The following is a 72,089-nucleotide window of genomic DNA, read 5'->3' as shown; positions in this document are numbered from 1 at the left end:
TTCGCAATACACAATTTCTTTCAACTTTGATTACCAATATGTGTCTACTAAAAAATGTGATGGTCCCACAAGTTAATCTTTATTGGTTGTGTATTTTGAATGATCTAAAGTTAAAGTAATATATATATATATATTTTATATGAGGGTGTATGATTTCTTTAAGTTTTGAAATTATATATTGGTTATTGAAAGTATACTAGGCAAACTAAATGTTTGTACTATACATGTTTAACTGTACTGTAGATCACCAAATTTTCGCAACACCTTATTTTTACGAGATAGGTATTTGGTATTTATAAGCAAGACAAAATTTTCACGAATTCTAGGTAAAGTTGTATATAATGTATATTAATGAAAATATACGTGAGAATGAAATTTTCCCGAGCAGACCGTCTTGCATCTAATTACTTGAAAATAAAGTTCTCTTGAATAAAAAGTGATTTACAATATATCATGTACATGTATACTTAGTATGTTGACAATCAAAAATCACTTTTCTGGATGAACTTTACTTTATTGCAAAGCACAAGGTGTTCAAGTAAAGAAGTATTTTTGATACTTTAAAAACATAGTTTCAGGATCAGCATGTTATAAATAAGATGAAATGAACCATTAATCCACTATTTAAAAAAAAAACATTAGAATTTCTTATATCAATAAAGAAAACCTTATTTTATTTTAAACACCAACTCAACATTTTTACACCAGTAGATGTCATGAGTATAGAAATTCTTTAATTGATTTTTTTTACATTCAATATTTGGAAAAAAACAGTACTGTTAACCAACTATTATTCGTGTTATCTTTTATTTGCAACTCGTCAGTTTGAAATCAGTCCGCGATGATTAATTTTCTCAACTGAGGAAATATTCTCTATGAAAACAAAGCAAAATAAATGGTTCCTGGCAATTAATATTCGCGAGTTAAAGTAGGTTGCGAAATTTCTCGCTCGCAAATAAAAATTGGTTAACAGTATATATCGCATGGGTTAATCACCTTGGGATGAGTTATTCAGATTTCACACTTGTTCCTCGGAATGAATGGTCATGGAAGTGGTTTTTATTCCCACACCTTGTTTACAGGAGGCTGCTGTTTTAAGGAAGTTATATCCTTCTTTCAAAAGCAGGAGTATATTGCAGTGACAGTATTTGAAAGTTTCATTGAAAAGAACTAGCATTTATGTCCCCTTTTCTGCTTGGATTTTTTTATAATTATATAATAAATATGGAGACATGTATGAATCTGTCTACACTTGTCTTTTCTTGATTCACTATAATTTTGAATTTTAAATCCCTATAAATGTTCTTTTTATTTCAGATCGCTGCCCAGGACTGGTAAATCTTGGCAATACCTGCTTTTTAAACTCCGTTTTACAAGGACTGTCTTCTTGTTCTCACGTAAGGAACTGGCTTTCTGATTTTGTGAGCTCTGGACATGAGAAGACCACATCACTGGCCAGAACACTGAATGATACAGTCAGAGGTTACTGTCAAACTGTTCTCACCCATATTATAAGATTTAGCCTTGAATAGTTTGCTGTGAGATCTAAGTCATTTTTGAGAGAGATCCTAGAACGTTACATCTGTTTTCCATTAATATAGATAAAACAGAAGTAATGATGGTATTGAACACACACAGCCAGGGCATTAATAGTTAAAATTGAGAAGACTCACTTATACATGTGTAGTTTCTTGTATTAAACAACCATATATAAACAATGTACTGAACAATTGACTTTGCAGTGTTGAATAATGAGAACGAGATCTATGATAACTCCCACTGCCCAGTAGAGGTGATCAGTGCTCTAGCAGCCAGAAGATGGTACATATCACCAGAGGAACAGGTAAATAATGTGTATATATCAAATTCAACTCAAAAATCGGAAATCTCTCATACTGTTAAAGGGGAGTACATTGCGGTATGTTCGCAGTCAAAGAATTTTCCATGAAAATTAAGCCATCATGAATATTGTTGACATATCAATGTAGCATTCAGCTATCTTCACATTTTAAAGTCCTGTTTTTATATTTCATAAAAATAGTAAATCTTTAAAAATCATTAGGATATGCCCAAGGTTAATACCAATAGGGGGTTAAAGTTAGTCACTGGATATGTTTATACCAAATAATTTACCATAACTTCGTTTTTAAAAAATAATAGTAAAATTGCAAATATATAGTAAAGAGGAATTTAATGACCATGCATGAAATTAAAACCACTGTAAAATTTATCAACATGGAAATTGTAAAATCTTAAATGTGAAATTAAAGATGTTTACAATATTCAAATTAATGACATGTACTCACAATGCTAAATAAATTTAATGTAAGGAACCTTGTGTATATACCTGTCATGTAATGGTTAATAAGATAAAATTATCAATTTTTATCTGTTGGTTAGTTATATACATGTATCAAACATGAAGATTTGTCATATAATGGTTAATTAGATAAAATTAACAATTTCTATCTTTGTTGGTTAGTTATATGTATCAAATGTGAAGAAATGTATGGAAAACTTTCTGTCATATTTAGGATGCACATGAAATGTTCCACGTGTTGACACAGACAATTGATGAAGAGACAACCAAGTATCCAGGAGTTATCTCCCTCTTTGAGGTATTTACTTACTAATATTGTTTTCCACATATGCTGAATTGCAAAATTTCTGAAGAATAGTTTTCAAAATTTTCATTGAAGACACCTTATATTTAACATCGTTATTTGGTTAAAATGTGAATAATTTATGTTTTAAAATTGTGATTCTTCAGTTCTATACATGTATTTTTATAATTTACTGTAAGAATCCTGAGACTGAGTTCCAGAAGAATGAGGGTGCTATGTCCAGAATCCACTGCCCCCTGCCTGTATTACCTCATCGTGAGATGGAGCACCCATTCCGTGGTCTACTGGCCAGTCAGTTACAGTGTGTCGAGTGTGGCTACAGAAACCCGGTCAGATATGACCACTTTGACAGCCTCTCACTGTCCATCCCACAGAGTATCTGGGTCAGTTTAACAGTGACTTCTAATATTGTCCATTCCTTGATATATGGGGTTGTTAAATCAGCACTTTTAATGCATCCATTGACTCTCTGAAACTGCATTGTATTTGAAGGTATTAGCTTTTCATTGTATCAATTGCTGCAAGGAAAATTAACGGTAATGTCTGTTCTGTCCCAAAAATGACCATGTTTTGTGTCAACAACAAATGACAGCAAATGACCAAATCAGCTATACATGTATTTGATTTAATGACAGTGCAGTCTCTGAAAAAACTGAGCTGTTTTATATCTGTCAATGGATGGTACCTCTAAAGCACCATGTTTCTTAATCACATGTAGTCTTCATTTAATGGAAAGTTCCTATACATATTTCTTGCTTGTTGTCTACTGAAAAAGTTTGTATATTAGTAAAATAGCGTATATGCAGAGGGGGATATCTGACTTGGTGTCTTTATAAACTTTTGTTTTGAGCCAGTAGTTTTGATGTCTACTGACTACCACTTAAAAGAGACACAGTCAATTATGCATTGATGCCTGGTATCCTATATCTTTTTAGAGTGATCGCTCACTGAATTCTCTCCTCCATCACTACATCAGTGCTGATACAGTAAACAATGTGGAGTGTATAGGGTGCAGCAAAATAAAAAACAGACCTGCGGGCTGTAAGGCACCACTGAAGCGATCTACATTTAAGAAAAAACTTACCATTGGAAAGGTATATAACCCTTGTATGGCTACATTAGACAACTGTTGTTGCATGTAGATTTCAAAGTTATCTTTCTTTCTGAATCATACTAAAAGCAGTGAACAGAAGCTATTACATTATATTACAATTTCATCAATAAATTTGACTTTAAGTAGACAGTGACTTATAGTTATGCTGAATGGTCAGTGACATTTCTTGTATATTTCACTTCATAAACAATTGTGTAGTTCTAGCAAAATAAGTCTAAAGTGTAAGCATTGTTTCATTTGTTTGTTTATTGTTTAACGTCCCTCTCGAGAATTTTTCACTCATATTGAGATGCCACCACTTGCCGGTGGAGAGCTGCAAATTTTGACCTATGCTCGGCACTCAGGGTTATTGAGCAGTGAGGGATCTTTTTCGTGCCAGCACTTACTGTGACACGGGACCTCGATTTATATGGTCTCATCTGAAGGACCGTTCTCCACATCCCACAGTGGGATTCGAACCCGTGACATAAGGATCAACTCCTTACTTGGCAACTGTTGAACGATTGCTCTAACCACTGTGCCACGCGGGTGACAAGTGTAAGCATCGCCGATAAGGAAAAAAACATGTACAATAAAACATGGATAAAGTGACTGTGAATCATTGCATCATTATAAAATTTCTTAAATTCTATTTTACTAAAGTTCTTAGTGAAAATACTATAATATTTGAGCAGGTTTTTCTTCACTACATTGCATTAGCATGCTTTACAATTATTTGTTCTATGTAGTCAGTTTTGAAATTAAGAAAACAGGAAGTCTAAATTTTTTTTTTTATTCTTTTATTTTTAAAGCTCCCACAATGTCTGGCAATCCATATCCAGAGGTGCCAGTGGATGGACAATGGGATGCCCGTGAAGAGACATGAACTCATATCCTACCCTGACATTCTAGACATGAGTGAATTTGTCTACCATAAGTCAGCAGCCAAGGAGGCCAGAGAAATGGGGGACCTGAGCGGGGGTGGAGAATTATTCCACTTTGGGTAATGAACTGACTGTACTATTTATATAAGAAAAAATGTAGCCCTGTTTTGTTAACTAAAATTGTGGTACTTTAAACATTTAGAAGAATAGCTTTGGAGATTTTGACTGTGGCACAGGCTAATTAAGAGTTTAGATAGTTCCTTCCTAGATGTACAGGAGTATTGGAAAAGATTTTAAACTAATTTATTGTATGGATTTAGATGATTTTGGCCCCTACCTTCCTATAATAATTATACTATTATAGCACCTTTCAACTTCACCTCAATAGAACACCTTTTTGAAAGATTTTAAAAAAGCTTTGAAAGAATGTTTTACTGTTTTATGTTTTTAGCTCACCTGAGCAGAAGGCTGGTCCACCCTTGATTTTAATAAGCTTTGAAAAATTATCCTGCTGGCAATTTTTTAAATGCTTATTAAAACTAAAACCTGACTTCTCAGATCGATTTAGGCATTTGATGTTACTTTTTATATAAATTTAAGTATGTATCATGTATCAGTGAATTACATGTATCCTGTGAATTAACCGAAGTCATGTTTCAGTGAATTAACCAAAGTGGGTTAACTCTTGCTTAGTTTTTGCTAAAATAAACAAATGCAAAGTTTGGAATAAAATTTTATTTTTAAAAATGTTCCAAATATTCGACTATCATTCAAATAATACAAATGAATAATCGACTTTAGAAGGAAAATGAATATTTAGCTTTGATAACAAATCTGATCCCTCAAGTGGGATTAATATGAATGAGTGGTATATCTTTATCATGAGAATTTAAATGTTCCCTATATTGTACCAATGTAACTATCTAATGAGATGTGTGTAATGGACTTTTTTAATTTTATCCAGGATGAAAAATGAAGAGAACACTTTTAAACTGGGAACAGCACCTCCGGTAAACCTCTTGAGGACACTAAATTATGACAATCGAACCACTCAGAATGGACTGTTTCTCAAGCCACAATCGGACACACAAAACAGCCATTCTGATGTCAATCACAATGGACCCACAGATTTAGGCAAGTCTACAAAAGCCTCTCTCACGTACAGATTGAGTGCCGTTATTGTCCACCTGGGAAGTGTCGCATCAGGACATTTTGTGACCTATCGCCGCAGTCCTAACACAGTGAAGGGCACATATAGAAAAGAGAGGTGGCTGTGTTGTTCTGACACCAGTGTTCTGCCTATGAATATAGCGGATGTTTTCTCAGCGCAGGCCTACATGTTGATGTATGAGAGGATATGAGTACAGTACCCTGAGTACCTTTCTTGCCAATGTGTTAATTTTATTTCTAACACTGCCTAACTTGTTTAAATTATGCTGCATTTTTGTAGTTCTGCTGCATAATTTGGTATCATTTTACCTGCTTTTACACATACAATACAGATTGTGATAAATAGGCAGGATGTCATTGAATGGCAGGTTGATAACTGTTAGTGTGGATGATATGATATTGTTTAAAACAATTATTTTCTCGGTGCTTTCCCAATTATTGTCTCAAATATTTATCTAACATGTTCCTATGTGTGTCTCTGTGCTTAACGATGTTCCGGAGATACCTCTGTGTAACTGATCGTGATGTTGATATGCCAGAGATGTTTTTATGCAGCGAAGTGTGATGGCCTTACAGTAGAGTGCTTATACACATTGTATGGTTGGGTTTCACATGTGATAGTGAAGTAAAAAGGCACTTGGAGGTAGAGGATTATATGAAGAGTAAATGTTTAGAAGAAAGATTGAGTGTGGAATCTTCTTTTGAGATTATTGGAGGTAGCTGGTAGTCAGTACAGGAGTGTCTGGTTATACACTTTGTAAGGTTGGGTGTCACATACGATAGTGAAGTAAAAAGGTACTAGGAGGTACAAGACTATAAGAGGAGTAAGAGTTTAGGAGAAAAGATTGTGGAATCTTCTTTTGAGATCAGTCGAGTTAGCTAGCAGTACAGCACAGGAGTGTCTGGTTATACACATTGTATGGCTGGGTTTCACATGATAGTGAAGTAAAATTGCACTAGGAGGTATTAGGCTATGAGTAGAGTAAATGTTTAGGAGAGATTGAGTGTGGAATCTTCTTTTGAGATTAATGGAAGTAGCTGGGAGTACAGTACAAGAATGCCTGGTTATACACATTGTAAGGTTGGCTTTCGCTTGTGATAATGAAGTAAAAATGCACTTCGAGATATTTGACTCTGAGTAGAGTAAATGGGTAGGAGAAAAGATTGAGTGTGGAATCTTCTTTTGAGATTATTGGAAGTAGCTGGTAGTACAGTACAGGATTGCCAAGTTATACACTTTGTGTAGTTGGGTTTCACATGTTAGTGAAGTAAAAATGCACTTAGAGATATTTGACTCTGAGTAGAGTATTTGTTTAGAAGAGATTGAGTGTGGAATCTTCTTTTGAGATTAATGGAGGGAGTTGTTAATGCAGAAAAGTCTGACTTCACCTTTCCACAATTCAGAAATGGTGGGAGATGAGACCATGACTAAAGCTGATGTTTATGAGAGAATTCAGAATATGTGAAATCTGCTTTTGAGGTCTGTACATGAATATGTTGACTAGTCAATCCTCATCTTTGCAAATTTTGGTAATGCATTTAAATTCTGTATTTGAATGATTAAGAGAGCTGTAACTAAAAAAAACTAATTTAGCATCTAGAAGTTACCAGAGGCAGTTACAGAACAATGAACAGTAAGAAGTACAAAACTTTACATGAAACTGTACTATAACACTTTTAATTAATGCCTCCTTTTTATTCATGTGGGACTTTTTTGCTGTAAATGTGAATTATTTCTTATTGGTATCCATATTGTTATTATGAGTATTATTGATGTTGATCAACAATTTGCTATGTGAAAAATTAAAAAGTATTGCAAAATTATTATTTGTTAAAGTTATCATTGGTATAATTTTGAAATTCAACTCTGTAGGCTTGAGTTAGCTACTTGAACTTCGGTATCTCAAACATGAATATTTCAAAACCCAGATAAATTGAAGTGAAGGCTCTTACCACTTTTCTTTGTGTATTTTAACCTCTTTATCTCGAATTCGGATATCACAAAGTTGAGTTCGAGATACTGAGGTTTGACTTTCCTCTTCATCTGTGCTATTTGCACTGCTATGATTTTTATCAAATACTGTGTATAACCTCTATTATAAAACTTTATTTTTGCTAGGTATACTTGTCTAGTACATTGCTTTTTGTGGTCCCTCGGAAATATTAGTAATTAGAGTCATTTACAGTTATTATTTACATGAAATTTATCATTGCAACTATAAACAGTCTTGAAAAATTATGTTTAAAGTTCTTTCCAATAAAATTTGATTTACAGTATTGGACATTTAGCCCAGAAACTTTATATTTCAATCAAGTTTGCTTTCTCTGTAAAGAAGGACTCCCCCTTCCCCCTTTCTCTCTCAGGGTAGGGTAAAAAGTAATAAAAAGCAAAATGGCGAAGTCGTGAAAAGTTGCTCTATAAAAACAAGGTCAGAAATAACAAAATCTATATAATAGGGGTTTTTTATATGAAGTGTAATCATGTCTGGACAAAAAATCGACGAGGAAGCAAGGGTGTAAGTGTTGTGCTAAACTCATAAAAGTGAGCTAAATATAGTTTTTCAGTTGATAAACTATGTTTATCAATTGTAAACTATAGTTTAAGTAGTAGTTATTGTATACATTTTAGCTCACCTGAGCCAAAGGCTTCTGATCCAAGTTTGTATGTTGTCTATCGTTGATGTAAACTTTTCACATTTTTAGGTCACCTAAGTCACTCGGGTGACCTATTGCTATCCGTTTTTGTCCGTCGTCGTGCGTCATGCGATGTGCATTAACATTTGAACATTTTTAGCTTCTTCTCTGAAACTGCCCAACCAATTTCAACCAAATTTGGCATATAGCATCTATGGGTAAAGGGGAACAAAAATTGTGAATTTCATGGTCCCTGTCTCCCTGGGGCCTGAGGGGTGGGGCTAAAACCACCAAAATTAATGCAATCTTCTTTATTCCTGGACATCAAGCAGTCAAACTGTTGGCATGATTGTAATAAGCATTGAGCCCTCTACCAAAATTATGAAATTCATGGCCCCAGGATCAGGGGTTCTGGTGTTAGGGCGGGGCTCTATTGATTATATAGTGAAAATGCATAATTTCTTTCGAAATATTTTTTTTCTACTACTGTTTATAAAGCAAACAAACAAGTGTATAGTTATGATGAGCAAGGGTGCTTCTTCCAGAATTGTGAGTTCCTGGCCAATGGGTCAGATGTTCTGGTGTAAGGATGGTGTTTTATTTATTTAATAATAAAGTGAAAATGCATTTCTTTGAAAATCTTCTATGCTTCTGGGCATATTCAAGGCAAACAGAGTAAAAGTTTTAATATGCAAGGGTATTTTTACCAGAATTTTGAACACCTGGACCATTTAGTCAAGTGTTCTGGTCCTGGCCAGGGCTCTGTTAACTTGTATTCTGCTGAGCAAAGTTATTCCCCTTTGCCATTCACCTTTGATAATTAATCACTGTAAATAATGTATTTGAAAGGTTAATAGAATAAGAGAATTATTCAAGAATAGTTATTGTATAATACAAAAAGTACTTTCATAGTTTTAATGATCAGGTAGATTTGGAAATAATAAATGAATAAAAATGAGACAAAAATAACTTATCTTTTTAAATGTTCTTCCAAGGCCAAGAGAGGCCAATGTGAGAAGTAATAATATGGAGTTAAAAATAGGCATTTTGTTAAAAGTCTGCAAGGTAATAGTGATAAATGGGGGTCAGATAGATACTAGACCAATTATTTTGTTGATGCTAATCATACTATATGTCTTACTTTTGGGCAACAAAGCTTCATTTATCAGTTTATAGATCCTTTAAATTGTTGTATTGTACTCAGGTGACCGTTAAGGCCCTGGGCCTCTTGTTTAAAATATTCTTATCCAGAACCACTGAGCCAATTTCAACAAAACTAACCATAAAGCATCCTTGGGTAAAGGAGATTCAGGTTTGTTCAAATGAAGGGCCACGTTCTCTTTCCAAAAGAGAATTAAGAATAAGTGAAAAGTTATAGGCATTTTTCAAAAAAAAAAAATTCTCAAGAACCACTAGCATGGAAAAAATTAAACTTATGTGAAAGCCTCATTTATTCACATAGAGTAGATTCAAGTTTGTTAAAAAAAAATTGTTATAAATTTGGTTAAAATTTATAATGAAGCATCCTTAGGTAGTCTAGATTCAATTTTGTTCAAATGACCCTTGATGGAAGGGTGGCACAATGGGCAATCAAAGACGTACACAATTTATGAATATGTAGGGTCTTTAAATCTTTTCTCGAGAATAGCAGTCATTAGTTGAATTTATAAGGAAGCATCCTCAAGTAGTGCAGATGCAAGTTTGTGCAAATCATGACCCTGGGTATAGGGTTGGGTCTGACTTTTACACAGAAATATGTAGGGAAAAATCTTGACTCCCAGGGTTAAGGTAGAGCAATTGACCATCATTGTTTTGCATAATAATAGATTTTTAAAAAAAAATCTGTTCAAGATCAGCAAAGACCTGGTTAGTCATATTGATACGGAAGCATCCTCAAGTACTTTAGATTCAAATTTGTTCAAATCATGACCCGGGGGGGGGGGGGGGCAAAATGGGCGGTCATTGTTTAACATAGGAATACATAGCAAACAACTTTTTAAAATCTTCTCAAGAACAGCAAAGCCATGATTAATTATATGTATTATATGAAAACATCCTCAGGAAGTTTAGATTTTAGTTTATTCAAATCATGACCTCTGGGTTATGGTGGGGCACTATATGTGATCAAAGCCTTACATAGGAATGGGGGGGGGGGGGGGTTCTGCTGATGAAGAAAAACAGGGCCATAGCGACTCTCTTGAGCGTTGCCGCCCATGGGCCTCTTGATTTTATATATGCATACCTGTATATTATATATTTACATTAACTTCCACTGCCGTGTCCATTTAAACATTTGTCCAGCAAACACTTAGTTACCATAATTATAATAATTAATCAAATAACTCTCAGGCACCAGGGTGGAGTTATTCTGGTCATATACTGAAAGTACATTGTAACACATTTAAAATTCTTCTCTACTCATGGACATATCGCAGGAAAACCGTCTGTGATTACAACCAGTATTTAATACATAACCAAATAAAACATTAAAGGGAATAAAAATTGCATTTATTTCATGGACATCAAGCAATTAAACTGTTAGCAATGAGTCCTTTACCAAAATTGTAAAATTCATGGTTCCTGAATCCAGTATTCAGACCACAGATTGGGGTAAGTTGGTATGGTCATACATGTATATTGAAATATATTATACAGCATAAATTACTTAAAATATTAAAATTTTTCACCTTTTTTTAAGAACAGCTAATGACTTATATGCAAAATAATATTAAAACCATCCTCAATCATTTATCAAAATTGTAAAATTCATGTCTTTCAGGCCCATTATACATTATATAGAGTCCTCTCCGAACAGTAATTTTTTTCAAATGCGTTAACAGTTCCAGAACAGCAAATCCATATTTTATTGCAGCCCGGAGGACCGGGCTGCTCTATACATATAAGTTTAAGTGTTGGTATATGGGGATTGAGGTGGGAGAAGTTATTCAGAATTAAAGGTTTTCTAAACATTAAAAAGATTGTTAATCACAATGTTCTTTCCCTTTATAAATTACGAGATACACAATATATTTACTTCCATAAAGTGAATCTGTAAAAATATATACGTTTTTCATATTTAATATATAAAGTTGCTTATCATTTACTATCGAAAAAACGACAGGTCCCTTTTTTTAGAACATCGAATTTTACTTATCGCATAAAAACGTAAAAATGTAACTTTACACAGTTCGTGTTTTATATTCTTAAAGTGAAAGATATTTTTGAAAATAGGTGATGCAAGTGTCTGGTTTCAAATTATATTTTATGCAGCCAACATTTACTTGAGGAATTGATAAAGTTTAAAAGGGTATCGTTTTTGTTCGATTTTCATCCGACTATAAGTTTTCAAAATATTCTTGACTATCGTCTCCATCATTTAGACGCATGCCTTTTTCACACATATCGAAGCGGTTTGATGATGAAGACTCATTTCCATTGTTTACTTTATTTATTTCCCGGGCGACTATTGATGGTTACATCAATGTTTTCTTGTTCATTTTTATATGGAAGCATCATCAGATGTTGTTGATTCAAGTTTGTTCAAATCATGACCCCTGGGTACATGTATAAGGTTGGCTCTGACTTTTATACAGAAAAAAAATAAGGGAAAATCTGCCGATGAAGACGGACGAACCATAGTAACTCAAGTGAGCGTTGTGGCCCACGGGGCTTTTGTTATTGGGGGGGGGGGGGCTTGATACCCTATAGAGAGGTCAAAAGGTCGCAATATGAATGTTTTATTAGAGAAAGACATTGGTGACAAGCTAACACCCAAACTTTATGATAAACATGATAACCAACTTTTTTCTCGTCAACTTTATTGTTTCTTGTGGCAGTATACAATTATCACTTGCATATGGTGTTAATTTAGCTTTATTTATCAGATAACTTACAACTTTACATTTGTAAATGATAGTTTTTGGTCCTAAACTATACCTAGTAGTTAATCTTTGCCAGTCAAATTTTATCGTCATAAACTATATCATTCACAGTACTCGCAAACTATAGTTAACAGCTGAAATATAGTAGTCATAAACTATAATTGACATTCGTAAACTTTAGAGTTTTTAACTATATTAGCTATAGTTAACCAATCATGAAACTTAATCAGATAAACTATGTTTTGCACTTAAAATGTAGATTAATGTGATTTTCTTATTATAAATTGGGTCCATGACCACATGTATTTATGAAAAATCTTTGGTCATTTCAAAGTTTGGTAAATTTCCATTAAGCAGATCTATAATTTTACCAGTGTTTACCAAATGTCATTGTAGTCCATTGACATTCATGTCAGTCTAGGGCCTGCCCTGTGCTCACGCTCATTCTTTGCTGTCTTGTTAACAGGCTTCTGTCTCCAAGACTTCTCTTGGGACACGAGAATTACGAAATTCTGACGCCCTGGTGCCCTGAACATTCATGAAATGCAAACGGGCCAAATGAAATACTTTCTGGGAATTCTAATTCGGTAATCGATTGTAAAACGAAGAAAAACCAAAATAATCTAGAGAACCAATTGCAATATTTATTTTCCTGTGAAATAAATCAATTATATCGTGCCTTCTTTAGGTAACAGCTCTTGGGCAGAAAGACGGTCGACGATTTCCCCGAAGAACCAATGTATAAATTACTTAAGGACAACGGGATTCTGAAAAAGCGGACGTCTTCAATGGTTTGGGGATGCCATTTGTCTTATATAAAAGATGTAATGGAACAATACATTTTTAGTTATCGGCAGATAAGATTTTAAGCTGTTATGAGTGAAATATATTAAACGTATTTCAATGGCAAGAACAACTGATAATAATGCAGGGTTTTATGTGTGAATTTGGTTTTAATATTGTAATAAATACATAATCTTAAAGTCATATAGTTTGTACTTTGCGCATAATTCATAATAAAAAAAATAGGTCTAAATTGTATTTTTCATTTCTTAGACAAAGTAATATTGATCCTGAAAATTGCAAAAGTTAAAGCTTCCGGTCTCCAATAAAAGAGCAAATTGAAGTTAATAATAAATCCAGTTTGGCGACCTTAAAAACTTTACCATGCAAGGAAGCAAAACAGTATGTGAGCAAACTGTATCCCCATTCTTATAGAAATACGTTTCAGTATAAATGGGTTCAAAACAGGTTTCACAAAAGAGTGTTCGTCCAGCAAGTTCCGCTAAAATGTCCACAAATTTTCCGCTAAAACGTCCATATTTTTCCGCTTGTCACCTGCTTTGAGTGTGGAATCCGAGATCAATTTATTATGCGTTTACTGGCATGCTCTTGTAATTAATGCATGTTTCTGTTGAAACATATGTACATGTATTTTTATGCCCGAAGATCCGTCTGTCTGTCCGCTAAAACTATACCCATAACTTTTGATTGGTTGGAGCTATGACTTTCATATTCCACATGTGTATTTCTTGTGACAACATACTATTTTGGATAACAGTCTTTTTGACCCTTTGACCTTGGAGTTTGACCCACTTTTGAAAAACTTTAACCTTGACCATTACTTTTGAACGGTTAGTGCTAGGGCTTTCATATTTCACAGGTAGTATTTTTTGTGACAAGACCTTCCTTTGGGCACCAACAATTTGACCCTTTGACCTTGGAGTTTGACCTACTTTTGAAAAACTTAAACCTTTGCCACAACTTTTGAATGGTTTTTGCTAGGGCTTTCATATTTCATAGACGTATTCCTTGTGACAACACCTTTCTTTGAGTACCACCAATTTTGACCTTTTGGCCTTGACTTTAGAGTTTGACTTGCATTTGAGAAACTTGAACCTTCGCCATGAGTTGCCATACGGGGGCATCAGTGTTTCACTAACACATATTGGGTTTTTGCTTTGTTTTGTTTTTGCTTGTTTGTTTGTTTTTGAGAAAATAATATTTTGAACAACACGAACCATATTTTTTGCTGGCGCCATATCATCAATAAAGGCAAATTTACGGACTATATTAATTAATTTTTTCTATGCAAAATCCTGATTTTACTCTGCTTTTCATCGTCTTAATGCGGAGAGACTATGATTTCAGAAAGTCTTAACATGTACTGAGGGTCAATTTTTCATTTCCTCGTAATATTAGTATTCAGTGAAAATTTCTAAATGGTTAATTGCCAAAATTCAACATTTTCATACAATTTCTGAGAAACCACATTAACTCATAATTTCCTATTCCTACACATTTGTTATATATCGTAGGGAATAAAAAATAACTGTGTATTTTAGTCTGTCTTGTGGTGCACCAAACCCTTTTTTGCTCTCCAGTCACAATATAAAATTTCATAATTACACACACTAAAGTTTGTGTTTCAATTCCAAGTCACCAAATTCTTCTGTACCTTTTGATATCTTGTGTTATTACCAATTATTTCAAGTGCCAGCAGAAACAAATATAGATTTTTATGATCAGCAGCAGTAAAGTGCAATATGATCTTGCTTATTGGTGGCTATTTTAGCCCATTTTCAATGAAGTTCTGCTGGCTTTTTCACATTAATCTCCACATAATTACAACATTGATGACAAGCAAACCATGAGAGCCAAATGAAGTATTCAGCTTGTAATGTAACAGTCGCAGAAATCATAACCTTGATAAAGTGATGATGGGACTTCAGTGCAACATTGCTGCACAAATCTTATGCAACGATTACCATGAATAATATTGAACAATCAAAGATTATCCTCAGTACATACATATGTAATAACGGATTTAAAAATACCCCTTATGCAGGAGTGATTCTATGTTAATTATGCATATGAAGCTTTTGGTTTTTTGAGGTATCAAGCAGTGTAAAATAAGGGGTGCGTGGGGAAGGGGTGTTATAAAACAATTTTTTTAATTTTAATATTGGATTTACTTCATGAGTGGGAAAGGTTTTTTGATATTTTCAGGAGTGTGAAGCACAAGAATATTAAAAAAGTTATGCATCACAAGTGGAATAAATTTTATATTCAGCTATATATAAAACATTAAATATCCCCTGTATGTTCACATAATATTCTTTGTTATGAAATTACTTTCAAAAATAGAATTCAGTTTTCATATAATATCAAAACAAAATAATTGAAATAAATATGGCATATGCATTTATTTATTTATGTATTGATTTATTTGTTTAAGTGTTAACTTGATTTAATATTTATAACACTGATTTTCTATATTCAGACATCTAGAAGCATTAGCAGCAATTATGTCTTTGTCCGATAGGCTAATTACATGTATTTTGAGATTTACCATCGGTTATCGTACAAGTTAGGATTCAAGTGATCCGAGAGCAATAAATGCTCTCATTCGTACTGGACATCCTTGTTTCGGTGTTTTGATTTCAATTAATATTCAAGTTCACAAAACTCCAATCTGAAGTTAACGGTTGTAAAAATAAATAAGTTTGCGATATACTAGAATAGATTTGGTTTTCCAAACCTAAACATGTGTTTATGACTCTAACTTGAACAGTTCATTATTTCCTTAAGATCATGGACCTGAACTCTATCGTTCTATGTATGTTTTACAACAAATTATTGGCTTCTACTCTCAACCATAATAAGTTCATGATTTTTACTATAGTAAATGACAGGCAACTCTATATACATACATTCAGAACAAAATGGAAGACGGAGCAGTCTGTGTCCATATTAAGTCAACATCTACAGGGGAAAAAAGGTTATCTAGGTATTTTATAATTAGAATTAACATTTGTATGCACACAAAGATTCTTTGGTATTGTTTAACCTTAACGTTTATTAATTTTACTTCTGGGCGAAAAAATTAGATTTACGAGTTAAAAGTATGACTTCCAATCGAGAGAACCTATGTTTATCTTTGTTTCCTGGCAGTAATTTTCATTTAATCTAATTTAATATTTGATGTTATATAGAATCGTAACTAACAAGGTTCTTTTTTAATTCAATACAAGCAATTCATTGTTTTACAGCTGTATTCAAAGGATCATTTTTTTCTATGCTCTTTATATTTCTAAATGAAAAGAAAACACTTTACTTATACGGTGAACCCTTTGGTGGTTTGTAGTGCTTCAGCACTTTAATTCAAATACTGTGTCAATATCAGGTTATGTACCGCTAACTTTGTCTCATCAATAACTAAGAAAGTCTTGTCTTATTTTCGCAAAATTTTGAAAACCTAGATTGTAAACATTACATTTTTTTTAATTAGTTGTTTAACTTGTTTTCCCGATATACCACACATCATAATACTCTGCCCTTGTCCCGCCGCTCAATTGGCGAGCAGCTGGGTGTTCTGTATAGGAGTCTAAATTATCTTTTTGAGGAAAGGGAACCTACAATGGGGTTTCTATTCCTGTCTTTTGATGATTATAACTGCAGATGGAATAAGAATACAAACATACATTTCTTCTATTTCAAAAATTAATGAACAGAATGGTTTAGTTATTAAGCTAAAAGTTCTTTCTGATATACTGAGAAGAAACCTACTTTTAGGTTCATACATATCGTTTACAGAAAGTAACGTTGATGGATTCAAAGTCTTGAAAGTGCTATAGCCCACACAGTTTTTGACGATGTGATGTTAGTTAAACAATGAAGTTCAGCTATGTTACAAAAATTACTTTTTCAAGAAAATGATCACTAATTTAATTTGAGGCTTATTTGTCGAGATACGTGTATTACCATGGATGTAGGTAATGGATATATCCTCAGTTTTTATTATCAAGACTTCGAATGTCTTAATTTTCCGACAAAGAGATGAAACTTGCTGCACGACCAAGTTTTGTGTCATGTTAAACCTGTTAATAATATAATCTTATACCCGAACGAATTTCTGTAAATAGTGATGCCTTCGCAGCTAGAACTGTTGAGGTCGCAAAACGATTAATATTTTAAATAAAATAAATTTACTTAATTTCTTTTTTATTGCAAAATGTGAGGTTTTCAATTTTGTAACTTTCAGAAATACCACAGGCTTTGGTATGACAAATAAATACGCCTTTGTGCCAAGTGTTTTTTTTCTGTCTCAAAGCTTAGGACGATAACACTTTAATAACCCTTAAATTCATTTGATTTTTCGAAAATCACCTTTAATATCAGTAGATAGAGAAAAAATGCTATTTCTGACGCCAAAGTCGCTTTAAAATTCTCAAATAGTATTTTAAAAAAATTATCATCTTGAAGTTGAATGAACAGACTATATATGGAAACAAGTTGGTATAGATAGCTGTACATGTATATTTACACTATTAATCATTGCAACTGAAAGAATTGGCATGAGTTATTATAACCCTTACTAGCACAAAGAGAATACCTTTCAATCCCTTTAAACATTTATTCGGGCCTTTCTGAAGGTACTGTTAGAAAAGATTTGATAAATGATATCAAAAGGTTGGGACCATGCGCCAGTTCTGGGTGCGACTTCTTTCTTGGTTTAAAAATAAAGGTCCGCGGTTATATCACAGTCTGAAGGCGATAACTGATTACATTTCTTGGTAGTTAAAGAAATCCCAATTTGAATCAGTTTTCAATCATTTATGCCCCATTCAATAGCAGTACGTTTCTTTAATAGTTTTTGTTTAGTATTTTTAAATACACGGATTACTAAGGAGAGAAAAAGAATTTGATTGGCTTATTAACGGAAATCTCTCTTATGAGGATTCGTAAATGCCAGAATCTAATCTTTTGTTATAAAACTTGTGCAAAGCGTCATAACAAGCTGTAATCGCGGAAAACCTTAAAAAAGGTTGATGTAGTATTCTGATATAATTCCGACGGGAATATGGTCATTGACTGCGATAATGGATTTGAATGCATGGGCCGATGCACATTGCTTTAAACAAGAAGCTGGTATGATCAGTGTAGATATACAAGGATTCTATCAACGTTTCTTTTTCTGTATTCCAATCAACCAAAGTAATGTGCTTAGTAACATCATTACACCAGTAGAAGCAAACAGTCGTAAGTTGAGCAGAAATCTGAAATAATATCGAGAGTTGGACCCCGTATAACTAGCGATTGCCTCCTTGGTTCAAAATTTTGTCAAAGTAAATTATGAGTTTGTTGTGTATGCCGTCAATCCTTGTATCGAAACAAAGCCAATCAAGTCGAGATGATCGCGGACCAACTGATTAGATAGTGCTTTGTCTTATAACATTGTAGAGGATGGGGTGATTTAATCGGGCTGTGCTTGTCACCCTCTGAGGTACAGGAGGAGTAAAGCGGGAACTCTACAACTTGAGTGTTACTTTTAACTTCAACAACATTTTTTTAAAAAATTATATTTATATTATGCCTTCAATCTGGTTTGTGTTGTTCATTGCCTCTTCTCTAGAATTATGTACTGTTACTGGCATTGTCAAAATAGGACTTTTAATTCCCACCACAACACCTAGTATTGGACTTCCGTCAAATGATACAATTTTTACAGCTTTTGACCAGGCTCTAAGAAATGTGAGCTCGGTGCTGCATTTTCAGGTGTCTCAAGACACTAAATGTTCAGAAGCAACAGCATTGAACGAGGCATTCAAAATCAAGGACAATGTAGACGTCTTATTTGGCCCCATCTGCGAAAATGGTGAGTACGTTAATTAGTTATTACTAATATTCTACAAGAAGATATTTAAGTTTTCAGATTGAACGGTTTCTAAAAAATCTGAGTACATTTATAATCGCATTCACATTTCTTCATAGTTCCTCTGAATTTGGTAAAGCATTAATAAAATCAATAACATTATATAAGTGTTCTGGTAAATTATTCCAAATAAAAGATTTCATGTCGAATGTTAATTCTTAAGAACAAAGTGTATCATCAACTTTATTATAAATTTTACATGTTTAAAATTATCAATATATATTTAAGAATTAAAATTAGATTATAAGTAACCAATTTGTTTTTTATTGCTTCTAGATACACGTACATGTGTAATATCATTGTAAAAAATTTAAAAAAAAAAATGAAGACAATAGAGATATATTTTACGTCGTGCAAATTTTGTATTATTAATTCTGTCCACATGAAAGCACAGTTGAAAGATTCTTGATTTTAACATGCATAGTGTGCACGTAAATAGCATAACAATATTTTCAAAAAGAAAAAAAGGGAAAGAGCTCAAAGTCGAAAATTCTATTTCGTTGGGGATGGGTGGGGTGGATGGAGGTTCCAACTTATTCGACAAGAAGAACTTTTTGAATACATTAACATGGGAAGATTTAACTATATTACAAAAAGGTGGGGCGGGTCATTTTTCATCCTAAATCTACTGTAAAACATATATTTGGGGGGAAAATGCGTGTGTGTATGTAGGGGGCAACCCCTTCCCCTGATACTAAGTGCCTGATCTGGTTTACAAGAAGCAAATCATTCCATCATAGAGTGTACTTTATTATCTTTATTTCACGCGCTTCATTGAGCAGAATGCGAGCATCTTCTAAGTTACGCCGTATAGGGGAATGGCAGTGTTAGTTTATTAGCCTGGTATTCTTCGCCTGTCACCTTCCTCATCACCCAGCCTTTGATTCTCCCAACCCTGCATCATTATTTTGGTAATTTCATGCTCTTGAACAGATCACTCTATATATATTAGTTTTAATTCACAGGAAAAACAAAAGATTTACAAATCAGAACCCTCTCAGAGGTTGAAAGACCGCAAGTCAACTGCATCGAGGAGTTGGGTATTGAAAAAAAAACCCGAACCTGATTAAATTTTACCATTTGCCGACAGTTCTTACGGAACTCAATCTTTTTGGTTTAAGTGCCACTTCCAGTATTTATTTTGATAAGTCTTGTAATTCTGTATGATTACACAAGGATCAAATACGACAGATAAGAAAGTTCCTGTTTCTTCAATAAGATTATAAACACAGGTTAACCAAATATTGAGGAAATTGTTCAATGTTACCTTTGTAAGACAGTGACCAAATACTGTACAGGTATTTTTGCTCGAGTATATTGGTTTTTACATTTCAATCATTAGGAATTCTTTCTTCTCATTAGTATTTATTTCTTTGCACTAGTGCTGATAAATGTAATTTAATTCATTGCTTTGTAATATTTTTATTACATCAGTATAGTAGGGTATGAAGTTAAAAGATGACAAAGTGTGTTGTACTACACAGGAAACTTGAAATAAAGCTTCGAAACGTTTTCTTCTTAGATTATACAAATGATCAACACATCAGACATGTAACTGCATACATTTCATGCGCACATATAAATCAGTGTTTACACACCTTTAATTACAAAAAAATTCAAATTCTGTCCATATACTCGAAGGAATTTATGGGCAGAGACTTGTAATCGGAAATCCTCTTCATTTATCACTATTTCAGTAGTATTTTATACTACCCTTTTGCAATCAAAACAAAACGAGGATTATTGTTTATGTGAATAGTTTTGCCAGTTGTTTATCTTTAGTTCCGAGACACGCGGTGGTACGTGTTTTCGTTCCACGTTAACCGTCAATCTTGGGTCAACAACTTCCTTGACAGGCACTAAAATGCTTTAGCAATGTTTCTGCATGGACATTTTTTTCCGATTGACTGTCGAAAACACTTTTAAGAAAGCATAAAAATATTGATTAACAAAAACATTTTTATATAAACAAATGAAATTACAAAACAATATTTATGTTTACTGTCATTCTGTTTTCGACTGCCTTTACAGTTTGTTTGTACCATAAATAACGCTCACTTATAATCTAAAAAAAATCTTATTCAACGTCAATTATCACAAAAAAATATAGTAAAGAATAAGCATTCAATTTTTCTAGAAAAAATGCTATGCTAATCGACAACTGGGATAAGACATCTAAATGGGCATTCATAGAAGACATGATAAACAAGCATTTGTTTACACTGTCGATGTAATTGGCATATAAAATGGCGTCTATAGCTGGAAACTTGACCATGAAAAGTCTTTAACAGTATTACTGAAGGAACGACAAAACATGTATATAGATATTGAAAAGGAAAACAATAATTAAATATTACCGGGTAAAAGGAAGCCAAACAATATCTGACGCAGGCTGGTAATGAAATAAGGAAATATTATTATAGCAATTATTAATGATAACGATGAGTTTGAGTCATGCCCGTGTTTGTCTACTCATGTAAACGTAAGTGTAGCTCATCGTTTGTTTTGCTACAGGTAAAAGATAATAGTCCAAAATCTGAAGAACCTTCTTGACACTGGGATAAAATAATCAGTTGTCTATTATCTTGATTAGATACAAACACAGATCTACCGCAGCACGAGAAACGATGGCCCAGAAATTCGAGAACCAACATTGGGTGAATTGTTTACTAAAGACCAGAAACTCCTATCTTAATTGGAATTTTGATTTCTCATCTCGATCTTATCGACAATTTCTCACTGTGAGCAAGATGATGGATATAATCAAATTTAACCTGGAAGGACTCTGGTCCAATCGACTACTCCTCTGGGCAATAAGTACACCAAAATTCCTACTCACGGGCTGACCAAATCACCCAAGGAAACTTAATTTAGAGGAAAACGAGTGTATGTCTCGATTAATATATATCAACATCAGTTCAGTAGAAAAAAATAACATAGCGATAAGAATCGGCATTTTTTCTCTCTCTCTGAAAATGGAACTTTATGATCGTTAGACACTTAGTATTTGATAACGGTGAATGTGGCTATCTTCGATCACTCTGGGGATATTTGTGTTTCTGTGAATGTTTCAACAGAATCCATTTTTACACTCCATATGTAATTAATAACATATGAAATCAAGATAATAGAAATACAAGGAAAATTATCTATTATAAGGAATTTGGACGATTTATACATAAATGTGCATGGTAGAAGAGAACAGTGTATGTTTTTTTAGGGGGGGGGGGGCTTATCATCGAGTCTAAACCGATTCCAAAAATGTCATATCAGAGTAAATTGTTCCATGAAAAGGAAGATAATGAATGCTTATTAAGTCCATTGTAAGAATAATTTAAATCAATGCACTTCGTAAAACTAGGGACGTAAGTCCGTTCTGTCCACAATATTCTCTTAACTAAGACTCCATTGCATGTAACACGGTCTGTTATGTGACCTGTACTGTTAAACTTTCTGGATTTTCCCCAAGTTTCGTTAACAATGTCATCCAACATTCAAATAATTAATTAAATTTTAAGGTATTTATTATAAGGACATTATTTTAAGAGGTAAAAATAGTTATCCCAGTTTGTAGTAATTAATTATTTAATGTTGCAGAGAAAATAATGAGAGAGCTTCTGACTGAAAAAGGCTCACAACTTAAACTTAAGAAAGCTTTAAACACTGCTCACCGAAGAGCTAGGGTAGAATAATGCAGTAAGAGTGATCTGTCCTTCCCTTCTTTTTTGCAGCTATAAGAAGCATTGCAATGATGGCCGACATATGGAATCAGTCGGTGGTGACTTGGACCCCCATTAAGGAAGAGCTTGAATCATACCCCACCCTAATCGGAACCCTGGGAACATACGAAGAAATTGCGAGGAATATAGCAACGCTTCTGAGCTGTCATGGCTGGAAAAGCATAGGTACTGTATATTGTTTGTCTTCTTAGTTACATGTTTACATTAGCTTTATAAAAACCATAGACTGTTTGTACGTCTGCCTTCACAGGTACCTGTTTACATTAGCTTTATAAAAACCATAGACTGCGTGTACGTGCACATGTCTGTCTTCATAGGTACATGTCTGTCTTCATAGGTACTTGTTTCCATTAGCTTTATAAAACCATAGTCTGCGTGTACGTGTACATAAATAAAACCATAGAAGGTGTGTACGTGTACATGTCTGTCTTCATAGGTACCTGTTTACAATAGCTTTATAGAACCATAGACTGCATGCACTACTGTCTTCACAAAACCAAAGGCACTTGTTTGTATGCGTAAAACCGTAAGTAATTGTCTATAGCTTTATAAACATGAAAAAAACCTCTTTATTACCCCCCAAAATCTCTTGTATCTTTCTGTACAATAATCTTGAACTTTTCAAGAGTTGGCTTCTGATATGGGGCATACAAACGAAACATTTGATAAACCCAAAATTGTCTACAAAGAGGATGACGAACACCCGTGAAACATTTTCTAAAGTTTTTTTCCTGTCTGGACACCTTCCAAATGCCGGATTAGAACGCCATTTATATCAAACTTATGATAACTCTGAAGCTTGTCGATTACATGTGCTTTTTTGATGATATGTAAATAATGCTTCGACACAAAATAATTATCTCTTCGATGACATTTCAACTGACATCTCAAATGAAAGGGTAGACGATAGCAAGAATTATAAAATAACCGATCTGCAACTTTGACCACATGAGAGATCAATATATTCCACACGATAAACCCATGTCAATAGCTTTCTGTCAGTTTGGTGCTTTTGCATTCTTTAAAATAGTGTAGTTGTTGTGTTACGATTAACAAATTAACACGCACCCGAGCATTAATTAGTTTAGGAAGTTTTTTCCCCTTTAAGTTTGGTGATTTTATAGGGTCATCTAAGAAAGGAACAGGAAATAGATACGGCAAATAATTGCCTGCAAATGGAACACAAAATTTAACAGCTCTTCCTCGTTTGAATTGTATCATTGCAATCTTATAATCGCTGAATGAACTTTATATACTTCAGTTGAACTTTCGAACACTGATATCTCGAATACTATGGATATGTCGAAGTGATTTTGAAGTCCCAAGTGCTTATTTCTTAAGAAATTTACCCTGGATATCTCGAATCCTCGGATATCTTGAAGTATTTTTTTTCGGTCCAATCGACTTCGAGATAACGAGGTTTGACACTATATATATATATATATATATATATATATATATATATATATATATATATATATATATATATATATATATATATAGGTAAATAGTCAAAGTGTATGTACAGTGTTGCTATTTTTTCTTATGATTGTCAATATCAACTTTTATCAGAACTACAATGCAATTTGCACATTAAATTAAGATACTATATAAACCATTGTAATTCGATTTTTTTTTGCCAACAAAAACTATGAAGTTGTGGATCGTTAACGACTCTAAATTTTCAAAGCATGTTACATTGCAGTACATAGTATACAAAGAAGTGGAGTGCTTTTTTATGATATTGTTATAGGTATTATACACGGAAACAATGAAATAAACAAGCAAATGGCAATCACCACCAAATCAATGTTACGTGACAATGACGTCACCGTTAAAAGAGTTCTGTCCACCAATATGACTGGGAATTCCATGAAAACGGCCCTGTCTTCAATGAAATCTTCAGCAAGAAGTAAGTAAAGCTCTACCATTTACAACAGACGATAGTTTTTAAGAGAAGAAAACAAGCGTTCACTAGGAAAAGTAAAAAAAAAAAAAATTCAGATGTATATTAACTCCATCAATTTTTCAATTTAACTGAAAATGAGGGCTTAAGAAGAGAAAAAAAATTCTTGCACACAAAATAACCATGTTACATAATTCCTTGAATATCATGAAGAAGTGGCATTCCATCTATTCATTTTTTAGGTTTTCTGTTAAGGACACAGGCAACGTACCTTACCTACTGATAATTTTTCAAGATATTCTTAATTTAAGATTATAGTGCCATCAGATGTTCGTAGACAAAAATCAGCATGCATTACCAGGGGTTTTGAAAAGATATTAATTGATGAAAATTAATTCTTGTATAATTCAAAGAAAAATATACAAAAATTACTAAATATATATTCTCGATGTTTTGTTTATCTAAACTTGCTTTAGAGGAAGTGTACAACAGCATATATAGACATTAAAATATAGCACACAGTTCCTTTAAGTATTGGAACAAAAGACAATAAAATTCAAACTACGTTGCGCATGTCCTTAAGTACATTAAAAACAGATGATACAAACAAAAAATAAATTGGATGCCTGGATTGATATGTATTTTTGGGCCTATTTTGATTGTGAATGATGCAAATATTAAATTCCTAAAATATTAAGAAATTGTAAACTTTCTATGATGTTCTAAATTCTACCTTTTGCCTTCACCCTTTTAAAAATAAACAATTTTATCCCTTTGTAGGACATTATTGTAAAAATTGAATAGATAATTAAAATCTATGCGGTTAGAATTATTCATTTTACTTATATAAATATAGTTTATTTGTTATTTTCACGATTTTTGAAAAAAAAGTTTGTTGGTATCATCTGTCTTTAAGAACGGAAAATGACATGAAAAAATTGCGGAACCAGGGCTAAGACCGAAATGAAATTTTGCAAATAACTTTCTAGCTTACATTAATTTTAAAATGGTTTTAATATTTTTTACAAGAATTTAAAAAATATTTTTATGGTAATATTTCACTGAATCATTAATTTGCAATATTTTACAATTCACTAATGTTTTTTGTCTTTGTCGTGAGTTCTTTTGTAAAACGGGCACCTGCATTGTAAAAAACCTATAGTCCCCTCCGGTTTCACCGGTAGGGGACTAATAAAGTGGTCTGATCCTGCTTTTAATACATGTACATCAGTATAGTATATAGCAAACTGCGAGAACGTAACGAAAAATTGCTAGTAAAGAAATCCAACATGAGGCTATTGAATCATTTAATTCCTATTAGCTAATATAAGTAATCTCGAAACTACCTTCTAATAAGAAAGTTAAATCGCCAAATAAATCCCTACACTCCTTCACAGTTGTAGAAAAATGTATGAAAAAATAAGTTATAGACTTATAGTCACCAATTCATACTTCATTAATTTTGTATTGTAAGGTTCCTTGGCACTCCAGTACTCTCAACAACAAAATAGAAAGAAATTCATAATTATACCCCCGCTCCGAAGGAGAGGGGGGTATACTGTTTTACCCTTGTGTGTCTGTCTGTCTGTCCGTCTGTCTGTCTCTCTGTCTGTCTGTCCGTAACAAACTTTGGTCGCAGTTTTCTCAGCAACTACTCATCAGAGGTGCTTGAAATTTTAACACACTCTTTGTTTAGGCATGCCATATGGTGGGATTCATTTTTGTACTAATCCGATGTCAACTTCCTGTTTATCCGTGCGTTTGTCCGTACCATACATAAAAAAATTTGGTCGTAGTTTTCTCAGCAACTACTCATCGCAGATGCTTGAAATTTTAGCACAATCTTTGTTTAGGCATGCCATATGGTGGGATTCATTTTTGTACGAATCCGATGTCAACTTCCTGTTTATCCGTGTGTCTGTCCGTATCACACATAACAAACTTTGGTCGCAGTTTTCTCAGCAACTACTCATCACAGGTGCTTGAAATTTTAACACACTCTTTGTTTAGGCATGCCGTATGGTGGGATTCATTTTTGTACTAATCCGATGTCAACTTCCTGTTTATCCGTGCGTCTGTCCGTACCATACATAACAAATTTTGGTCGTAGTTTTCTCAGCAACTACTCATTGCAGATGTTTGAAATTTTAGCACAATCTTTGTTTAGGCATGCCATATAATAGAATTCATTTTTGGAACAAATCCGATGTCAACTTCCTGTTTATCCGTGCGTCTGTCCGTACCATACATAATAAATTTTGGTCGTAGTTTTCTTACGCTAATACCTCTATTTTGACTTCTGCTTTAAAATTTCATTGAGATATATGCAATACTTTTTAAAATATTCAAATAAACACAACGGTAGGTCTCGCCTATCGCCGCACGACAAGAATGTTACCGGCGTCGTTATGACGTTACTTTTCGGCACTCATTTTCAGTTCATGGGTGCTATTGATGTCGCTATGATATCACTTTTCGGCACTCATTTTCAGTTCATCCGCAAATTATTTTAAACGTCTCACAAGGTTCTTTTCATTAATTTTTACTACCATTTTACTATAAAGCGTCTTCTTTTGAGTTGTAGTATTAAAGTAATTTGAACTTACCCATATGATCTTTCTAAATTAATTTCTTTTGCGTAGATCTTATGTATCCTCAGATTCAATTAAAGGGGTAAGTGAAATTGAAGGTAGACTGATCGTACACTCACTTTCTTCTTTAATTCCCAGTTGAAACGTTGAAATTTTTTTTAAATTGATTTAAACACTGAACTTGATGTCCCAAATATATACTACAAATAAGGAAAATAATTAACATTATAAAGATACAAAAGTTGTATAAAATGCCATTGTAAATGAAGTTAAAAGATGAATAGATGCTAAGAAAAAGAGAGTGCTTGGAAGATTAGCCTTGCACGCCCTTTCCTCTTAAATCCTACGCTACTCTAGATAGATCCACATGTACGCACAACAAAACGAACTTGCAAATGTAATATGGAAAAATAAAATATTTTTTTTAATGAAATAGCTCAAAACTAGGCGCTCTAGCGCAAGTTGAGAGTGTACATGAAATAATACGTATATGTGAGAGATTTAATAGAGTTATGGATGAACTGAAAATGAGTGCCGAGCATGACATAACGATGTTGGTAACATTCTTGCCGTCGGTGATCGACAAAACCCAACGTTGTGTTTATCATTAATATTTCAAAAAGTATCTTTTATCACCGATTGAAATCTTGAGACAAAAAACAAAATAGATAGGGGTATTAATATGTAAAATTTATTTTGTTGATAACATTCTATTATCAAAGATTTTATAGCATTTTGTGACATAACTTTGGATCAACCCTCGTACTTAGCCACTGCAGTACCTGTTTGTGAAATGAACTTATTCGATCAAATATTTCCTGCAAGTGATATTCTTCTTGAGAGAGAGAGAGAGCTATACATGTAGCTATGTACATAAACCATCTATACATGTAGTTGTCCTGAAGTTTCCTTTTTATGAAAATTTCAATGTGCCAACCGGTTTGCCGAGACAAAGCCACTGGAAGTAACTAATGAGTTATTAAGGTTCTAAAAAATTTGTCTTGACAAAAAGCTGCATGTTGAAATATTTCTAAAAGGTGCTGAAAATAACTTTTTTTCAGTCATAGTGGTGTTTGTTCCTGAGATGTTTCTAGAAAGCTTTCTCTTTGAGGTTTCCGCTGAAGGAATGAACGACGGGTCATACATATTCATTAACTGGAAATTTAGCCCCGCACTTAATCACTCATCCAGCCTGAGTGTCCCGCACCCAAAGAACACACTGCAATCTTTACTGCAGATTGGACCTTTTACAACCTCGGAATCGGCATACACTAGTTTTACTAATCATCTCTCAAATTTACAGCCGGTATGCCAACTGAATTTCATTTGTTTTCTTTAAAAATGAGCAAAAAGATACGATATTAAGTACTTTTCGAAAATTTGAAATTAACAGTCTGAGATAAAAGAAGTCCTCTTAAATAGTTATAGCTACTTTATTGATATAAGAAGATAATGTACTTTGTAGGCTAGTGAGTTTTATGCCTATCTATATGACGCTGTTATGTTGTACAGCCAGTATGTTCAGCAATATCCCAGCAGTTTGACCTCTCATCTTCAACGAAATCTACAAAAAATCTCCTACACAGGTATCTTGATTAGATTCTTAAGGAGGAATGCAACATCGAAATTTTATTTAATGGACTTTTAAGACATCCTTTTTAAACTAACGTGTCAGTATTAAAAGATGATATTAGCTCTTAATTGTTTTATAAGATTTTTTTTTTGTTTTTTGTTTTTTTTTTTTTGTTTTTTTTTTTTTCTCATTTTTTCCAGAGAAAAAGTAAAATTGTTTTATTTGCAAGTACATGTATGATGTTATGGAATTTACAACTGATCTCAAAAGGATCATATTAAATGGAAATAGATACCAAATTTGCAAGAATACACGGTTGCTTGGGTGTATTATGGTTTACAAAGTAATTGAACTTTACAATCTAATAGGCAACTCAGCGGCAAATGCAGAAAAAGACAGTAAATTATCATCTTTTTTTTTTTTTTTAAATTTTGTATTGATTTTGATCGTAGTCAGTTTAATTAAGATCGGATTATGGCCAAATTTTCAAATAATTAATTTCTCAAAAATTTTATCAATTTTATTTCAATTGCTTTTTATAATTTGATTGTGTAATATATCCTTCCTAGCTGTGACATTTTTCTTGATGATTTCATCCGTAGGTTTAAAAAATGTTCACAAATAATATTTAATTTTCAAAAATGTTTTTTTTATTTCAAAAACTTACTGACTTTCTTGAAATGTTTTATTAGATATTCATATCATGTATTTATTAAGAGCAAATAATAAACTCTGTCTTATTTGTAAATATATACATTTGTGGTATCTCTCTCTTATATAAACATACCTCTCTTATATAAACATACAGAGAGCAAATATCTTCATACCTGTATGAAGTTTTTCGAAGGTCATAGGTCATTACGTGACTTAATCACACAGCGCAGTAATATCTTTATAAAAAGACTTACTCTACTTAGCAATATAGCATGTCTTTCATGTAGCCTATAAAAATTTATAAAATACGCAAGTAAAATAATAATAATTTTATTAACAATGTAAACGAGTATTTAACACAGTTCTTGATCGATTTTACATAGAGAATAGAAAACTACGTGTTATAAGTTTCATATCTGAGCTGCATATCTCAACGTTTACCCTTATTTTTCTTGTAGACCTCCGAATGCTTTAATTTTTTTTTCATTAAACTTTACTCACAATAAATTTGAAAATCTGTTGGAAAATATCATTGTAATGCAATCACGCCACAAACAGCTGCACTTCGGAAGTTCAGTAGACACACCATCATCGAGATCGTTGTCTTAACAATGTAAGCTGTCGCCAGTGTCTTCGTGTCAACATCATAATAAATATGCCGTACTGAAATCGTAGATATTATGTTTCTGATTCAATTTTATACTTGATTTCAAGTTAACTGGTCCGGACAAGTGTCTCTATCCATCCCTTTCCGACCGAAATTCCTCCAACATTTAATTATCAAACATCGAACGTGTTTCTTGTGTTTTTAGCTCACCTGAGCCGAAGGCTCAAGTGAGCTTTTCTGATCAAAATTTGTCCGTTGTCTGTCGTCGGCGTCGTTGTTGTCGTAAACTTTTCACGTTTTCATCTTCTTCTCCAGAACTACTGGGCCAATTTCAATCAAACTTGGCACAAAGTATCCTTGGGTGAAGGGGTTTCAAGTTTCTTCAAATGGAGGGCCACGCCCTCCTCCAAGGGGAGATAATTACGAAATAGCAAAAAATTAATGGCATTATTGAAAAATCTTCTTCTCAAGAACCAGTGGGCCAGAAAAGATGAAACTCATGTGGAATTATTGTCAGGTAGTGTAGATTCAAGTTTGTTCAAATCATGACCCCCGGGGATAGGGTGGGGCCACAATGGACGATCAAAGTTTTACATAGGAATATATAGGAAAAATCTTAAAAAATCTTCTTCTCAAGAACTGCAAAGCCATGATGAGTCATATTTATATGGAAGCATCCTCAGGTGGTGTAGATTCAAGTTTGTTCAAATCATGACCCCCGGGGGTAGGGTGGGGCCACATTGGACGATCAAAGTTTTACATAGGAATATATAGGAAAAATCTGCAAAAATCTTCTTCTCAAGAACAGCAAAGCTATGATTGGTCATATTTATATGGAAGCATCCTCAGGTGGTGTAGATTCAAGTTTGTTCAAATCATGACCCCCAGAGGTAGGGTGGGGCCAAAATGGACGATCAATGTTTAACATAGGTGTACATAGGAAAAATCTTCAAAAATCTTCTTCTCAAGAACAGCAAAGCTATGATTGGTCATATTTATGTGGACGCATCCTCAGGTGGTGTAGATTCAAGTTTGTTCAAATTATGACCCCCGGGGGTAGGGTGGGGCCACAATGGACAATCAAAGTTTTACATAGGAATATATAGGAAAAATCTTTAAAAATCTCAAGAACAGCAAAGCCACGGTTTGTTATATTTATACGGAAGCATCCTCAGATAGTGTAGATTCAAGTTTGTTCAAATCATGACCCCCCCCCCCCCACTCCCTTTTTAGGGGTAGGTTGGGACCACTTATGCATTTAAGCTTTTCAATACTAAACTGATTATTCCTTTTTTCCTAGCCACATTGCTCAGGTGAGCGATGTGGCCCTTGGGCCTCTTGTTTTAAAACATCGAATATGGGTTCTCTTGAATACAAAAATTCCCAGACATCAATATGCTCACTATAATTGATCACAAGTAGCCTTTCAGAGAATATTCCCTTCAAAACAGAATCCTTTGCCAGATGAATTTGAAGCGTAACCGCTTTTCAAGCCGATTTACACCTTGCGTAATTAGTCAAAATCTACGACGAACAGTTAGTGCAATATTTATGTTCGATTGTCCGTCTCAAATGTATATATAAGTAATAAATAACAAGTTTAAAAACTTCACTGGGAAATGAAGTGGGTCGGTACGTGATCAAATCTTCTGAGAAGGCCTTCGGCCTTCACAGGATTTGATCACGTGACCGACCCACTTCATTTCCCAGAGAAGTTTTTAAACTTGTTATTTATTTCTTAAATAAAACAATTTTTACATTTTGTCTCAAATAAAAAAAAAACTGAAAAAAATCATATAAAATAATTCAGAATAAATATGTGTCTTTCAGCGCTAAAACCTTCTTTTTATAAGGGATGTCTTAAACATTCATTAAATCAAATTTGATGCAGAATTTCTTCATAAGTGCTAAATTATATATCAGTTACAATGCATTGGAAACAGTAGTTCAAATAATACAAATGTATTTAAATATTGATGAAGTTGAACTGTTTGTTCAAGTGTCTATTTTAAATTAAAATTTAAATACACATGCATCACTAGGCATTACTGATGGATATGTGAAAATGAGATGAGATTGTGAAAATGTTTATGTTCAGAACGTTTCTATTTGTATTTTAGGATGGACTGGTCACATCCAATTTAACAATTCCAAAAGTGCCATTCGAACATACCGTGTTTCTCATTATCAGCAGGGCAATTTCTCAATAGTGTACAATTTATCTGGAGAGCAGTGTTTCAGTACCCACACTCCCATGGAATGGATTGGAACTGGCCCGCCACTAGACACACCAAAATGTGGGTTTACGGGGAAAACCTGCAACGATGAGGGTGAGTGAAAACTTTTTTAATGCACCATGCAACAATATTTATATTCAAAAGACCCTCAAATACATAAATTTATACATTTCATAATTGTTCATTTTGAAAGAAAAAAGTTTCCTTTTTGTTGAAGGAAAATATTCATAATATTGTGTGGTTAAAAGCTCCATTAGCTTCTACTGAAGGTCGACTTGCAGCTCCAAGTGGCTATGCTCAGTGTGTCATATCTGCATTGTGTGGTGGTCCCCGTTTGCTAACTTCTGATAAAATTGATAAAGCATGGCTGGTTCACTTGTCTTCCTTCTCCTCTCCCTAGTGAGTGAACGAGTGTTCTGAGCGCCTTGTCATGCCTGCACCTATAACCCCTCTCCCCCTACATGCATAGGGGCAACCTGACAAGGTGACATAATATGCTCAAGGTTGGCTGGCTTCTGGCATACTAGTAGTTGGTACATAAGATGTTCTGTCATTCCCTAGATCCTCAGGTTTGTTGGTGTTGGCAGGATATTATACACTGCCCTTAATAGGAACTGGAGTTGGAGAGATATGTACTTTCAAATACATGAATTACACCATCTCAATATGATACTCTTCATGTCCAATTTCACCTGACTTCCCATTCCTCTTGCCTTGGTGAATCTTTCCTCTTCTTCCTGATGCCATATCTCCTGCTGGACTAGTTTCCCTCTAGCTTTGGCAGATGATCCTGTCCATCTTGTTGAGATTCAGGCCTAGGCCTTGTCTCCCTTTGTCTTTATGTCTTTGTGGCCAAATCTTGATTCTGCTTCTGACATTGCATCATTTGCTTCTGACACTGCTCCTGTGCTTTCCACTTGTGTCCTGACTGTATGTGATCTCCTGCTTCTTTTGCTTTTGGATCATTGTATTTCTTGAAGATCATCATGAGAAGAACTTTCTTAGTTTTGAATTCCTCTACCACTGGTGTAAGAAGTAAACACAGCTTCGTTGTCTTGCTGTAAAATCCCCATCCATCGAAATATGTTAACTTTCATCTCAATGCCCTCTACAGTTGTGATAGTGATGTCATAAAGCCAAGGGTGTGGCCAAATCAGTCTTGGTTGGAGTCCGTGCTGGAGGATCCACACCTTGCATATCCAAGGCAAGCCTGTCCTGTCGATGTTAGCCAGCTTCTCTGTTGTCTCATGTTTTATCCGTCTTCTATTGTTGACGTGCTTTAATGTATCTTTGTACCATTTGCCTAGGAATTTGATTGGGTTTTTAATAATTGATGGTATCTATTCGCCCTGGAATTTTAATATTAATTATTAAGTAATATGTCCTTTCTTTAAAATCAGGGTTACCAAACATTTTCAGTTTGGGATGCACCACCTAGCAAAAATTTCCTTACAACCCTCCAAAAAGGCCATCATGGGGCTCAATCATAAATTAGCTACGTTTTACAGTATACTATTTATCGGCAAATTTATTGGGACACGGCTCCCCGTCCTCCTAGTTCCTACGGCCATATACCCTGTTACTATGGCGCTGCCACGATGTTATGTAGTCTTCCACTCTGAATCTAAGATTGATCCTTTCTAGGTTATCATTCAAGATTGTGGCTATCTTTTCTGGTGTACAAGTATATTAGTGCTCAAAAGCTATTTCATTGAACTTATGGAACTCTACCGTAGGCGTTCTTCCGATCCAACCAGACAACTGCGATGTATTTTGCTTCCTTGATCAGTTGGGAGATAATAGTAGTGTATTCTAGGCATTCTGTGAATCCTGGTATTACTATGCACGCCTTTCTGCACTTGTGTATCCAAATATCCATTCTACATTATATAGTGCGTCATCCTTCTCGTAAATACTACAAAGAAAATCTTGCCTTCCACTTTGAGGAGCGACATAGTCCTCTGTTTGATCTCTGCTGAGCTCTCCTCCTTTTGTGTAAAGCAATCATCTGCTACTAGTACATGTACTATCCAGCACTTGGTGGTAAATAGCTTTCCTCCAGATGACTCTCTTTAGTCTCCATAGCCTACTGAGAAGTTTGCGGCACTTCTTGTAGACTTCGTACTTTCCTCGCCACTTCTCTAATTTCATACAGTGTTGGTTCTTTAATATCTAGAGGTTTCTGGGATTGATGTGCAGCTGGTATTCCGTCATTTTTGCAAAGTGTTTTATCTCTGGTCTCATCTGAGTGTTCTTCTTTGAAATATGATTCAACCCTCTCTTTAGGTTTAGTATCTTTCCAGTTCTCTTCCCCTTAAGCTCTTTTGCAACTTTTGATGCGAATTTACTTGTTGTTCCTGATTCTCTCTGCATAACTCAGTTCCTTTAGTATCATCGTGTGGCCATTTCTTCTTCATTACTGCTTCGCCTGTATCTATTTGTAAGTGTTTGGAGTTCTCTCGATGTTAATTATTTCCCTCTTTCTTCTACTTGGACGGTCACCTTTTTTCCCTTGTTGTTTCTCTTCCATTCCGAATCTGTCCTATGCTATGAAGTGTATATATCATTCTCTTCATGCTACTAAATTTCTTCTCCGCTGATTCTGTAAGCGTCATTTCAAGACGTCTATCCATGTTTGTGTCAAACTTCCTCCATTACTGTTTACCATTTGTGATCACTCAATTTTCTCCTTCGTATCATATGCAAGGATGTGTTGATTAACTCCTGACCCGTCATTTTATCCTCTCCTGTTTTCTAGGTTGAAACAATTGGTTGGAGGTCTGAGTTCTATAGTGCTGGACGTTTCACCTTAGCTCCCAGTTCCACACTCGCCTGATGGATCTTGGGTCCCTTGAGATTTTTGCAGATCTTTTCACATTCTCAAATGATAATATCAATTGTATGTGTCCCTAAAATAAATAGTTAAATCTAAGTTAGAAATACTTTTAAGCTCACCTGAGCCGAAGGCTCAAGTGAGCTTTTCTGATCACTTTTTGTCCAGCGTCCGTCTGTCTGTAAACTTTTTACATTTTCGACTTCTTCTCAAGAACCACTGGGCCATTTTCAACCAAACTTGCCACAAAGTATTCTTGGGTGAAGGGGATTCAAGTTTGCACAAATGAAGGGCCACGCCTTCTTTCAAGGGGAGATAATAAAGAATTAGTGAATAATTAATAGCATCTTTTAAAAATCTTCTTCTCAAGAACCACAGGGCCAGGAAAGATGAAACTCATGTGGAAGCATCCTAAGGTAGTGTAGATTCAAGTTTGTTCAAATCATGACACCCGGGGGTAGGGCGGGGCCACAATGGAGGATCAAAGTTTTACATAGAAATATATAGGAAAAACCTTTAAAAATCTTCTTCTCAAGAACAGCAAAGCCATGATGAGTCATATTTATATGGAAGCATCCTCAGGTAGTGTAGATTCAAGTTTGTTCAAATCATGACCCTCGGGGGTAGGGCGGGGCCACTATGGAGGATCAAAGTTTACATATAAATATATAGGAAAAATCTTTAAAAATCTTTTTCTCAAGAACAGCAAAAACATGATGAGTCATATTTATATGGAAGCATCCTCAGATAGTGTAGATTCAAGTTTGTTCAAATCATGACCCCCCGGGGGTAGGGTAGGGCCACAATGGAGGATCAAAGTTTTACATAGAAATATATAGGAAAAAATCTTCTTCTCAAGAACAGCAAAGCCATGATGAGTCATATTTATATGGAAGCATCCTCAGATAGTGTAGATTCTGTTTTGTTCAAATTATGACCCCCGGGGGTAGGGTGGGGCCAGAATGGAGGATCAAATATATAGAAATATATAGGAAAATTACTACTTTGAAGAACTGCAAAGCCATGATTAGTCATTTTGGTATGGAAGCATCACCAGGTAGTGTAGATTCAAGTTTGTTAAAATGATGACCCCCGGGGATAGGGTGGGGCCACAATGGGGGATGGAAAATTTTACATAGGAACATATAGGAAAATATCTTCTTCTCAAGAACTGAAAATCATTTTTAGTCATTTTGATATGAAAGCATCCTCAGGTAGTGTAAATTCAATTTTGTTCAAATGATGACCCCCGGGGGTAGAGTGGGGCCCAGTGGGGGGTCGAAAGTTTTACATAAGAACATATAGAAAAAATATTACTTCTCAAGAACAGAAAAGCTATGTTAAGTCATATTGATATGGAAGCATCCTCAGGTAGTGTAGATTCAAGTTTGTTCAAATGATGACCCCTGGGATAGGGAGGGCCAACATGGGGGATCAAAATTTTTACAAAGGAATATATGGGAAAATTTTTTAAAAATCTTCCCACGTACAAAAGCCATTTGTTATACTGACATGGAAGCATCATCAGGTAGTTTAAAATTCAAGCCCCCCCCCCCCCCCGTAATCTTTTTAATACTGAACTGATTTGTGCTTTTGCCTAGCCAATGTGCTCAGGTGAGCGATGAGGCCCATGGGCCTCTTGTTCATATTCAAGGAATTTTCACGATATTATCGATATCTCTACAGCCGAAAGTACTGATACTGGAGCGATTATCGCTGGAGCTTGTATTGGGGGACTGGTCAGCATAGCAGCCCTTATTCTGGCATTTATTCTCTACAGGTGCGTGCGGGTGCTTCTTGATTGATACAGATTGCTTACTTTGATTATCTGTAATGAGCTGTTATATGAAGAAAGAAACCACTGAGTTTTTCTGACATCTTGATGTTGATAGGAAAAATATTTTTTTAACATTCATTGCAGGAAAATGAGGTTTGAAAAGGAATTGATGGGGATGCTGTGGAAAGTAAATGAAAATGAGATCAAACTGAGAAACAAACATCCTACTCCAAAACAGCAGGAAGGACCTCATCCAACAAAAAAGCTGGTCAGAATGGTAGGGAGCTGATATCAAAGGACAATGATATAGAACACACATTATTAAACATTTCTTGAAATATATCTAAGATAAATTACTTGAAAACCATAACTTATCTACAGGAAACGAGGGGCACCCTGGGATTTGGTTCTTCTTGCAGTCTTGACAAAAACTTCCTGTTTGCCCCAATAGGGAATTACAAGGTAAGGACCTTATTTGTATTGTGAATTGGACTTCATATGTAATTAAATGACCACCAAGAAGAAAGTAACTATCGATTGAATATTTTTCAGGGATCGGTAGTGGCTGTAAAAAGTTTACAAAGAAGATCCATTCGACTGACAAGGGAAGTTCTGCGAGATCTCAAAACGGTAACATAAGCATTTACATGTATGTTATTCAGAACTTTTAAAAATAAATTCTGTTGTTTTAAATGCAGGTTTTACAATTTATTGCAGTTGAGAGAATTACATCACGACAACTTAAACCAGTTTGTTGGTGCCAATTTGGAACCCGAGAACTGTTATGTTCTTACCATGTATTGTGCCAAGGGAAGTTTACAGGTAATTATTAGTTTAAAATAATACCCCATAATTTACATTGATGGCATTTATTGAAGATTGAGAAGAAAACAAGTAAACTTTATATTTAATTCAGGATATTATAGAAAATGACGATATTAAGCTGGATTGGATGTTCAAAATGTCCTTTGCACTTGATTTAGCAAGGGTGAGTGTTAAATGCTAACCATCAAATTTTATCATTCCTTTCAATATTGAAAAATTCATCTTAATCACGTTATAATCTAAACAGGGCATGGAATTTTTACAAAAGTCTTCCTTGAAATCCCACGGTAATCTGAAGTCCAGTAACTGTGTTATAGACAGTCGCTGGGTTTTAAAACTGACAGATTACGGGGCTATAACCACTCACCCCGAGGAGCCCACTCAGGAAATTGGGGAACACGAATTCTATACAGGTAAGACATATCTAGAGTATAATACCTAACACATTTATATGAAATATAATTGTTCAATTTTAACTGAGAAAAATCATAACATTGTTAATTATAAAGGTATCTTTTCTTGTACGTGTTATTCGTAGAAATGAAAGAGAGTCCGTTAAAAAAAAGTATATTTCGTAAATTGTATCTTTTCCCTTCAGGTTTGTTTTGGACGGCACCAGAGCTACTGAGACTTCAGAAAATGCCCCGTAAAGGGACGCAGAAGGGGGATGTTTACAGCTTTGGTATCATTCTACAGGAAATATTTCTCAGGGCTGCCCCGTACTACTTCAACATTGTATCTTCTCCAAAAGGTGTGTGTAAAATGGCTCTTGTTTCGGTATATACATGTAAAGATGAGTGTACAGAGATTAGTTTAGACAGTTCCATGTACGATTGTGATGCTATCAAAGCAGGCATGTAGCGTCGTTTTTGAAAGAGAGAGGGGGTGGGTAGGTGGGTGATTATCAACTTGCGTAAAAAATCTTTGACGAAAATCTTTTTTCCAAACGCAGGACATCTTATTTCGTAGGAGAAGTTGGTTGGGGAATGGGTGGAGGAGTTCGCCAATAAAAAAATTTAAAATACACTACTATCAAAGAATTTCACTCTACAGGACAAAAATTGGGGGTGGAGGGGAACCAGCCTGATGAACATTTTCATTATAAAAACATTAGTAAAACATTGGTGAAACATAGTAAAACATTGTTCGGAAAAAAGTTACCTACATTGTGGATTTTATTTCTCAGTTAAGTTCTTGGTATTCTCAAAAGTACCACTGCGTGATGTTGCGTATTTTTAATTAATCAGGGAACACAGCTAGATAGGTTGTAAATCGAAAGGATAACACTTGATTCATGAAAAAGTTTCATTTTCAGAGATAATAATGAGGGTTCGGAACCATGAAGTGCCTCCGTATCGTCCACACATACCAGAGGACAGCAATGTCCCGGATAAAGCAATATTTCTAATGAGGTGCTGCTGGCACGAGCACTCCGAATCGAGGCCAGACTTCCATAATATTAGGAAGAGGCTGGTCGATATAAACAGTGGAAGGTAAAGAGTATACCTGTTTTTTTCTGCTCATTTAGATATTTAAAGAGGTACGAAAGATAAATCTAGCAGATTTACTGATTCAAGGCCTACCAAATACAACGATAAGTCTAACAGATTTATGCCTAGGTCACATTTAAGCCGATGCTCGGGCGACCAAATATCGTCGGCTGAAAAAAACATGATCGGCCGACACTTGTACCGTGCTACGCAGAGTAGTCACATTAATTCCTAGGATACCGATGCTTTTTAAAGTAAAAATATTTATAAGTCGGTTAACTGTCGCCCGATCATTGTTCGCTGGGCTGCAGTTTGTTTTTCACCGTCACCCGACGTTTACGAAAACCCAATTCCTAAATGTCGACCGACCGACGACCGACTTTAAAAACTGTCTACCGATTGTCGGACGATGATCGTAGTTTGGACTTTTTTACGACTCCTTCAATTGAAGGAATCGGCCACCGACGCAGAAAAAAATTATGTTTTCCCGACGCAAAACACAAAATTGATCGGCCGACGAATGAGGTCAAAATCGGGCAAGACAACGACCGATGTCGCCCCGAATAATCCAATTTCTGCCTAAAAGCAGTCGGCCGTCGATCGGTTTTGGAAATGTGACTGGGGTTTCACTGGTACATAGGCCTAACACAGGCAAAGTTGTTAACAGTAAACCCAGCGATTTTACGATTTTATAATTACCAGCATTATTTCGAGTTTGTGAAGATTTGAGTCAAACAACTTGGTAGGGGAGGCAAAAACTACTTTAAAAATGGAAACTTTGACGATGTGGTAACGTTGACGAAATTGACGAATTTCTACTAATCGTCAAAGTTTCCACTCGTCAAATTTCACATTCCTGTTAAAGAGCACTGTTAAATGCTAGTAGATCGTCAAATTTTCCACTTGCCATTTTTGTAATATACCGAAATCGTCAAAATTTCAACCCTTCAATATAACCACTTTTACAGTAGTTCTTACAGCAAATGACTTCTAAGTTGAAAACGTCACAGTAGTACAAAACTGTCTAAAAATCAATGTCTTTTTCAATGTCTTATAAATAGGTCGCACTTAGGCCGATGGTCGGGCGACCCAATTCTTTTCGTACCGTCGGCTAAAAAACATGATTGGCCGAATCTGGAATCGGGCGACGCGGAGTAGTCCTAGGAACACTGATAATTTTCAAAAATTAAATAATTCCAATGAGCCAACAGTCGCACGATCATCGTTCGCTAAGCCGCAGTTTGATTTTCACCGTCGGCCAACATTTACGAAAACCCTATTCCTAAAGTATCAGTCACATTTTCTAGTGATGGGGTATACGATGGGCAACCGATGGGTTTTTTGATAAAAATGACTTGGTTGCCGGCTGGACACCCATAGTAATCGGACGGTGACTGAGGCCATCGGGCGAATCTGTTGGGGTTATCGGGAGAAAATAAGTTGTAGTTAAAAATCAGCGATGTCTCCACCGATGCCCCACATCGCTCCTCATCGGCAACCCATCATTACCACATCTTTCAAGGATTGGCCGATGTATGGCCCAGCATCGTCCAGTGTCCGTTGAATCTGAGTTCATCAGGGGTGAGTGGTGGGCAACAGACATCGGCCGATCGACGGTCGATGTTCGACCAAACTTTGGCCCATAGTCGACCGATGTACGATCGATGTTCACCAATGTATGAGCGTCAACGGCCGAGCATTGTAGGATGATCGGTGAAAACTATCCGGTCGAGGTCCGGCCGGTAATCAGTGTCACGCCTGGGGTATGCGTGTTGCTGTGAAAGATGTTAAGGACTACTTGGCCGATAAGGACCACTGTTGGGGCATCGCTCACATCACCTATTAGCACCGGTCTACGGCCACCGGCCGGTAAATCTGCCAATGGTCGGACGATGATCGAAGGTTGGTCGACGGGCTATTCAACGACTGCTTCAATTGAGGGAATCGGGGCCACCGACGCAGGAAAAAATATAACATGGCCCGACAGACACAAAATTGGTCAGCCGACGAAAAAAAGAGGTCATAATCGGGCAAGACAAAGGCCAATTCTTTTTTTTTCACCTCAAAAACCGTCGACTGTTGGTCTTTTTTTGGAAATGTGAGTGGGATTAAATGTTTAATGACATTGTATTAGATGTATATATTTTTAAAATTATTTTACGAGTTTATTATTCCGTTTTGTGATTTTTCCAGGAAAATCAACATTATGGACAACATGATTCAGATGTTGGAGGCATACAGCAATAACCTGGAGCAGTTGGTCACTGAAAGGACAGAGGAACTGGCCCTGGAGAAACAGAAAACAGACAGGCTTCTATACAATATGCTTCCACCGTAAATAATATTCTGTTTCCTGTTAGAACAATAATATATTAAATTGTGATAATTATTATAGAAAATACATATTAAAGAGTTTTTCTTATTTGCAGACTGGTTGCTGAGCAACTGAAACGTGGAGAGTCGGTGCAGCCAGAGTGCTTTGATGACGTCTCCATTTTCTTCTCCGATATCGTCGGTTTTACAACGATAGCTAACCAAAGCCAGCCGCTACAGGTACTTTGTACCCGAGTTTTGAATATACTCAGGAATTCAAACATATAACCGCAAAACCAGTTCTTTATGGTTAATTAAATTTCATTTATGAATTGCCATTAGTACACTGTACATGCAGTATTTCTTTTTCAGGTTGTTGACCTTTTGAATGATCTGTATACAACTTTTGACGAAATCATTGCACGTCATGATGTGTACAAGGTATATTGTGGCAACATCTTGTATGCATATAATCTTTACTTACTTCCTCTGGTTAGCATATTTATCGTCATTGCTATATTGAGTTGTTATAATTAGGGTTGAATTTTTACTATGTCAAAGGTTGAAACCATCGGTGATGCCTACATGTGTGTTAGTGGTCTTCCGAGAAGGAATGGCAAGAAACATTGTGGTGAAATTGCTAATATGGCACTGGACCTATTAAATGGAGTGACAAACTTTAAGATACGCCACCTCCCGGGATCGAAGCTTCAACTGAGGATCGGTCTCCATACAGGGGGTTGTGCTGCGGGGGTAGTGGGCACTGCCATGCCGAGATATTGTCTGTTTGGAGATACCGTAAATATGGCTTCAAGAATGGAGTCCACAGGAAAAGGTAACACTTGAATATTTAATTATTGAATGCCTTGTATCTACTTGTTTAAATCCGGAATTTGTGCAAATGTTTCTCGAGTTACACCATGTATATTGAATTCAGGTTTTGTATTACAAGTTTACAACACGGAAAATATTAATATCACGAACATATTCTTAATATTAAGAAATATATTCTTCGTGATGCAAATTTAAGTTGATTCCATTCGAAATTATAGCAGTACGCACACGCATGACGCGAACTACAAATGTAGTTCATTTGCTTACAGTTGCTGTTCCTTTTCATATTTTTAACAACAATTGTACTTTTTATTTGGGATATAAATGTTTCATGGTGTAGAAACAAAGAGGGTGTTGCAGTTCCTACATTATCGATTTCTAATTTATGATTAAATGAAATGTAATTTAGTCACAACACAAAATATGACAGATTTTGCGCTTTTTAAGTATGAAATCCCCTTTGTTCTGAAAACATTCCTCCTTGAAACAGAATTAATTTGATATGAATATTAAAAGTCAGCAATTTTCTTCAAAACTGTTTTCCAATTTTTGTTTCAAAGGCATATTTTTTAAAATCTTAAAAATTGAAGAATTGTTTTTGTTCCTTACTATAGCTTCCTTTTCATATTACAGGTATATAAAATAGGGGCAGGGAATACCGTATTTTGCAATTCCATGTAAATGTCCTTCTCGTTATCGGAAATAATCACAAGTTTCTGCAACACCCTCTTTTCTATGTAATGATGCAAGTATTTTTCTATTCTGAAGTGGAAATAGCCATAATGTAGAAACGAATTTAGCTCGTTAAAAGGTTCCAGAAATTAAAGAAAAATCGATAGAATATTTAAAATTAATTCGTTCATAACGTATTCATATTTTATAAGAAGGAACAAAAAGTATAATTTTGAGTTTTTCCCATCACTTCCTTTGATAGTACTTGTTGTTTATTATTAGCTCTACATATCCACATTAGTGCTGCAATGAATTCTGCCCTCCAGGAACTTGGATGGGGGTTTATGACAATGGAGCGAGGGATCATAGACGTTAAGGTAAGCAGAGTTCTGTAAAGGATGCAAATAGACATTATTTCTCCTGAATTCTTTAGAATTTTTGAGTTAGCGTGACTGTTACATTGTCACAAGGTGACGAAAAATCTGTCTCAGTTTTTGAAGATCGAAATTAATGAATAAACTCAGTTAGTCATTATATAGCTAACATTGATAAAATCAACATTGTTTTAAATATTATGGAAAATCGTTATGTACAAAGTTAAGAATTCGAAAGCTCAGTTCATTCGATATTTAGACATTTTAGATGCGAAATGCAAACCTTCTGTAATTGCTTTCCGGCTTTCGTTAAATGTCATGAAACGATCATTTGAATTGGTGGGAGGGGAGGGACCGTATTGAGTCGGATTATTTATTTTCATAACTTTAAAGGACTGAAAAAAGGAACAGTATCATATTGTAAATTTTGAATTTACTGGATGGAGGTAACTGCAAAACTTACATGATAACTTCATGTTGTAAATTTTGCTCCACCCAGTAAATTCACAATTTACAAGGATACCAGACACAGGTTATTTATTTTCTAATTATTAGTATTTTCCTCGGGTTTTGGGCTTCGCCACCACAAATACTGTTACATGTAACTCAAATTAATAGCATAAATAATATTGCAATTTTAATATGTATATTTTACTTTAATATACATTTACAATACCTTAATATAAGTAAATACGCGTAATTTCGGTGTGATCAGCTCAGGAATATAACATTGGAATTATTAAATGATAACAAACAAAAAAACGACTGTCTTAAGTCCACAACGAACTCTCGATAATGTATAAATGTCTTAAATGTAGCTAGCAAAGCGAGCCGACAAAATCGAAGAATTGGAGACGGCGAACAAAAACCTTTAATTAGAAAAACGTATTTTTCATCACAATTGTAGAACGTCAAAATCAGTTTACATATTTTCTTGCCGGTGGAGACAGACAATTTTTCCCCAAATTTTTCAGGAATTGGATATTTCCAAAATCTCTCTTTCTCTCCCCCCCCCCCCCCCCCGAATCGTCCTCTTATGGCTGTGAATTTCAAATCTTGGTGTTATTCCTTGTGCGGAGTACTCTGTATTGAACCATTAAACATAACACTTAGTTCTGTACCGACCGGTCACGGTAGCCTAGTGGTAGGGCGCTCGCTTCTTGACCAGAAGGCCCGGGTTCGATTTTTGTTAAACCTAAGACATAAAACCAGGTAGTGGTGTTCCTTCGCCAAGCGCCCGGCACTAAAAGTGAAAGTCACGGGTCTTCGGATGAAACTTTAAAAACCAAGCTCCCGTGTCACGGTAGGCGTTGGCACGATAAAGAACCTTCACTGCAATGGCCCTGAGTGCCGAGTATTGATCTAAATTTGAAGCCCTTCACTGGCATACGGTGACGTCTCTATATGAGTGAAAAATTCTCGAATGGGACGTTTAACAACATGAAATCTATCAATCAATATTTCTGTACACTTCATAATTTAAAAAGTTTGTTTTGGTTTTAATCTGTTGTTTTCTAGGGTAAAGGCCTTCAGAAAACTTACTGGTTGATCGGGAAGACGGGATACACGAAACCATTGCCACAAACCATGATGAAGTATAACTTTTTTAATTGCCTAATGTTACCCATATTTTCAGTAGTTGGTAGAGTTTTTTTAAAAATGCTTTTATCCCTTTTAGTTTACAAGAAAAATGGCGGCAGTCTCAAGATACTGGAAGACCTTGCTCTCCGACAGAATCTCATATTTCGGACCGTGACCATAGTGACAGTATGTATGGGCGCGCATTCCGGAAGACATCCATTGCCATTAGTTTTCTCCACTCGTTGTCACGTGATGCTCATACCCCTGACAGTCATTCTGTCTCTGAACTTAGTGTTCAAGACTTACACCTGTCATGTGAAAGTTTAAAGGACAAAAAGTCACCCTCTCCCGTGACTCTGTCGCCAGTTCAAAGGTCACAGAGCATGGGTGAAAATAAATTAACAAGACCAGTTATAAACCAGCTAATGAAAAACAAAAAGTCAAGACCAGAACTGAAAAGTAAATTATCTACGGATTCTTCCAGTGATGAAAGCAAGGATAGTGACCAAAGTATTACGTCCAAAGGAAACTCAAAGAAATTTTCAATACCTAAAATAGAAATTTCATAGAAATCACTCTCTTTCATGTACTTGCCAAACCAAAAAATTATGAGAAATGTTTAAATGTCAATGCCAATAAAGACTAGTTGCTGATCTTTATTCAAAAGATCCTGTTGCAATATAATTCTATTGTTATTAGCTATTGCATATATCTATAAACTATTGTTCTTATTTTGAATTAAAATGTATACTTTGAAAATGAATTGAGAAATTATATATATCCACAATGTGCCAGTGTGAATGTGATGGGACGTTTTAACAATACACCTAGACGTAGGCGTGGTCAGGGACATCGATCTTAAAATTATATACCAAATACAGATATCTTTTTTTATTCACTTTTACTTTATGTCAATAACAATTAGATCTTCACCACATTCGCACTAATTTTCAGGCCCGTAGGAAGCAATTTCAGTTGGGGGGGGGGGGAGGAGGGAGGGGCACAGCCATACATTTTTCAGTTGACAGTTGAGGGGGCACTACAAAAAAAGGTCAACTACCAAAAATACCTTGACAAGCAAAAAAAAACTAAACAAAACGAAACAAAAAAAGGCCATCAGACGTTTTTTATTGAGTGGGTACAAGCATATAGTATCAATGTTTACTATAGTAATCTATATATCGGCAAAATTATAGGGGGCATGGCCCCCCGTGCCCCCCCCCCCCCCCCGGTTCCTACGGACATGAGCTTTACTCGGTTCCCTCGAAATTTTTAATGGACTGTTTGAAGAAGGTAAAGCAAGTCCATACATGTACTTCGATTGTAAAAAAATATATTTAGTGTTTGTGATTATGGATATTTTTTTCAGCACAGGCTCTTTAAGCCACCACATATGTCGGAAGATAATTATTTTGATTCAACTCATTGGTTCTTTAACTTAAATTTTCCAACAAAGGAAAAGATGCTGTGAAAGTTAGTAACATTCGAAATCATATAAAAAGTTCAGTCTCGCATTCCACCATATTTCAAACTAAAGTCAACACCTTGGATTTCCCACTTATATTCATATTCCCAAAATATTGCTTCCAAACTTTTCAATTACAAACAAATCTTACAGTGCCTAGATATTGAACATTTAAAACAAAATCCTCTTAAGCGTTCTTGCTCTTCTTCTTTCAACCAAAGTCTCATTGGACGCAGCATTTGAGTGGTGACGTTAATACAGTTGAAAACAAGAGGTGCTGTGAGCACTGAGCTCACAAAATGACACTCCCACTCCCATATCAGTATAAATGCAAAGTCCATGTTTTGCTGGGATGGGGAACCTCAAATATCTGTCCGATCAGAACATAAAATAAGAGGTGCACAATGGCACTTTGTAAGAAAGATTATGTGAAAGTCTAATTAAATTTTATTCGGCGGTATAAGAGGATACCCTCAAGTGTTAAGAACGTACGGAAAGAGGTACGAAAGGACGGACATTCCCATCACTTTATACCTCCCGCTTCTATATCAGGAGGGGGAGGGGGTGTTATAATGACGACCTAAAAGCAATCACCTTAAAAGGTCCTAAATACAGAACCCAAATAGAAAATCTTATTTTTACTGTATTTTAGAAGAACTTTGTTTTAATTTTATAACTGGAAATCTAACTTGTACTCGAATTTCACGTTCTAAGGATGAAATTCTTCAAAATCACATTTCAGTCTTTAATACTTTTGACATTCCAGTCAACCAAGGTGAGTTCGATCTACCCTACCTATACTGCATTTCTAAACTTCTAAAAATCCTTACAAAGATATATTGCCTGGTCCAGCAAATGCTCTACCAAGCCCCTGTCTTTTCTCCTCACAAAAATATTAACTGCTGTAAAGGAGAAACTTCAGACGTACTGTGCTACAGCATATTCTAGAAGTTGTGTAAGTCAGTAGTGGGTTCTTAAAAACTCTAAAGATCTTTCAGAAAATTTAATTTTTTTTTCAGACATCAAAACGTACACTTTGACTTTTCTACCCTTTATACTAGCATTCGTCATGATAAATTAAAACAGGTATTTTGATATCACAAACAACTGCTTTAACTCAGAAATTTTCATCAATCATGACGGTCATCAAAAAATTTGTTAAAAATCACTGATTTTACACACAAGTACTGTAGAATTGATATTAAAAGGATGTTGGAGTTTCTCATTGACAACATCTATGTAGTTTTTGGAGTCCAGGTCTACCAACAAACTGTTGAAATTCCGATGAGCACTACTTTTGCTCCTTTATCAGTCGATCTGTTTTTATACTCCCTTGACAGAAATTATTCAGAGCATCTACATGATGAGAAGAAAACACTTGGTGTGCCCTCAAACTCGACATTCAGATATCTTGACGACATTTCATCAATCAACAATAGTTACTTCCATTTATGTGCCGACTCGGTATATCCCAGTAAACGGGAAATAAAAGACACCACAGAGTCTATCACATCTGTTTCATATTATATATTTTATATAAGATCTCCCATGATTTGTGGTTGGATATGATTTTTATCCAACGAGATGTGTGTTTTTTTAATTCCCCGAGCCTTGGTGAGGGGATAAAAACACAACGAGTTTCTTTTATCACATATTTTATACATTACTATCAATGTTTTACACTGTTTTTATATATGAATCCACATTATTTTACTTCATCACTTTGAAACAAAAACCATTGTGACGTCATAGCAGTGGTATATAAAAAAAAAATATTCAATGAGTGATATCCTCGGGATAAAGGGGTAATTATGTGATAAATATCATAAACATATTATGACTACACATGATAAGGGAAAATTAGTATTCATGTTACAACTAAATTGTAAATATGACAAACGAGATGAACAGCATTTCCATCGTCTCCTTTTTATATCCCGGTGCTTGTATAGTGATGGGGTGTCCATCTTTCCGCACCTGGTAATACATGGGGTACCTATCTCTTATCCGCAACTCCTCCTATACCACTGAATAAAATTTAAAGGGACTTTCATAGATTCTTTATTACAAAGTGCCACTGTGCATCTCTATTTCATTTTTCAATCGGACAGATTTTTTTTTGGATTCCCCTAGCAAAACATGGACACTGCCATTCTTTCTATAAAATGGGAAGGGGGGGTTACATATTTCTTATCCGCAACTCCTCCTCTCTACTGAATAAAATTTAATTAGATTTTCACAGAATCTTTACTAGTATTACATAATGCCACTGCATGTGCATTGCCTATTTTTTGTTTTGATCGGACATATATTTTGCGTTTTTAGCAAAACATGGACACTGCCATTCCTACAACATGTATAATATGGGGTTACCCATCTCTTATCGTAACGCCTTCAATACCACTGAATAAAATTCAGTAAAACTTTCACAGAATCATTATCATAAAGTCCAATTGCGAAGTATGTACTTACAGAAGATGGGTTTCTGCTAACTGTTAGTTTGGCATGCCTATTGCTATCTGTCAGTTCCGCCCCTGGACTGCTCGCCTGTTGATTCCGATCGTCATCAGATACCGTATATACTCGCCTATAAGTCGGTTTTTTGCGAGTTAAAATTTGGTCCAAAACCCCATGTCCGACTTATAGGCGAGTCATAAAAAGATTAGTATTTTTCTGGAGAGCGAAATGTAGTATTTTATAAACATTTCCAATGATTTTCGCTGAACAATGTCTGGATATATTATATTATTTATGTATTCTAAGATTACAAATAAACACAAGTATTTACATATTTTAATAATTTTATTTTTATCTTTAAGTGTGTATTATATATTTTTCTTATGATTTAAAATTAAATGTCGGCGTCATTTCTAAAAATATTGATCAAAACCTGGTTAAAACATTACACCATTGATTTGAAATTGTCAACTGATTCTGGCAAAAAGTTGTACCGAATTATAAGCGGGTCAATGGCAAATTCCTCCAAAATAACCTCAAAAAATACAACCGACTTATAGGCGGACCGACTTATAGCCGAGTATATACGGTAGTCTCCAACCTTCACCGGATGTTTCTACCCTAAACCATGACATCCCATAGTTAGTGGTGGCCAATCCACCACTCGATGGATCCCGACTTCCAGCACAGATCATCTTGGCGGTGCCATATTCAGCAGGATGACCTCTCTGCTGCTTCTACAAGTCTTCTTATAGCTGCCTTGTTTGCTCTTCCTGATACCCCTAATCGTGCGAAAAGCTTCCACATCGATCGCGCTGGGAACCCTCTTCAGCCGACTTCTATCGGAAACAGCCAAAATTTTTGCAGGTTTGCATATTTAAGGCTCTTCCTCTCATGTGCCACCTTACAATTTTCTTCCCATGATACGGTCAGCTCTATTGCTACCAACGTCTTCGACTGCTGGGACACTAATACTGCGTATGGTCGTAGGCTGGTCCCCACGATGTTAGGGAAAACTAACTTCCTGTCTAGATTCACTCTGAGCTCCCAGTCTCGCCCTCTATCCAGCATTGATGTTCACCTTGCTGCTTTTGTGTCAGCCGTTGCTTCATCCTGTCTCACAAACTGCATTTGTCTTCGGTTCATATGACTGTTGGTCGTTTTCTTCTTCTCTCCACCTCCAGAACATCAGCCAACTCTTGCAAGACTTTGTCGAGTCGCCATCTTTATCTCCCCTGAGTCAGCGCTACTTGGCATCCTAATAGAATATGCGCCATGGTTCCTCTCTTACCACACAGCTTACAGTTTGGGTCTTCGCTTTGTTCTCACTTCTGCAAGTTTACAGGAGATGGGGATATGTCATACACTGACCTCAGCAGGAACAAGATTCTAAACGGGTCCTCTTCCGCAATTTTGTCCATGTTTATCCCAGTTCCGGTAAGTCCCACTTCATCCAGGCTCCTTGTTTTCCAAGTTCTGTTGATTTTGCTTTCCGTTGATCTTCCTCAGTGCACTTCAGCCTGAATCATGATGCGCCTTTCTGCTGCTGATAGTTTTGATCACTACAGGAAATGTGACATTTCCAAGCATTGTCGCCTAGTGCTTCTAATGAAGGAGAAACTTCAGGAGGACTGTATCACAGTATATTCGAGAAGTGGTGTAAATCAGATGTGGATACTTAAAAACTCCAAAGAACTTTTGGAAAATTTGAAATCACAAAATTTTACTAAAATCAATAGCATCAAAACGTACGAATTTTCAACACTTTATACAACCATTCCGCACGATAAATTGAAGTCCAGGCTTTTTGACATCATAGACAGCTGCTTTTTCAATAAAAATGGAACTCGTAAATATACTTACCTTGTCATTGGTCATTCACAGAATTATTTTGTTAAAAAGCACTCTGTTTGTACACACAAGTACACTGAAGTTGATATTAAAAAGATGCTTGAGTTTCTGATTGACAATATCTATATAGTTTTTGGAGATCATGCATATATGGGGTTTATGACTCTCAGTTGATTCGATACGCAAGAGCATGCGCTACGTATGAACAATTTCTAAATCGAGGCAAGCTAATGACAAACAAGTTGATGAAACAAGGATATCAACAGTCTCGTTTGAAGTCATCTTTTCGCAAGTTTTACGGTCGATACAATGACCTTGTCAGCACATACAGCCTATCATTGAGTCAAATGCTGACTGACGTTTTCCATACTAATTGTTAGGCCATTATTTATACACTGAACTGTCTACGGAATTCTCCGTTATTACCCGCTTATGACAAAGAGCACACGGCGGGTGTGACCAGTCGGCAGGGGATGCTCACTCCTCCATGGCACCTGATCCCACCTCTAAATTTTGAGGTCCGTGTTTGCTCTGCTTCAAATTTGTATCGTTTCATTGGACTTTCGAGATTGAATACTGTTCGTTATCTTCATATTTCATTCTGTTTCCAACGATGTAAGTATAACATACTCTCTGCTTGGTCCACTGTTGTTTTTGCTGACCACTTTCTTCCTGTCTTTGTCTGAATCCCTGCTCTTGCGATCCTATCGTCTGCTGAATCCCGTTACGTCATTACCAAGCGGCATTTTGCTACCTTGAATTCTTCTACCACAGAGGAAACTGGTGTGCGTAATTGAGTTGAGTTGGTGTAGAGTCCAATCGATGTAAATGATGGTGGAACTCATAGCACCCTCTATTTTTCGTTTCGATCGGAGAGTTATTTGAGATTTCCCTTAGCAAAACATGGACACTGCTATTCTTTATTTAATATTGGGGTACCCATCTAGCTCTTATCAGCAACTACAAGATACGATATGAAGGGAATTTAATCAGATTTTTATAGAATCTTTATTACAAAGTGCCATTGTGCACATCTTATTTTAAGTTCTGATCGGACAGATATTTGAGGTTTCCCATCCTAGCAAAACATGGACTTCGCATTTATACTGATATGGGAGTGGGGTTGTCATTTTGTGAGCACAGTACTCACAGTACCTCTAATTTATGTAGTAATATTCCTCTCTCACCTGCATATGGGGTTAATATCTCCCAACTTATTCGATACTTAAGAGCATGTTCAGTTTTCAAACCGAGGCAGGCTACAGACAGATAAGTTGATGTTTATGCCCCGATCACAGATTTGTATTGTTTGTAGATTTTTTTATCGATCACTGATCATTATCTTCACCTTTTTTCATAAGTCATAGCAGGAGTTTTGTCCCTGCTACGAGAAAAAAGCACAATCAAATAACATGCTTATTTTACCTTTATTTACTTTTTTTCAACATATTTTAGAATTAAAGAAATTTACTAAGGTACATGTAGATGAATCATAGAAAATATTTTTTTGAGAAATTCTTTCAAAACCCTATTTTTCGTACAGCTTTGATTAAATTTCAATAAAACTTAACACATACAGACTACACTAAGACACATATATGCTACATGTATGTATCTTTTTTTTTTTCCAACAATATTGCCACGGTTAAAAGATATTTCGATTTATTGATTTCGCGTGCTTGCAGCATCTTCCATAGTTAAATTGTAAGATGCGGAGAACCCCAAACGAGCATAACTTTAAAATATTTGATTTAAGGTGGTAAATGCTGGTTTAACTTTCGCAAAGTAAGTTTTGCTGGCGACGCGTAAGTGGAGCCGATCGAATCAGAGTTTACACATCAAATCTCACATAATTTGCTCGTAATTCTTACCCCAAAGTAATTAACCCCGGTTTAAGACCAACTCACTTACTACTACATGTAATAACCAACGTGGGGGGATTTCTCAAATTCTCAATTTTTTTGTGGAGGATATATTGAACTGACATGATTTTATTAAAAGTTTATGTAAATATTATAATTGACAATATGAACTGCTGTGCCAGCTATCAAATGTATTTACAATAGTAACAGTTTTCATTATTATTTATAGTACTTCAAATAATTATGGAAACTGTCTAAATATCTATTTATTACTTAGTACATATAACAACAGTTAACACTCCTTGCAATATAGCTCTACTTGCTAAACCAACAAAAACACCTCAAAGTTAATGTTTTCTTATTCAACTGCCCCAAACGTCAACGCATTAGCCTATGCGAATATAAATGACGTAACAGTTTTTCAGGGTATACTGTTTTTTTATGAATTCCTCTGGTAAAGGTGCAATAATTTCTGTCTATGCTTGTGATTAAGGAAAAAGACCAAAACACACACACAAAAACACCCTAACAATAAAAAAAAAAACAAAACAAAAACAAAAAAACAAGACACCAAAAAGAAAAAAATCAAGAGGCCCATGGGTCACAGCGCTCACCTGAGCACACTGGCTAGGAAGAAGCAGAAATCAGTTCAGTATTGAAAAGTTTTAAGGGGGAACAAAACTTTACACTACCTCAGGATGCTTCTATATCAATATTACTAATCATGGCTTTGCTGTACTTAAACAGAAGAATTTTTGAGATTTTTTTTCTCTGTGTATTCCTATGTAAAAATCTGATTGCTCATTGTGGCCCCACCCTACCCACCGTAAATTTGAACAAATTTGAATCTACACTACCTGAGAATGCTTCTATAATAATATGACTAATCATGGCTTTGCTGTTCTTGAGCAGAAGATTTTTACAAGATGATTCCTATATATTCTTATGCAAAACTTTGACCCTCTGTTGTTCACCAAACCCATGGGGGTCATAATTTGAACAAACTTGATTCTACAATACCTAAGGTTGCTTCTGTATAAATATGACTAATAATGACTTAGTTGTTCTTGAGAAGAAGATTTCAAAGCTATTTCTTATGTAACGTGTATGATCAGGTTATTGCAAGAGATATATAGCTTTTCCTTTTACTCTGTCTGAGTAAATGATTGGAATGATGATTAAGAAAGCTCTGTCTGAAGGTATATCATAGAGTACTTAAATTTTTTCCTATCTAGAGATGGGGGCTGGGTAAGGTACTCCTTGCACCGTGTTTCTCCCCTAGGTTCCCATTGATACATAAGAACCAGTTGTCTCAATCTTCTTTGGATCTACTACACCCAGAGCTTAACATCAGTTCCCTAGGATACTTGCCTCTGGTGTTTATAACTTTTATACTTTTATTTTGCTCTTACACTTAAGGTTTTCCATCCTCTGTCCTTAAATGTCCATCACATACATAATAATCTGATATTAATTTAAAGCATTTTACAGTAGAAAAGGATTTACCAAGAGAAAGTTTCAAAAATGTAATTAACTAAGCAGTAAGTACTTAACAAAGATCGCATTGAAGTCTACGGAGCAATATTTTAAAAATAAAAATTTAAATGATTAGAATATCAATAAATACTGTAGTGGAAAAATGCACTAAAACACATTAGAAATAGAATGACAATTGAAAACGATTTTTTCTTAAAATTGATTTTTTTTATTAATAAAAAAACAGAGGGAGCTAACTCTTTCCAAAATTCATAAATTAGGACACATCCCACCCTTACATGCTAATAGTAATAAATGGGAATTATGTCTAAATATACTGTGTATTCAACACCTACCATCTGTTATGTACTCAATTTCATTGAATCTTTTGCTATTAGGATGAATACCTTAAGGCCAACATTTTTTTATTAAATGATTTACGGGAATTTTTTTTATGAAAAATTGGGTCGGGGGGATAAATAAAAATAAAACTCCATATTTTACGCAGTCGACTAAAAAAATAAAAATAAAATTGGAAAAGGTGTCCGATTTTTTTTATTTTCAATTATTCGATAAAAATTGCCATATATTCAGTGTGAAAATATGATAACCGCAAAACAAAAATTAAAGTAGACTATTAAACTCTTATGAGAAACGGGGGACTTATCAAACTTCTTTATTGCTGATTCATCATCCAACTTCTACAGCTACCTTCTCAATGCCTGACTTTCCCAAAGCTTTGCCTTAGTGAGTATATACCCTTAGGCTAGTCCATTCCAAGGGTTGTCAGGTCATTCCACTATTTGAAGTCTTCAATGCGTTTTACTCAAATGCCCCTTAACCATTATATATTCCTATGTAAACCTTGACCCACTGTTTTGGCCCCGCCCTATTCCCAGGGGTCATGATTTGAACAAACTTGAATCTACAATACCTGAGAATGCTTTTGTATTAATATGTCTAACAATGGCTTAGCTGTTCTTGAGAAGAAGATTTTTAATGAGATTTCCTGTATATTCCTATGGTAAACTTTGAGCTCCCTGTTGTGGCTCTGCCCTACCCCCAGAGGTCATGATTGGAACAAACTGAATCTACACTACCTGAGGATACTTCTGTAATAAAATGACTAATCATGGCTTTGCTGTTCTCGAGAAGAAGATCTTTAAAGACATTTCTTATATATTCCTATGTAAATCTTTGACCCCCTTTTGTGGCTCCGCCCTACCCCCGGGGGTTATGATATGAAAAAAATTGAATCTAGAGTATGTAATGAAGCTTTCACATAAGTTTCATCTTTTATTGTTCAGTGATTCTTGAGAAGAAGGTTTTTAAAAGATACCATCAAATTTTCACAAATTTTTAATCATCTCCCCTTGAAAGAAGGCGCAGCACTTCTTGTGAACAAACTTGAATCCCCTTCACCCAAGATGCTTTGTGGCAAATTTGGTTGAAATTAGCCCAGTGTTCTTGAGAAGAAGTCAAAAATGTGAAAAGTTTACAGACGACAGACGGACACCGGACACTCTTTGATCAGAAAAGCTCACTTAAGCCTTTGGCTCAGGTGAGCTGAAAAAACAAACAAAACCAACAACAACAAACAAAGAAAAAGAAACAATTTAAACATAACCTACGTTGGTGAATATTTATCACTAAAGTTAAGAATGTCCAAACAATTCAGCGAATACCGTAAACAAACTATTATTTGCGTCATCTTTTATTCGCGATTCTTCAGTTTGAAATCAATCCGCGACGATTAATTTTCGCGACTGAGGAAATATTCTCTATAAATACAAAGCTAAATATATGGTTTGCGGTGATTAATATTGCAAGTTAAAGTAAGTCGCGAAACTCGCGGATATTTCTCGCACGCGAATAAAAGTTGGTTTACAGAAAATAAACAAATATAATACAGGTAGTCTCTTTTCAATTACTTTGCTTAAATTTAGCGATTTTTCTTTTCCAATATTCATCGACAAAAATGTTGAATCTGTTTCATATGAATTCTTTTACTTGGATAATTTTTTCTTTAAATTAAAATCCAAATCCAGTTAAATGCAATAAAATGATCTTTACACTTGGTTATACAGTTCCTAAAATTGAATTATAATATGTATACATTTATGTACTGATTAATTTTGTGCGTACAGGGAACATTTCCATTGGTAACCCAAAACATTAAGACCTCTGTCCTGAGCAAGACTATAGACCAACATCAGAAAGAGGAGCATGTTTCATCGTGGCCACACACCTACCTGTAAAACAGTATGTAAATCTGACTATAAATGACGACTAATTATGAATGTCTAAAGGAAATAGTTATATTACAAGGAAACATGTAAAAAAAAAAAATGGTATAATTAATGTTACTCGAGGTATAATATCATTAATCAGAGAAAATGATTGGACACATGGAAAACAGTATACATGTCATTACCGGGTACAATATATAAATAAAAACTAAGGCAGAACCAATCACGCTTTATCTATATATACAGTCATGTACATATCATATATGTGTCATATTACTGTGACTGTGAAAAAAGAGAACAAAATCTATTCTATTTTTCGCTATTACTTTCTAAGAGTCTGCTATAGGTTATATTTCGAATGTTTTCAGAATAAATAAATTAATTAATACAATTAACATCACAGAGATTACTCGATATATTTGTAGTATACTATTCGGCAGGTGCTTTTTCTCCTTGGAGATAGTTTCACGTTGTTGTTATTTGGTAGGTTAGCTCTATATTACGTAACAAGAGTGATCTTCCGTAAGTTACGCCAAGAATCGTAATTGTTGGAATGACTCGCACCAAATGACCTATGTTGTTCTTGATGACAATAAACAAACATAAAATTGCTCAGTGATGCTTTACCAAGTATTGAAGAATTCCATGTATCTAAATAGGATTGCATGAATGATTTGTTCAAGTCCGAAAATGTAGGCGAACAAGAAGGGCATTACATGTATATTCCATTTCTTAAATTCCATCTCATATTCAGTAAAGAAAAGTCCCTATATTCTCTATATTGAGAAACAGCCAACATAATTAATATTAGTTCCTCCGAAAAATATTGACGGTCATTTAATGTTAACTATTGACCTGCAAAGAGAGATTTCCCATATTTTTATGGATTTGGATTCTGATTTGCACATTAATTTATTGTGACGTTATGATACTGTCGCGACTTCCAAAAAAACATGACTTCACAATAGAAAAACCAAATAACATATAATTATTGCAAGAATCGCTATACCATTGGTCTACAATCAAAATGCAGATGAATTATTTAAAGCAAAAGATTTGTTTTTCATATAACAAAACAATTATTGACTGTGTTTTCGGGCAACATTGATTATATTACATTGTAGCCTCCTCGAAATGAAAATATTTCATCCCTTGGAGGCCAACATAATCAATGATGCCCGCAACCCCAGTCAATATTTGTATATTGTTGTAATAAAAAATATTTTCTTTTGTACTGCCTTACATAATGTATGTTTTATAGTCACCTTATTTCTGCTGTCGGTATTGTTTTTTATTTGTTTGATGTTTTTGTTTTTCTTTTCCTTCTTACTTTCTTTCTTTCTTTTTTTTTGTTTTTTTTTTTATTTAAAAGCAGCAAGTTTTATTTCATGATAGGATTTGTCTTGCAAAAGAACAAATAACGAAATCCAAAGTCCTTTGGGTCAGAAGATAAAACAAACTTGTAAAAGAAAGGAGATTTCATTGTTAAATCTTAGAAACAAAATCAAAGTAAATTAACAAATTTCATTTTATAAATTATTAAGACAAAAACTTTATATGGTTTGCTTAGCTTAAATATATTAATACATTGAATACAATCCTGCATTAGCTGCAGAACTGTAGCGTTATGGTTTTATATTTTAGTCTTTGACTATAACGCTACAGATCCCGTAATGTAAATAAAGTGCAATTTACGGAGCAAGATTTTCTGCGCACTTTGGGGATGTATTTCGCCACTTTCCAGCATTGGTCAATCAACGATCTCTCTTCCCCTAATTCTAGACATATTCTATAAGCAACCTGTATATTTTATCCACCTCCTTACCCTTTATAGTCGTCTCTACAGACCAATAAACTCGCTTGTTGTGAATTTGTAGTCGGATGCCATAAAATGCACAACAAGCGAGTTTATCCTGCAATCCTGCATATGCAACCCATAGTATTTCTTCAATGCATAAACTTCAGCAGCTAAAACTTTCGAAATCCTTTTAAAAAAAACTTCTTAAGAAAAAAAAAATAACTTTGAAATTCTGAATATTTTCGAATGCCAATTTCTTCTGACAAATATGCTGTTTTTTTTCCTATAGGCACTAATAATATACCTTTGAAAACATTTTAGTATTTATGAAGGATTTGTTTTGAGAAGTCGAAAAATCCCTTGGTGGGTGTACATGGTCACTGATTGGTCATTACTATATGTAACAGCAGTGTTTTTTGCTCGTAATATGATGACTCGTGTAAGTTTGCTCGCGTCATTACTGACCAAGCCTCAAGCTAAAGGCCGATAAAAACCAAGGGTTATCCACTTGGTCGTTAGTCTTTCTGATATCGCTTATAGTAACAAACACTCCACAGAAAATGAAAACTTTACTTCTACTCACCTTGATTTGCTTATTGGTGTCCTCTGTGTCGGGACAGGGCTCTAAGAGACGCTGGAGTAGGAGACAGGGACAAAATAAAGAGAACAAAGACTGGTCGGTGAGTGTTGTCATCATTGCTGACAAAAAGGAAAATTAATTTTCATGTCGGTTTAGAATTATGGGTTATTAACTAAAAGTGATAAAGAAATCAATGCATCAAATGATAAAATCAGTGTTATCAAGACAATAGTCGAATTCTGAATTATTACCGTTTTGTGTGAGCATGCCTTTGCAGAAGCTAACTTAATAATTCAGCCCTTTTTTAAAACTAAAAAATGAAAAGAGATTTTTAGCTTTTGAAATGCGCTTTTGTGTTCTGTATAGAAGCAAAAGCGTTGCTTATTTTTAGTGATACATTAATCTCTTTATATTTTAAAAACTTAATTCTTCAGAATATGCTACTTAACAAAGGAAGTGTTAGTTTATCCCAACAGATGTATGTGAAAGATTTATTGTATTCACATATAGAGTTTTCCCTAATTGGAGGATTTGTTTGAAAATCATTTCCTGTCACGCACAAAATAGTCATCATATAGTTGAGGGCAGTTTATACTACCGGGCATTCACCAAGCTGGTGTCATTTTTCAGTGGTGGTTACACCGGAATTCCTCGCTTAATATTTTAAAATTTTGCTATCTCGAAATTCTAAGCGGCGATCTACCAAGCATTCATAGAATCAAGTTCTCCCCGGAAAAGAAAAGAGAAAAATAAAATAGTAATCATAAAGTCCAATAAAGGTCAAAATTCGTTACTATATTAAATTACAGAGAAAGTTACAAAATCATAGCTCCTCAAATGACACATCTTTTTATTGACTAGTTCTATATACAAATTATTACATGTATATCGTTTTTGAAGGATGTAACCAAGGCCTCCTGGAACACGTCCCTGGCTGATGGCAGTACAGTGAACGAACGAGGCTTTGTCTCCAACAACAACAAAGTGGGGTTTCTGATGTCGAAGGAACGTTCACTTACTGCCGCGGGATACGACCAAAGTTTCTCCATGATTGACTTTGGGACGGTAAGTCTTTATTTACGTTCTTGGATTATACAGTATTATATAAATTTAGCATAACAACTCTTTAAAAAAAACAGTTATAAGGCATAATATATAATTATATGATGTTGTTATACCGATGAGAAGATGTGGTCATTAATTTACTACGTATTTAAAGAAAAACTTATAAATCTTTGGTTTTTAGCTATGTCTTTTATATACATGACGAAATATACAAGCTAAACTTGTTGTAATAGGGAAAACAAGCCATCCGTGTGGAGGTCAGCGAGCCTGGAATCACGAGCGAAACCCTGGAAAAAAATAAACGGAACAGGGAATTCTGGGCTAAAAAGAAGCATTTGTGTTTCATACTGGACTCACCAATCAGTCTCTTCGATTTTTCACAAGAACTTGAGCTCCGCTCCTCTATTTCTTGGGTAATCAAATCAAATCATTTAACTAAATAAATCCATGCAGCAAATAGAGATTATGAATGTATGTAAAGCATCAGATGACAGAATTTTTAACATTAAAGTTTCACACCACTGGTTTCAGGCAGGTCCTATACCGACTGGCAATCTGAAAACTTTTGTGGCCAGACAGTCCAACAAAGTAACGGACCTTGGTTCAAATGGGATTATCGACCGATTCTGTCGTACGGCTATGGCCCGTGGAATGGCCTTCTCTCTAGTGGCAGGTGGGTAAAAATTTCGTTCAAATTTCGCAACTGAGTAAAAGAGCTCTTTAGAATTTTGTTGTTCCACACGGTTTGAAATTTACTTTGTCGGGATTTGTTTGTTTCTGTACTAGTATGGAATTCTCTCTTATATATATATATATATATATATATATATATATATATATATATATATATATATATATATATATATATATGTAATGGTCACTTCTTATTTTTAGATTCGTCTGTGACAGAGAAAATGGATAAGTATGTAGTGATGGGACAGGCGGACCCTCTACAACCTCTGACTTCTGTTCCATATGAAATCAAATTAGAGCCCGGAATACTTGCCTAATATCCAGTTATCGTCACCGGTTCTCAGAAATCCTTGTACACTACAAATCGTTATGCTTTGTTATATCTCGCTTTTTTATGTATAAAACATGTATTTTGACTTATTATGATTGTTTATATATCGTGTACCGAAAAGAACTTTATGAATACATGTGGTTGGTGTTACAATGGGTTATGGAAATGTATAACACATAAATTAATTCCATATTTTAATACGTTTTTAAAATAAAACATTACAAAAGCTGAAATTAAGAGTTACGTCTCTTTATTATATTATATTATATTTTATAAATATCGCATGTAGTTGAGTGTAACATTGAAAATTTTCACCCCAAGAAAGCCATTGTCAACCGAGGCGCAGCCGAGGTTGACAATGGTTTTCGAGGGGTGAAAATTTTCAATGTTACACTCAACTACATGCGATATTTATTATATTATACTGAATGTTTTATACAAATACATATAACAGTGAACCTTGCGCGCATAAATTCTGCGCAGTCACTATTTTTTGAATATCACCCGTCGTCAAGCAATGTTGACTGTTGCTACGCTGGAGGGCGTGGCTTCAACATTCAGCGGGTAATAGTGTTTTTTAACAAATGTTTCTCGACGAATCAGATTCAACTAATTTACATGAAAGTATAATATTATATTATATTATATTATATTATATTATATTATATTATATTATATTATATTATATTATATTATATTATATTATATTATATTGTATTATATTATATACTTAGTACAGTAAATACACCGATTCTGCACTGTGCGATACGGGCAATATCCCATATCAAGGACCGGTCCGAAAATCCATATCACGTATCGAACCGGCGGGCAAAAATCCAATTCAAACCGAAAGTAACATTTGTTTAAAGTTTAAAAGTTAATTAACTTGATTTTATTTAAATATACATGTAAAATAATTCTTTACTAACATCTATGGACTTAATTTGTTTTCAAAGACCTTTTCTTTATTAGATTTTAAAGAAAAAGGTCATAAACATGCACGAAACATTCTTCAATGATTTTATGTGAACTTGCATATTAAGTGTTTTAAATATATGATAAATAGAATACTACATACTGAAATCCCTTTCATATGTCACATCAGCCCTCGAGCCCAATATCAGCCCTCGGGCCTTCGGGCTGATATACATGTAGGGCCACTCGGGCTGATATGACATATGATATGGATTTTAGTATGTAATATTCTCTATATATAATATCATATATTATACTGGAATAGGCACAATCTCATGCCATGTTCCATGCGTTCCGGAGTCCGCGTATACATGTCACAAATCCCGGCAAAAAATGTACTATCCTTTCCCATTCCAGTCGTGTAGGAGAGAGTTAAACGCGGACACATGCACCGTACCAAACTCGATGGAATTTTTGGACCCCCAAATTAATATTTTACTAGTTAGGGGGTCAAAAATTCAAGCGAGTTTAGTGTCTGTGTTCGCGGATCATAGCTTGAGACGATGGGAGAGGATTCTTTTACATGTATTTGGTCGTGGTTTGACTGAGGATAGTTACATTTTGGTGTCTGTGTTTTGGTCGTGGTTTGCTCCGATGTGGAATAGCTTGCATATAGAATACGTATTGTTCAAATAGATCAAAAGAAAGATATTTTTATATGTAATGATTGGCCAAAGATTTGTGTCAATCAGTGCTGGTATTATAACTTTAATTTAATATTTTATTCACAAAAAGTGAATAGGATTGCCAACAGGCTCAGTAAAAAGTAGAAAAAAGTACCAGAAAGAACAGGGGGAAAAATAAGCAAAATTAAAGAGAAAAACAAGTTTATAGAGAAGTGCCAGTTTGGAAATATTCAAAAATGTTACATGTATATGACAGTGATTTTTTTCCATAAGTTTATGTGTATTTGAATATTGATATTAAGTCAATGATTAGGATTACTATTTCATGATAATTCATATTCAGATAGATTGTCACAATTCAAAATATGTATTGATTGAAAAAGTATGTCTCTAGCTTGGAGTTGTATATTTTCACGTACAAAAAAGTAATGGTAAGCATCTTCAACAGAATCAGTACAATGTTCACACTTTGGAGTTTCAGATAAAAATTGGTTATATAAGTCTGCCCTCGAATCACTTGCATTATTCCTTAACTGACAATGTATTATGTTCTATTTTCTTGTTCCAAATGAAAAAGTTACTTTTTCTACAAAAGTAGGATTTCAAAAGACTCTTGAATGAAGATATTCCAGAAGCATTTGTAATATAATCTGGCAAGATATTTCATTGTTTGACTGATGAAGGAAGAAAACATTTTTACATAAGATGTATTATAATTGTCATTCCTGAAAGTAACTAAATACTACGGATCTTCAAATCGATTTCTTTATTATCTTTTTTTCCCTATTTTTCTACCCATCTGCCCATTGGCCGCGTTCATTGAAATAAGTGGCTGTGCTGAAAAGACATGTTATAATATTTAAAAATACTAAAGCCGCATTCTAAAAACAAGGAGCGTAATATTGTAAAATATTATCATTTATAATTTTATTGAAACAAACGGAGTTCTGATTCGAAAGGTTTGAAGTACAACTTACTAGAATTAGAAACTGGTACCCTTCTTTAGAATAAAAATACCAGTTTAAAAACATGGCATCTTCTCGAGGACAATTTCTGGGAACTATATACAAAAGGTACTCAAAGATTTACTTTTGTCAAGAATAAGTGTAAAATCATATACGACAGTGTTGGAATTTTATCATTTTTTAAAATGGAAGTAAAAGTTAGTGTCAAGTTGAATTAAAATTATGGTTTTAGACATTAAAAAAATCCAAGTTTGATAAAATCCCGAGAGAAAAGCTGTGCTTTTACTTAAATTCATGGTAAATCACTCAATATGTACAACAGATTTTGTTCATAACTACTTCATTCAGTTTTTTTTTATTTTGTTTGTATGATTTGTATCATATAGGGTGACGAGTGTGTCACAAAGATAATCATGATAAAATATGAATAATTATATAGTGCCAATGAACTACATGTATGTTAAAAGCCCTTTCATGGCTAAACTTTTTAAGAAATGGTGATGTAATTAGAAATGTGTACTTACTGTAAATACTGCAAGTGACCTAGATTTTTACAGTTACAAAAGTCCAATAATGATGCACTTAACTAATTTATCTTATTGAACTTTCATGTGGTATGTAATGGTTTGGGCCCTAGATATTAGCCTGGGTAGCTTAGTAGATATAAAACCTGACTAGTGATGCAGGGGTCCCAGGTTCGATTCCTGGTCCAGCCATACATTTTCTCCTTTCCTTTTGCTTGTATAAATGCTTTGCCTCATCGATAACTAGTGGTGTTCCAATCATCGATTATAATCGAAAATCAGTCGATTGTTGGCGTAATCAAAGTGCTCGATTACAAAATTTTTATTCTGATTAATTGGGTTATTTATTTTATTTTACAAGCATAATAGTTTTTAAGCCAAATATTCCAGCCGCAACTTGTGTATTAACTTATTTGTGTATCGTAATGGCACAGACGAAGAGACATTGTATTCATACCCCTGTAACAACACTCATTCCGGGGTATGGACGTACTCTGGATTCTACAAAATGAACGTAGAAACAGCTTGTCTAGATAGAACATTCTATCCTTAAAATGATGTTGTCCTAAGGACTAGGGGACCCCAGGTAGGGGTTGTTCCGAGACACAGTTAGATTATTCCAACTACAGCTGGACCACCACAGAAAGTAGTTATTCAACCATTCTTACCATTTAATAAACTAAATTGACAGACTTTTGTAAATGGCCGATTATAATTGATAATTAGTTAGTTACAGTAGCCCGATCATCGATTATGAAATTCTTACCGATTCCCACCACTATCAATAACATACATCATGACTGAACCTAGCTAAGAGGAAGGGATGATAGTAGGATTTAATGTAAAATACCTAAGATGGCCAAGAAGATAAATTATTAATAAATGCATTTCTTGTTTTCCAGAACACAAGGACTAATAAGATCTGGTGCTTTGAGGAGAGAAAAGATTCCTATTTGGTATAATGTTTATGAAGCTTTTCCACCATTAGATACATTTGATGCTGAGAGGAAAGAGCCAGACATCTCTAGCAAAATTAGAAGAATCAATTACCCTGAGGACTTAATTAGAATGTAAGTACAGAGATAGCCATATATAATTCTAAATATTTATTAGTGTGTATAATTGATAATGGTCAGTAAATTATGCTTTACTCCATTGAAAGTTTTGTTATTTTCATCACTAGAAGAAGTAACCCCTTTCCCTCCCCCTTTATTTATTTATACATGTATAGTGATGTATCAAAATCTTTGTAATGAAATCCAATATATATGATTGTAAGAAATAATGGACAAGAAATTTCAACTTTGTACGGAGATAATTCACATACGGAGGTTTAATTTTCCTTTACATGATACATTTCCTTCCAGAAAATTTTATGATGAATATAGCACCCCAGAGGTTGTGAATTTAGACAGCAATGTTGACACTCTTAGTCAGAAGTAAGTCCAATTTTTAATATGTATATTTTATTAATTGTAAATCTTTTATTTGGTGTGAATCTAAAGATTACATGAAATCTCTAAACATTAACACAACTTCCTTTATATTGTTTTGATCTATATTTATGTTCTTGACCAATGACATGTTGAAATAAAGAAGTAATGGATCATGTTAGAAAAAATTATGTTTAAATTTGCTTTCAATGTTGTTATTTGATGCCACTGGTTAAAAAGTGACTATAAAATTATCTGTTACTGTCAGGTTTGCAAAGTGTTACCTTGCCAAAAAGAGCTCAATGTTGAAACAGTCATTAGAGGAATTATCAGAATCCAGTCCAAAAGAGGACAGAGTAGACAATCCGGTGAAGGATAGACTAGAACCTCCACTGGAGGATAGAAAAGTGAGTCAACCCATGGAGTCAGATGTTAGCTTTGAGGAAATCCTAAGAGTCTTTGCCCATGATCACAATCTCAAAATGAAAGAGGAAGATCTTCGACGACAAAGAAAGGTACATGTTTGTGTAATTAAAGTATATATATACTCTCATACTGTAAGCATAACTGTAAGCAGTGGTATATATTTTAGGGTATCATATGACTTAAGCCAGTATGAAACTTTCTTGGTATAATATGAAACTTTCTTGGTATAAAGTATTCTCTTGGGTAGGAATTTTTATACTGTTTGCCTTTAATAGTGGATTATGTAGGATTTGCAGAAGTAAGCACCATACACAAGGTTTGTTCTATAATTTGTGTAACAGTCTATAGAAATGTCCTCTTTTACAGTCATTGAATAAGGTCCGCAACATAAAACTGCCAATTTTCTTTTCAGAAAAGTATTTTATTGGTCCTGTTATATCATAAACTTGAAATAAAGACAACTCAAACCTTCATTTATTCCAGTGTGTTATGCGCTTAGAGCCTTAATTTCCTTATTTGATAAATTTGCAATTGTCAAAATCTGTGTAGAATTGACTCAGTTGTTGGGATTTCATTGTGGGATAAATGTGTTCTGTGTACTCAAAAAATTTGGTATATTGACAACATGATTTGCTATTTTGAAAAGAAAATTTAATTGTTTTTTTGTAGTTGAAACAAAGAGAAAGCATTCAAATGAGGGAGCTTAAAAGACCAAAGAAACCATATCGTTCCGAGGCCATTGTAGGGACTTGGGACCAAGTAGAAAAGTTATGATGGAAGGCTTATGCATTAAAAACATATCCTTATAAACCTACAGTATTTTGTTATTTTTGTTTACTGAGAAATGTATTTTAATTTGGAAAGTTCAGGAAGAAATGACCTGATATTTTTCACCAAGCGATATTTGTATTAAGGAACTTCTATACACTAATGCCAATACATTTTATACACTATCTTTTTGGATACTGAAAAAATAACATATTCCCTGGTAATTTTTATTTTTAGTATAGGGTACCAGCCATTTACCTCAATGAAAAAAAAATGTTCATAGTCAACAAAGTATTGATTTTGTTTTTGTTTTTGTTTTTTTTTTTTGGGGGGGGGGGTTTACATGCAAAGAAAGTATTCAATTTATTTATATTGGCCTAAAAGAAATTAAATGCTTGAATTGATTAGAAATTGATACTCTATAGATTTCAATTTACTTTATTTCGGATCACTCTAACTGTATAGAAATACTTCAGAATTAGAACTCTTTAGTATTCAGTGTGTAGAAGATTCATAACTGAGTTAGATTTTAAAATGGTCTAAATTTTTGAAAGTAGTGCCATTAGACACTATTAATTATTACTCCTTACAGGTTGAAGTTTACAAGAAAGTGAACGAAGTTGATTTTAACAGATTGATATTGACTACATGTTGTATATCATTCTAGTAGAGAAATACATATGAAAATTTTTGCAAATATACAATTTTCATTCAAGGTCCTGGCAGATATGTAAAATAACAGAAGTATTTTAGTTAGCAAACAATGAGGTGGTAAATGAAAGAAGAAAAGACAAATCTTGTTTTGGCTGAAAACAAATCGCTTCTAAAATTTTCAGCAGTGGTTGTCTTTCTTGGGATATTTCAGTCCTGAAAGATTATGCTATTGATCATCATAGAATTACAGCAACGTTATTACCGGGTAGATTTCACCAAGAAAATGTAGGTAACTTTGGGCATTCAGAACAGAATAAAAAATCTTATGGGCACAAATGTATAAAGAGTTCGCATGACATTATTTTTTTTATTTTTTATTTTTACCAAAACCTTGTGAGCCCCGGGCAGAGATTAAGATTCTGAACCTTACTGCACATATAAATGACATCATACCCAAAGATGATCATACCATTATTTGAAACTAGGTAGAATTTCAATGGTAAGGTCAATTTTTTTGCCAATCTCTGCGTCCAAAATCGATTCATAAACCTTATTGCAAATCTACATGTACAAGACCAGGTCAACAATTTTTGGCTGCCTCTGAAAATATAGGAAAATGCGTGATGACAATAATGTGCCAGAAGGGAACAGCTATATATCCGAACTTAATTTCTTAAAAAGTGAGAGTGTAAAATGAAAAAAAAAAATGAAGATAAAAAAAATAAATAATAAAAATCATGCCTTACGTACCATTTCTGATGACCTTGGCACAATGAATTATGGAAGAAAATCAATTGTTTGTTAGAAATGGAATTTATTTCAGGAGTTGGACTGGATTTTTTTAAGAATTCATTTTTGGAGTGCAAACTACGACGAAAAATATTTTTAAAAATCCCTCTCTCACGAGTGAATTGTAAAAAAAAAAATAATAATAATAACCCATCGAATTTTCTGTTCGTTATGTTTTTGTTCACAGTGAGAAAATAACACGTATGAAAATATTTTATTGAATGGATGAGATGGACGAACAAGGCGAGCGAAATACCTATAGAGCGACACATATGAAAGTGAAAAATTAAATCTCAATTATAGCAAAATTTTCTTTGATATTTCATCTAATATTAAAATATAATTTATGTAAAATATATCCACAATTTGCAAAAATCTCACAAAGATTGAAATTATTTGCCCATGGTATAGCACACGCACACACTAAAGAGGGCAGAAAAGATCATTTTCTCATACTATAACACAATTTTTCGATATGAGTGGGTCTTCGCTTCATTTTTTTGAAAGTTTATCATCAAAGTTTGCGTAAAATATACATTTAGCAAACAAAAACATGGAGCAAAGACCCACTATACCTTAAAAATACACTTTTATGACACAACTTTCGCATCTTGAAACCTATTTAGTTAAGAGTCATACCACAAACATGATTTAAATGCCACTTTTTATCAGGCAATGTGTAGCGTAGTGATTAGCGTGTTCGACCCATGATTCTAGGGTTCGAACCCTACGAATACCACATTATTTTTTTTAATAACAGAATAATTATTGCAGAGAATATTTTCCTCAGAAAAGTTTTTGTTTATCATAATTTCATAGATTTCAATAATGAGAACTTTACTCTAAATACTAAAATCACAAACTGAATGGGATTTTTTTATATATCTGTAAGCTAGATAGGCATTCTGCACGCCCTAATCACCCATCTCCTAACAGTGTTTCACAGTTGAAAACATAATAAATGAGATAACCCCTCTTGACAATTTGCTATCTCTACTGTGTCCCTTGGACGAATATCTAACGGCCTTGGTTTCATTTTGCTGAGTTTTATTAATCAGATTTACATGTACTTTAGATAGAAATATTGTTTGACAAATTATATATTTATATAATTATTCATTTTGACAGGTTATGAAAAACTGACGAATTAAAACATAAATATTTCTGGCATGTTAACTACATGAATATACATATATATCCAAATTCTTGTAAAAATCATAAAATTAATTTGTTTTCTCATTTAACACATTAAATGAATTTAATTATAAAGCATATATTGCGTGAAATTATGGCAAGGAATTTGTCTTATTGAAGTTTATTGTTTTTATAAACCAAAAAATTCCTCTGGTTTAAAGTGCGAAAACATGCAGGTCATTGAACTGTCTCTGCTTTGCTCTTCTTATTTTAAGCGTTTAATTTACACTAAATTAGAAAAACTATCTTACAAGTACATGTATGTCATATTTCATTGTGCATTCTAAAAGTTTCCTTTTCAAAATCGAGATCAATATTACATGTATCACGCAACAGACATCGCTCTGAATTTATATACATGTGTACATGTAAACATGCATTTTAATTTAATCAGTATTTTATTATGTAAAGTCAAATCACATAATTGGATTGGACATCAGGCATAGCTTATGTAAGTCCTCTCCAAGAAGGTCAAGGTTACAAAGGAATTGACAAAAATCTTGTGTAATGGTTTACAATTAATCATGAAATTGTTCATAATAAATTATATTAATTTCTAATGTAAACTAAAAAAGGAAGAAATGAAAAAAAAAGATAAATTATACACAAGAGTAAACATGCATTAAATAACACTGTACACTCAGCACAATTCTTCTCTTCCAACTTCTACCAATGAAAATGAGTGTCCGTACATTGCTTATCTATCTATCTATCTATCTATCTATCTATCTATCTATCTATCTATCTATCTATCTATCTATCTATCTATATATATATATATATATATATATATATATATATATATATATATATATATATATATATATATATATATATATATATATATATATATATATATATATATATATATATATATATATTCACGTCAATTTACAGTACTTTATGTTTAATGCCAATCGACAGTTCAATAGTTTAGTACTTATTAATTTGTAGTTGTAAAATTCTTTAGTTTAAACTGGAAAAGTAACCTTTCCTAGGTACCACTAAACATTATATTTTCAAAGAAAACAAATCAACTTCACAGACCGTCTTGTGGATAACTACAACTACTATCCAGTATTCATTACTGTTTTTATATGGCAACGATTCATATATGGTCAATGTGTACGTACAAGTATGAAATAGATGTAATAGATCGCAAACATTTTATTCAAATTTAAACCCATGTTCTCCCCGTTTGACATTTCTTCAGGACGATTGATCAGAAAGATATTTTCAAGAAATAAAATTTACTATTTTTCAATTTAAAATTTTTTTTTGTTATTAAAATTTTTTAAAAATGATGAGACTTATTTTTTTTTTCATTTCTGTTTTATATCCACACTGTAGTCAACGCTTCTCTATAATATTGAGTTTTTTTGAAAATAAAAAAGAATTATATTAAAAAAATCACTTGTATTTTTCATAAAGATGATTAAAAAAAATTATTAGAATTAAACTTTAACAAACTGAAAGATGAGGGTATTTTTGTCTGGTACCCCATACCACCTTAAAGTAACAAGTAACTAGAAGTCTTACATATAGACGAATCTTGTATTATATAGAAAGTGAGTGATCAAAAAGATGTTTTTACCGAAGTAACCACAAGTTCTATTTAGACCCATCTTGCCTATATGCTGCGTCTTAGGATACATGTACTCTTACATACTCCCGTATGCTACCTATGGCCTTTGACAGAGTGAACATGTTCATGTAGACGTTATTGTATAGTTGATTCAGCCGTAAATACCTTTAAGTCCTTCCTTGGCTTGTGTACATGAACTATTTTCTGGATAAATGAATAGTTTTTTAAAGTGATGCTGAATTACCTAGAACAAGTCAATTCTGAAATTGCTATTAATCGTACGTTGACCAAACATGCATAGATGTGGCCTCAGTTCTGCAAATACTTACTGTAGACGTGTGATCAGGTTAAAATTTCTGAAAGAGGATTACAAGCTGTATACAATAATCAAACTTGCAAAGATGTTACACTGGCGGATGCGTTTCAAATGCTGCATGTGGTCGGCAATTTGCAGCTGACATTGAAGGTAATGCATTTTGAACATTCTATTCTTCGGTACACTAATTATTCAGGCACTGTATTATCTAGTGTTTATCATTCAAGCAATGGCAGTTTTATATGTTCCAAATTTGAATTTTACCAACCTATAGAATGTTTTATACAAGTGGATGTATAAAAATGGCAATTTCTAAAAAATCTAACTCATTATTGAATCAAACCGCGGGAATGCTGGTATCATCATCACTTGAGATTTGTTTTTGTTTTGAATTTTTAAGTGTTTCTTTTTTGTTTGGACAAACACTGTTTCGTGTGCAATTGTGAACATGAATAATATAATTATATATTTTGACAATGTTTCGAGGACAATATATGACGTCATGTCTTTACTTTTACTGTAGCTATATACGTATATGCAAGCACAATTAATCTTCTTTACATTACCAAACCATTTTCAATCCTTTTTGGCTCTCTCTGGGATGATCACTGTTTTGTTAGGAATTTAAGCTGAGCCATATCAAAAAGAAAATCAAATGAACGTTATAGAAAAGCAAGCGAAAATAGCAGAAGAAAAAGCAGGATCTCTAATCCAAGAGTGAAGTTGACAGATGACAGCTTAAGATCGGAGGAAAAATCTTTTCGCTTTATTAACGCAAATTCGGTATTTTTGGGTCTCTTTGGGAGCAAACTGAAGAGTGAAGATAAGAAAAACGCCATTTTTCAAGCCTGTGTTATCCTCTATCATCAATCTAAACTGGTCCCCATTTGCATATTCCTAATGCACGTTGATCTCCAAAAATGACCGATAACGTCGCACGGCCCAGGCTTATCTTTGTGGAGCGGACCTGGGAAACAAAGCGGAGTATTGTTCGCCATG

General features: G+C 34.3%; 4 protein-coding genes across 4 annotated transcripts in view; all 4 read left to right on the top strand.

Annotated features, from left to right (window-relative positions):
- Nucleotides 1–7,595, top strand: part of LOC133197636 (ubiquitin carboxyl-terminal hydrolase 30-like) — a 10,648-nt gene extending 3,053 nt beyond the window's left edge. The window contains exons 2-8 of the mRNA XM_061333752.1: nucleotides 1,318–1,482; nucleotides 1,743–1,843; nucleotides 2,535–2,618; nucleotides 2,804–3,007; nucleotides 3,560–3,718; nucleotides 4,530–4,720; nucleotides 5,566–7,595. Of these exons, the coding sequence (XP_061189736.1) occupies nucleotides 1,318–1,482; nucleotides 1,743–1,843; nucleotides 2,535–2,618; nucleotides 2,804–3,007; nucleotides 3,560–3,718; nucleotides 4,530–4,720; nucleotides 5,566–5,962 (1,301 nt within the window). The 3' untranslated portion in view covers nucleotides 5,963–7,595. The remainder of the gene's footprint in view (nucleotides 1–1,317; nucleotides 1,483–1,742; nucleotides 1,844–2,534; nucleotides 2,619–2,803; nucleotides 3,008–3,559; nucleotides 3,719–4,529; nucleotides 4,721–5,565) is intronic.
- An 11,063-nt stretch (nucleotides 7,596–18,658) lies between these two features.
- On the top strand, nucleotides 18,659–45,637 carry LOC133197635 (atrial natriuretic peptide receptor 2-like). The gene is made up of 22 exons (XM_061333751.1): nucleotides 18,659–18,944; nucleotides 22,733–22,906; nucleotides 24,495–24,653; nucleotides 28,300–28,544; nucleotides 28,704–28,824; nucleotides 32,193–32,402; nucleotides 36,829–36,922; nucleotides 37,064–37,196; nucleotides 37,301–37,381; nucleotides 37,472–37,549; nucleotides 37,637–37,741; nucleotides 37,836–37,907; nucleotides 37,992–38,157; nucleotides 38,343–38,495; nucleotides 39,060–39,237; nucleotides 41,428–41,568; nucleotides 41,664–41,787; nucleotides 41,920–41,988; nucleotides 42,109–42,382; nucleotides 43,336–43,430; nucleotides 44,946–45,022; nucleotides 45,106–45,637. The coding sequence occupies exons 1-22, from the start codon at nucleotides 18,659–18,661 to the stop codon at nucleotides 45,575–45,577; spliced, it is 3,507 nt and encodes a 1,168-aa protein (XP_061189735.1). The 3' UTR covers nucleotides 45,578–45,637.
- A 13,089-nt stretch (nucleotides 45,638–58,726) lies between these two features.
- On the top strand, nucleotides 58,727–60,821 carry LOC133197007 (uncharacterized). Its single transcript, XM_061332846.1, has 5 exons — nucleotides 58,727–58,846; nucleotides 59,647–59,811; nucleotides 60,045–60,224; nucleotides 60,343–60,484; nucleotides 60,706–60,821. The coding sequence occupies exons 1-5, from the start codon at nucleotides 58,727–58,729 to the stop codon at nucleotides 60,819–60,821; spliced, it is 723 nt and encodes a 240-aa protein (XP_061188830.1).
- A 2,606-nt stretch (nucleotides 60,822–63,427) lies between these two features.
- Nucleotides 63,428–66,594, top strand: LOC133196661 (small ribosomal subunit protein mS23-like). The gene is made up of 5 exons (XM_061332521.1): nucleotides 63,428–63,509; nucleotides 64,828–64,995; nucleotides 65,293–65,364; nucleotides 65,627–65,873; nucleotides 66,454–66,594. Exons 1-5 carry the CDS (start codon nucleotides 63,466–63,468, stop codon nucleotides 66,556–66,558), a joined length of 636 nt encoding a protein of 211 aa, XP_061188505.1. The 5' UTR covers nucleotides 63,428–63,465; the 3' UTR covers nucleotides 66,559–66,594.
- Nucleotides 66,595–72,089: the final 5,495 nt, after the last annotated feature.

Source organism: Saccostrea echinata, unplaced genomic scaffold, assembly GCF_033153115.1.
Source record: "Saccostrea echinata isolate AGI-Se365-2 ecotype Australia unplaced genomic scaffold, CSIRO_AGI_Sech_v1 ptg000030l, whole genome shotgun sequence".
NCBI classification, from domain to species: Eukaryota; Metazoa; Mollusca; class Bivalvia; order Ostreida; family Ostreidae; genus Saccostrea; species Saccostrea echinata.
Note: the sequence above shows the minus strand (reverse complement) of the source record. Positions and strands in the feature narration are given on the sequence as shown.

Excerpts from the sequence above, each read along its gene's own strand:
- LOC133197635 (XM_061333751.1), top strand. The coding sequence starts at position 18,659 with ATGCCTTCAATCTGGTTTGTGTTGTTCATTGCCTCTTCTCTAGAATTA. Across the intron at positions 37,550-37,636 it reads TTCTGCGAGATCTCAAAACG|TTGAGAGAATTACATCACGA; the intron begins GTAACATAAGCA and ends AATTTATTGCAG. Across the intron at positions 39,238-41,427 it reads GTCGATATAAACAGTGGAAG|GAAAATCAACATTATGGACA; the intron begins GTAAAGAGTATA and ends TGATTTTTCCAG.
- LOC133197007 (XM_061332846.1), top strand. The coding sequence starts at position 58,727 with ATGAAAACTTTACTTCTACTCACCTTGATTTGCTTATTGGTGTCCTCT. Across the intron at positions 58,847-59,646 it reads AAGAGAACAAAGACTGGTCG|GATGTAACCAAGGCCTCCTG; the intron begins GTGAGTGTTGTC and ends TCGTTTTTGAAG. Across the intron at positions 60,225-60,342 it reads TCCGCTCCTCTATTTCTTGG|GCAGGTCCTATACCGACTGG; the intron begins GTAATCAAATCA and ends CACTGGTTTCAG.
- LOC133196661 (XM_061332521.1), top strand. The coding sequence starts at position 63,466 with ATGGCATCTTCTCGAGGACAATTTCTGGGAACTATATACAAAAG. Across the intron at positions 63,510-64,827 it reads CTGGGAACTATATACAAAAG|AACACAAGGACTAATAAGAT; the intron begins GTACTCAAAGAT and ends CTTGTTTTCCAG. Across the intron at positions 64,996-65,292 it reads CCTGAGGACTTAATTAGAAT|AAAATTTTATGATGAATATA; the intron begins GTAAGTACAGAG and ends ATTTCCTTCCAG.